Here is a 72089-nt window from a genome sequence, read left to right as displayed (position 1 = left end):
CCCAGCACAAACTGTACGCTAAACTCGAGAAATGTTCCTTCCATGTCACCGAAGTTGAGTTCCTCGGTTTTGTTCTCTCGCGAAAGGGAGTCAAGATGGATTTACACAAAGTAGATGCCATCCTTAATTGGCCGTCACCTTCTTCACTTAAAGGAACCCAAACCATGCTCGGATTTGCACATTTTTATCACAGATTTATTCCAGATTTCTCACGGATAGTCCACCCAATCCCATCATTACTGAGAAAAAACAACAGAAAATTCCAATGGACTGAAGAGGCAGAACAGGCCTTTCAAGAACTCAAAAAAAGATTCACCTCTGCGCCAATTTTATGACATCCCTGATCTCCCCTATGTAGTGGAAACTGATGCTTCCAGCGTAGCTATGGGAGCAGTTCTCTCTCAAAGAGATCCATAGACAGGCCAATTACACCCTGTGGCATTTTGGTCAGGTAAATTCTCACCACCAGAACTTAACTAAGCAATTACAAAGAATTGTTGGCAATAAAATCAGCCTTCAAAGCCTGGCGGCAGTATCTATTAGGTGCCAGACATATCATCACAGTAATCACAGATCAGCGAAACCTTCAATACCTAAAATCAGCAAAAGCCCAATCGTCACAACAGTTGTGGTGGGCTCTATTCTTCGCAGAATACGATTACGTAATAACATACCAACCGGGACTTCATGTGATAAACTACTGAGACTCACCACCACATTGACTCTGAGTGAACTTCAAGATAAGATTTGAACCTTAATGAACCCCGAGATCTTGCAGAAATGGAATACCCAAAATTAACATCACACAGTTCTGGATGGATTACCCTACTTCAGAGAACGATTATATCTACCAAATAAAGATCTGCAAGAATTGGTCATGTCTGGTTATCAAGATTCCCTGATCCAAGGCCATCCCGGAATTGCTAAGATTCTAGCCAAGGGTAAACAGAATTATTGGTGGCCAACCTGACGTAAGGACATTACTCGATTCGTTCTATCCTGTGGGATATGTGCACAGAATAAATCACAAAAACAGAAACCAGCAGGCCTCCTACAACCACTGGATATTCCACCGGCTCCCTGGCATACTCTTTCTCTTGATTTTATCCCTGTCAAGGTTTTAATACCATTCTGGTGGTTGGAGACCTGTTCTCTAAAATGGCACATTTCATTCCATTCAAAGGACTTTCTAATGTACCGGTCTGGCAAAAGCATTTCTTGAACAGATTATAAAACTGCATGGTTTCCCCTCAGTCCTAATCTCAGATCGTGGAAGCCAATGTGTATCCAACTTCTGGAGGAAATGTTGTACCATGGTACAAATCGATGTTCGATTATCCACTAGCCATCACCCTAAATGGATGGACAAACAGAAAGAACAAACCAGACATTAGAACAGTATTTACATTGCATGCAGCATCAAGTGGAAGCGAATTGGAAAGGCCTGTTATGGATAGCGGAATACGCATACAATAACTCCATAAACACCAGCACGGGACAAAGCCCGTTCTACACAATATACGGAAGACATCCACGTACCTCTGAACTAGACTCCCCCATGACCTTGGAAATGCCAGCGGTAGACTCTAAAAACAAGCATAACCCAAGCCTTCAAAAGGGCAAATGAACATTTACTGCAAGCCAAAAAAAACAAAATAAAGAACTCTCGGACCGGCATCGAAAGAAAGCTCCCGATTACCAAGTTGGACACGAAGTCTGGTTGGCATCAAAACATGTGCCCATAAAAGGTACCCGGACCTTTCGTCCAAGATATCTAGGACCCTATACCATCGAATCGTTGATAAATCTGGTGGCCGTCAAGTTAGCCTTACCACCCAGCATGCAAATTCATCTGGTGTTCCATGTGTCACTTGTAAAACCTGCACAACCAGGAACCCGAGTCTTAACACCACCAAAACCTGTGCTAGTTGATAGAGAGCCTGAATTTGAAGTTAGAAACATCCTCGATTCGAAACATACCAGATCTAAGCTATACTATTTAGTGGATTGGAAAGGGTATGGGCATCAAGACAGAACTTGGGAACCAAGTGAACATATTCACGCACCACGTCTGATTGAGAGGTTTCACCTGGATAACCCCACCAAACCCGGACCGGACAGGAAGGATGCCATGAGAGGGGCCTTGGGTGGGGGAGTGCTGTCATGACCACTGTGAGGGGGCACAAGTTGTGACACAAGCAGGCTCCCACCAGAACCCTGAGGGCCTTAAAACCACTGCAGAAGGGGTCCTGGAGCCAGTCCTTGTGCCGTTGGCACCAGGCTCATATGTAGGAAGGAAGGGCTGTTCAAACTAAGTCCCATTTATGTACATGGGCCTTTAAATCCAACATGGAAGTACCCATACAGTCTAGTTCTCAGAACCAAGCCATGCGGTCTAGTGTTGTGCGTGTGGCAGGCCTGGAACTACTTTCCCCTGGTCCTACTTTCCCTGGGCTATATAAACCACACCCTGACTGCAGAACATGCTTCGTGTTATTCTGCAACCAGCAGCTTGCGTCCAGCTCCTGGTCTTCAGCATCTTCCTGTAATCCTGCAAGAACAAGAACAAGATTATTCAGTCTTACCTGAGAAAACACCATCCAGCACTCAGCATCTCAACTGGGCTGCAATCTGCGTAAACCGAGAGAAGAAGAAACATCACTCACCTGTGAGTACTAGCTTAAGGACTTCCGGTGAACCGCTACCACAGCTGCTGTTCGAACATTGCGACCTGCAATAACGAGAAAGGGAAAAAAAATATTAGAACGCGTGCTTCCAAAACATCGAATTCCATCAGTCTTACCTGAATTCCATCGCGATACGCTACGCTACCACCCAGAGCACCACAGCAACATCTGCAAAGGAAAAGAGACATATTCAGGTCGCTTTCAATATTAAACAACAGCACAGCGCTGTACTGACCTTAACTGATTCCGGGGGCCAGTTTTTCATCGCGCTCTCATCCACTCGCAGCACCACAGCGGCCTGTGAAGAGAAGAAGAAGAAAACACAGGTTAGCTTTAAAAGACAATAAAGGCGCTGTGCTTTGCGCTTTCTCTTACCTAGGAACGTGCCTCTCCATCCGGCACGCCAGCATCAAGACCTACGCACCTGAAAAGAAGGAGATAAAGACATTAACAAATTCCCACCATAAACAGAACAAAGACTTACAATTAACAAACCTACCTGTCTACCAGCAGATTCGGGGTCACAGCAGGTCTGGGCCCAAGGAAGGCGTACTGCACCAGTGAAGCAACGCCGGCAGCTCGCCAACAAACGTCAAGCGCCCCTGCGCAAGAAACGCAGGATGGATAGCTCACCCTACACAGAACTAAGGTGAGAAAAGAACCCAGTGGGAAGGGAATCGGTCAGAGGGAGGTGGGAGATTCACCCATTAGAGACACTTATCACAGATCCTTCCTTCTGGAATTGCAGATTCATTATTCAGCACTGAGCAACTACACATCCAGGGTTCCAGATCTCAGAGCATTCCAGACGCCCCCGGGGATATCAGGTGAGCGTAACATTCACACAAGAGTAATGCGTTGCTGGGCCTACCACCGCAACCCCTAATACTAAGTCTGCTGGGTGCTCAAGAGTAGAGTGAGAGGAGAGGGTTTGAACTACTCCCTGACACAAAAACCTGCCATAGCCCAATGCAGGCCTTTTGAATTGCCTCTGGCTCTGAGGTTAGGCTCTGGCATGGCAGGGTGTGATGAAAATCGTGTCAAAAGTTCGAAGAAAACTAGTGAATGCAAGTTTAAACAGCATTTTTGAGTTTGGAAATGACCCACGTTATTGCTACGCCTACGATTAGTAACTGTTCCTATGTCATTTAGCAGACTATGAAGAGGAAGTCCACAGAAATATCTTCCTTCTTTAGGAAAAGTAGTAGTGGAGATGCAGAGAGGATGAATGTTAGTGAGGATTCAGTGGAAGAGCAAGATAACATAATCGAGCTATCCAATGAACAGGCAGAGCCAGAAGCAGAACATGACAGCGATGAACAGGCAGAGTCAGCGCCAGGGACAGAGAACAGGGGAGAAGAAGCATGGCATGAAAGTGAGGGACTTGGAGCAGCAACAACAGTCAAAGAGAGGGCAAGGCAGGACTCAGCCAGAGCTATTCAAGCTGTTCCCGAAGAGTAACTCTTGTTTCATTCTTCTAGATATATCCCAGCCAAGAGGAGAGGGGCCCAAGCAGCCACATCTGAAGTTTTTCCCTCAAACCATTCAGGGGGGTAGAAGACAGGGCTTCATGAAACAATGGTACTTCCCACATAAATGGCTGAGTACTCTCAAAGTAAAGATTCTCCCTACTTCTATGCCTGCCGGCACTTCAGTCTCCCCCCCTCAGGTGATTTGGTGTTTACATCTGAAGCAGGGTTAAAAAATTGGAAAAAAGCAACTTACAAAGATGGCAAATCAGAATCACATATTATTGCTATGTTAGCATGGGCAGAATATGAAAAGTCAATTGCAAGCAAATGTTCTCTCTCAGCCTCCTTAAATGCAGAATATAATAAAATAGTGAGGGAAAATAGAGAGTACATTAAAACTGCTGGAGAAACCCTGCTCCTCAAAGGTCCGCAAAACATTGCACAGAGAGCACATGAAGAAACGGAAGGCCAGAAAAAGGAAATGTACTCTCTGTTATGGAACTGCTAGCCAAGCATGATCACACTGTCAAAAGAACAATGACAAGTCAAAAAATGGCAACTTACCTTGGGCATAGTACACAAAATGAAATAATTGATTGCCTGGCTGAAATTGTCCGCACCTCAGTAATTAATGAAGTTGCACAAAGTGGGGCTTTCAGCATTATGGTCGACGAGACCAAAGACATTGCCAAGAAGGAACAAATATCCTTGGTAATTCGATATTATTACAATTGCTCAATATGTGAAAGTTTCCTTGCATTTGAAGCAGCAGAGCGACCAGATGCTGCAGCGCTTTCACAGAAAATTATACAAATACTGCAGAAGTATGACCTTGACTACAGAAACCACCTAGTAGGACAAGCATATGATGGTGCCTCTCTCATGAGTGGAAGGAACACAGGAGGGCGGGCACGCATTAAATCAGAGGCCCCATTAGCTTTTATGTTCACTGCAATGCACATTGCTTGAATGTAGTATTAGTTGACAGTGTAAAATGCATCCCTGAAGCCTATTGTTTCTTTTATCCTCTGCAGAAACTGTATGTGTTTGTGTCAGGGTCATATGTGCATCAAATATGGCTAGAGGTACAGAGGGACATGTTTCAGGGGGCTCCAAGAGAGCTTCAAAGGTTGACAGAGACACGCTGAGCCTGTAGGTACAATGCTTGCAAGACAGTGAGGGACAGACTGCCAGCTCACATAGGTCTACTAAAAGAAATATCTGAAGAGAGAAATGGTGACAGAGCTGTAGAGGCAAGAGGTCTATTAGCCCAAATAGATTTAGAGTTTGTTGTCCTCCTTTTAACATTAACAAATGTTTTTAGTGAGATAAAACATCTGTGAAATATTTTACAGTCCCCACAACTCATTTTGGACGCAGCAGTTACCCTTGTTGATTCTCTTGTTGAGGCATTAAACAGATATAGAGAGGGCTCGGTCTTTAATGAGATTTGGTACAATGCTATGGCCCTTGCTGAGCGATGCAACATTGATGTTGCACCTCCAGGGCTTCAGGTCACACCAAACTCTAGGCTTGAAGGGTATTACATTTCTGCGCCTATATTTCAAAGACAAGCCAATACAGATAAGGAGTCTTTTCGGGCAGGTACTTTTATTCCAATTGTTGATGTGCTTCTCTCCGAGACGAAGAGAAGATTTTCTAAAGAAGTTGTGCCATTATGCAAGGGATCCAAGCCTTGAATTCCTCCAGTCCCACATTTTGTGAGGAAAATGTAGTGTTTCCATTTGCCTCACAATACAACTTCAGTACTGAGGATCTAGAATATGAGATCCCTCATGTCACGAGAATTCTTGATGGGAGGCAAACTAGTGGTTTTGAAAAACCAACCAGTTTAATTGATCCCACTGTCTTCCTTGAGCCATATAAGTAAGTGTTCCATGAGATGTTTAAGCTTTGCAAAATTGCACTTAAATTACCTGTGAGCACTGCAGCATGTGAGCGTAGTTTTTCTGTGCTAAAGTTAATCAAGACTGCCTTGAGAAATACAATGGGCGATGAGCAATTGAGCAAAGTGTAGAGTCAAATTAAAGCAGGGATGCAAATAGGTTGAGCAGGCTATACTAAAATGTATATTGTCCATGATTATGCTTTTTCATTCCCTTTTGTGAGTATATTATTTAGTTTACAAGAAAATACAGCAACATAAACCAAATACAGCTGTATTGAAAAAAGTTTAGGCCTCTTTGTTGTTTTTTTTACTTGAGTAGGCGTGTTCTCAGAAAATGTTTTGTTCCTTACAATCAATGCGTTCCTTTAAATTAAAGCTGTATATTTGTCTTTTCAAGTCAAAGTCGAACAACTATTCTGTTTGCAGAACATTACATTGCCTAACATGCATATACACATTACATATTCCTTACATAGCACAAACAGGATTGTGGAACTCAAAATCGTAATTGTACTGGTATTAGTCTATGCCCATCAGATGAATTAATTAGTTAACTGTTAAATAATAAATGGAACTATATAAATATGCAATTCCTTAACTCTCATATAGACATAGTTTTCAACTGGATTATATACTACATCGACATCATAGATTTCCTGAAATTCAGTTATGTGTTTGTTTTGGTGTGCCACCCCAAGATTCCCTGTGGCCTCATCAGGCCACCCCTATGAAAAATGTCTGGGAGCGCCACTGCACTAGTAGCGTTACCACAACTCGGTCTGGCGCAATATGTGCCGGATCATGAGTAGTGATGGTGATGTTAGTCCCCATTTACTTTTGAGTCCATAGGACTCTATGGGGCTTTCAGTGCTATTACCGCTGGAGCTATTACCTCCGGCAGTAATAGCGCAGAAAAACAGGCCAATGGTCAGTGCATTCACTTCCAGCTCAGAGCTGGAGGTGAATGCGTTGAGTCAGGGCCAAACATGGGATTGGGCAGAGCAGTAAATGCAGCGGTAATAGCGTTACCACTGCATTTTCCCGCTCCACCCAACTCCTGATGAGGCCCTATGTCTTTACGCATCCACACCCACTTGGACTACAGGCTCTTTATGAGACATTTAGACAAAATTATAAAAAGTGGGTCAAAAATCATTGCATCTGCCTGAATATGGCAGATGCTGAAGTAATGTTTGCCACGATTCTCTGAAAAGATGTGCATGCCTTTTGGGGGTTGTTGAGGGAACCCACATTTCTGAACTTGCTCTAACTGCGGCCCATAAAAGCAGATAACTGGCAGTCCAATTTCTCAAAATTATATAGTGTGCCTTAGTTTACGAAAGTGGGGCTGAGCATAGACTCATGTTGGTCTGACTATATGACTGTTGATTTAGACGTGGTTGAGATGCTATTAAAAAAAGCAAAGCCTCAAACACCCCAGGCCCAGATGGCCTAGCAAATGCAAAACTAAAATCAAATGTTAATTTATGGGCAGCTATTTTGTGGGGTCTGTTTCAAGATATCTTGAGGGAAAGATTGCTGCTGTATCTTGGAGAAAAACCTTGATTCATGTTATTTTTAAAAATGGTGGAAGGCAGCTCCATAAAAACTACCACCCAATATCGCTATTGGATGCCTCAAGTAAATGTTTTGGGGCATTAATTGTGACGGAATTGCAGCAGTGGGCATCTGCGTTAGGGAGCCTGGATACATTTCAATCAGACTTCAGACTGACCATGAGTACAGTCCACAATTGTGTTATTATTCACCTTTTGCAGACCCAGGTCAAACGGCATAAAAGAGTTGTTTATTGTGCTTTTTTCGATATTATGTAGGATTTTGACCGTGTAAACAGGGCGAAACTCTGGGCAAAATTATATAAGTTAGGCTGTCCTCGTGGTATCATTAGTATGCTGATCACATTTCATTCAAACATGGAAGTTAAGGTACGCCTAGACCAGAGTGGTAACTCAACTGGGTGGTTTAAAACCTATTGTGGTTTATGCCAAGGTTGTGATTTAGCACTGTTTCTATTTAATTTATATGTCAATGACATTGGTGATATTTTGAGAAATGTTTTAAATAATCCACTCAAATTGGGCAAGCTACAAATAAACCATGTGTCCTACGCCGATGATGTTGTTTTGTTCTCTCGCCTACTCCCATAGGGTTAGAAAGAGCACTGACAGCCACAAATGCCTATTGTCTATCTTTGGACCAGCATCTAAATGTACATAAGTCAAAGATTTAATGATAAATTATAATAAAATAAAGAAGACACATTTTAATTGGTTTTTGTATAAAGTGCGTCTGGAGGTGGCCCAACATTTTTAATATTTGGTAGTTGTGAATACCACAAACAGAACAAAGCGACATGATTTGGACATCATGAAGAAGAAAATTAGGATAAATGCTTCAGAGATAGCGGTCTTTGATGGGAATTTTGACATTTTTCTGCAATCCCTTTGGTCAAATTTTACCACCAAAAGACAGTACCTTGTTTGTTTTATGGTGCTGAAACGGGACTGTTGAGAAATGTTTGGGAAATATTTGAAGCACTTTGATGGTTTTAAGTCTCCCACAAGGGATACTAATAGCAGTGTTAAGACACGAGCTGGGTTTAATCTCACTTGATGCTTGTATAGACTGGAAAAGATGCCAGTTGTTGAGATCTTTTTTATTGCCTTCAAACAACTCTGCATTCTCTGCTTTAAGACTTGAATTGGTTCAAAAATTGTGTAAGGTCTTGACTGAGTGGAATCTTTTAACAACCAAATCGTTGGGTGCTTATGACATTTGGTGGAAGAACTTCTTACCTCTTTTAATCTTTGATTTTGATTGAATAAAAAATCAGGCCTTAGCTATGGATTGCCATCTTTTTTTTAATCATTTTAAATATGAAATTAAAGCTTACAATGTTTTACCTTTTTATTAATAAAAACACCCATCTAGAAAATATAGACAGTATATGTTGCATTTTAAACTAAATTACTCTCTACTAGGGAGGTAGTGGTTGCTGTAATGGATGCTAGGGAAAAGATTTTGAGGAATGATCGTACTTGTAGGTTTACTGATAATGAAGTAGAGGCACTTTTCCATCATGTGATTGTTTGCAAAGTCCTGTCTGAACTACGTTATGAATTATTTGGTAGGTTTGTTTATGATGAATGTTTTTTAAAGACATGGCAGTTTTGGTCAATAATTTTAAATCGTAATGACATTTCATTGAATGTTGCAATTTTAATTGTTTCGGAAAAGATTTTAAAATAGATTATTGATTGTATGTGGGAAGGCTTTTTGCTGATAAATGTTATATTCCAATGATGTTGTTTTGGAATAACTTGCCTGTATTGTAATTCGTCATTTTTAAATGTTATTGCAAATGTTTGTTATAAACTATTAAATAAAGATTCCATGAGAAATTTACTTTTATCTTGTTTTATCTGTCAATCTTGTGTTGAAACTTATAGGAACTTTGGACATTTTCTTTTTTCCCTCACTTGATTCGGATTACTTCATACAGCTTGTGGAAACCTGATGAGGCTGTTTATTGTTTTGAGGAATCCTTTGGAGAAAGATGAAAGATCTTGGTTTGTTCAGAAACTGATTCCTTCTCTCACTTCACACGCTGATATGTATAGACCCTATTTTTCTACATGTAAAGCCACAGAAATTCTGACATTTTATACTTTGAGTGATTTCAGTATCCTGACAATGTATTACTTTACAATTGTACATAAAAGGATATTCATACACCTTAGACTAATACATTTTTGTTTCTGTCTCCCTTTTGAAAATAAATTTGGTAAACAGACAATACAATTCTTATTATGGTTGGTTTGCCACAAATGGTGTCAGAGGTGGGTGCAGAATGACTAAGCTAGACAGCTGATCCACTACAGACCTTCATAAACCTGTATCTTCTTCCTCTACACTACCAGAACAGGTTTTCCTCAAAAAACCTTTAGGTCTAGAAAAAGGGAACAATTCCAATTGACCAAGAGGGAGTACTTCAGAAAATGTTTTTTTGTGACCAGAAGAATGTCATGGTTAAATTTCCAGGAAGAATATCGATAATGCATCCACCTAGAGGACAGTCGCCTGTGCACAGAGTGAATGACCAAGCACATTAGATTTAGTAAACTGGTCAAAAGGCAAATAAATGCAGACCATAACACCTCTGATGTTGAAATACAAGTCACACTGTAGAGCGTACTTAGCCCGATTGTTGTAAATCAATCCACCTCAGAAAGGAGGCTGTGAGAAACCTGACTTCATTCTCCCACCTACTCCCCCGGGATCCTCTATTCATGTGGCAAGGGAAGGGCCATAACATTTGGATTCTGGCCCTGGGGGTAGTCAAGCAAGGGAGGATCACCATGGTAGAGGGTCACAGGGAATGGGAAGAGAATGCCCAAGGCTGAGACATGGTATTCCCTCTTTTCCCATTTCACCACAAAACCCTCTCCCTCAGCTTTCATAGGGTATTTCCAAACCCATTCCATCTCTCAGTCCCCATTTCCAAACAATACTGGGATGAGGAAGAAACAACGAGGAGTAGTGTAGATTTCCCATAGGAACAACATGGGGAATGTAAGAGAAACTGGCTATAGAAAAAACTCAAACTGTCCCACTGATAGAGTCATGCGTTTACTAATTATCACTCACACCTGACTGTATTCACAACCATAAAATGTGTGGTCTTTTTCCAAAGAATGAGCCAGCTTGGGATGTTGTGTGGGCCAGAGAGGCCAAGAAGCAGGGAGCAGCAGGACCTGAAGCCTGGATTAGAACAACGTGCTGAGATGCTGACCCACTGTGTGAAAGGGATTTCAGCATGGCTAGGGAGCCTTGGCTCCAAAGAGCTTGAGTGAGGCACCCTGCAACCTGCTGTTGGCGGTCGGAAAAGTGCTCATTCCCAAGGCGCATCCTCCGTGATTTTTTCATTTCCACACAATTTTGAGAATCAGCCCCAGTTTGTTCACTATAGCACAATTCCAGTAGCATTCTCACCCCCTCTGTGTGGAATATATTAATAATGTGTAATCATGAAATGCATATTGATACATTGAAGTGCCATGATTTCCCAGAAGACAGCTCAGTGTTGTAAGAACTCATTACAGAGATGCGTGTTCAAATGTCAGATCACATGACCAAATTCTATCAAAGGCAGACTCAGCTTTTCCTATGTCTGAGGTCAATAAATGTGTGAGTACTATCTCCAAAAAACCTGGGGTAAAACTGCACTGCTTCTCCTATAGGTCTAGAGTATGAGTCTCGCAATGGACTTGGAAATGTCTAATAACCCAAATGACAAGGGCCCTCATTACAACCCAGGCGGTAAGTATCCAACAATACCGGCATGGCGTAATTAGCGTTAACGCCTTGGTCCGATGCCATAAAGTGCGGCACATTACGACCCATCGTGCACGAGCATTACGCCATGCCGGTAATGTAAACTACACCATGGCGTAAATGACCCCAAAACGGCCCTTACCGGCATCGTACGCTGCGCAAGGTGCACTACCGCCACCCATCATTGCGGTGACCGTAATTAGCGGTGACCGTAATTAGCGGTCACCGTAATTAGCGGTCAACGTAAATAAGCAGAACCGGAAGTAGCGTCATCGCGGCGGAACGGGAAAGAGCATGGCGGCCATCTTTGAAAACACAATCCATTGCCATCCTACCCAACCACACCACATTTGACCTACAGACCTTGTAAAACCCATCACCCACCCATTTCCCCACCTAAACATGCCCAAAGTTCTGAAGAAAGCCTGCGATCGGCAGCGGCAGGACCGCTTCAGTCAGGAAGAACTAACGATGTTGGCAGAAACGCTGCAGGAAAAGGCGCACATCGTCTTCTCGCCAGAAATGACAAGAGCAGCCATAGCCCGCAAAAAGGAAATATGGGAACTTGTGGCACAACGGGTCAGTGCCATAGGTACCACCCCACGCACCTCCAAACAGTGCCGCAAAAGGTGGGATGACCTCCGGCTCCGAGTAAGGAGCATACTGTCAGCCAATCGAAACCTGGCCCTGGCAACTGGCCCCCAATCAAGATGCAGCCATGGGAGGAGATTTGTGCCTCGACAATTGGCATAGAGTGCATTGAGGGCGTTGGTGGAATGGAGAGAGGAGCCCCGACATCAGGAGATACAGGTAGGTGCCTCCAATTCAGCCATGCAAAACACCCTGAATTACACTTACGTGGGAATCACAATGTCGCCCCATATGGGAAACACAACACATCAGCAGGAGACCCACAGCCTGCACACATGCAGCATGCACACTCCACAGCAGACACACACATTTCTGCATGCTCAACCCACCCAAAAAGGAGACAACCTGTATGTCACAGCCTACAAAGTCCACCATCTATCCTTCAAAACCATGGCAATCTTCATGCCTGCTCAATGTTCGCTGACCCATCAATAACACATTCCCTCCTCTGCTCCACCACAGACTCACAATCAGACACCAGCAGGGATGAGAGTGGCACCACCCCAGCCAAGAAGCCCAGGACAGAGGGAAGAGCACAACAACCCACCACCTCTGCTGGACCCATGCCCAAACTACACCAGGCCAAAATCCCTGTCGAAAGACAGCCCAGAGCAGCAATGACCCCCGACGAAAGTGCCATGATAGCACCCACGGGAGACACACAACAACTGCTGCCCACTGAGGGCAATGTGTCTGCGGGGAGCAGTACCATTGGGGAGACTGCTGCCGTCGCTGCATGCTTCGACAGCGACGTGGGGAATATGGAGGATGACACTGAAGGTTCCCCCAACGACCACCTTCACTCCCCACACCTGTCCCCATGTAGCCTGCACGGAGACGACACACAGGGGCTAGCCCTTGGAGAGACATGGCCAGCCACTCCCAGCAAAGTGGGAGTCGGGGAGGAGGGGAGTAGTCCAATTGGGCTGCCAATTGCAACCTCTATTGCCCCTGATTTCCAGCAATCGCTGGACGAAATATCAACGAGGCAACAACAATTGTCCTCACTACTGACACAGCATGTTGCTGATTGTGGAGGCGCAAGTGCAGGCATGGAGAGATGTGCTGAGAACATCAAGGCAGCCATCCAATCAGCAAGCAAGGACATTTGTGCAGAACTAGCCGCGGTGCGGAACATGATAAGTGAACTCATACAGACAATCATGGACACAGAGCGTAGCGAGCAGGCCAGTACCTCCCCCGCAGCAAGTTCTGCCCCAGCCAGCCCAGTCCGCAGGTCATCCAGGAACCTGAGGAGCAAAGGCAGGGGGGCCCCAGGTGCCGGGAGAGGGGGCTGCCAATAGTGGCCTCCAGTGCACCAATGGAACATTACCCAGCCCTTCACCACAGTCACCGTCACACCTTTGCAGGGAGTTCAGGGGGGAGGGGGAGGGGGGATTGGGTGTGTTGGGGAGTTCAGGTGGAGGGGGGGGATAGGGTGTGTTGGGGAGTTCAGGGGGGAGCGGGAGGGGGGATAGGGTGTTTCTGACCTATGCACATTGATAATACACTTTTTTGATTTGCACAAATCAAATGTGTGGACATTGCTCATTGCGTATGTGTGCTTTATTGGTGTACAGTCCACAGTGTGCATGTCCCAGACACACACAGTGCCCCAAGTGCCGTCTCCATGTTACACACACCAGCCGTGTGTGCTAGAAGCATTGGTCAATGATATTCTGACGCATTTCACGGCCCTCCTGTGCATCGCTGCCTCCTTGAGGTGCTGCCCCATCCCCACCCTCATCATCCTCATCGTCAGGTGGTAGCAGTTCTGCGTCAGGGGGCAGTGGAACATTCCGTCTGACACACATATTGTGTAGCAGCACACATGCCATGACAATCTTTGCAACCTTCTCATGGCAGTACAGGAGTGCCCCGCCAGACTTGCTGAGGCAGCGAAACCGTGCCTTCAGTAGGCCAAATGCCTGCTCAATCACCACACGGGTACGTGCATGGGCACGGTTGAAGTCCGCCTCATGCTGGTTCTGTGGGTTCCGGACTGGTGTAAGGAGCCACCTCTTCAGGGGATAGCTAGCATCACCTGTATGTAGGAAACAATGTATGTGTCAGTCATTACATCTAATTCCCAACATGACGTGCCAACATGCACATTGAACTGTTACTTTGGACCACTTTCAGTTGCGCTGATGGATTCACGCTATGCAAACGGTATATGTCCATGGCTCTCATGGACAGATTTGCATGCCAAGAAACCATGTATGCAGGGTGGTCGAGTGACTTGTGAGTGTCCGTCCATGCCGTATGTTCAGGTGACCTGGCACGTGTCCTGTGATGTCAATGCTCGGATGATTGCTACATTGCTGTCTGCATCATTATGACCCCAGTGAACTATCCGGATGCTGATAGGGACATTTAGTGGGCCTTGCTGTCTGTGCTGTGGCGTTGTGGTGTTTCTGTCCGTCATGTGCCTCCTTTGTGCGCTGTCATGTGGGACACGCCTTTCAGTAGATGGTGTATAGTGACGTGCATGTAGGTGCATTTCGTTGGAGTCAATGGTCCAAATTGGTACAATGCACTTGCAGATGGTTGTGTCATGGTTGGAACACACCTTCTTTGACATGGTGGGGCTGGTTCGGTCAGGCATAATGTCTACAGGTGTGAGATTACATTAGTGCTGCTTTAGGGTATGATCGTCTCTGCTAGTCACAGCCAGGTGGAGTATGCATCATCCCCCTCCCTTTCTGCCAGGTGGAGTATGCATCACCCCCCCCCTTTCTGCCAGGTGGAGTATGCATCATCCCCCCCCTTTCTGCCAGGTGGAGTATGCATCACCCCCCCCCTTTTTGCCAGGTGGAGTATGCATCATCCCCCTCCCCTTTCTGCCATACCAAGGTCATGACCTGAGACTCACCGAGTAGCCAGGATCTTGGGCCTGCATGTCGCTCCATGTAGCGTGGTATTGTGGAGTTCCTCAGGACCATTGAATCATGGGTTGATCCGGGGAATCGGGCACTACAATGTGTGAGGATCCTGTTGGAGTCACAGACCATCTGCATGTTGATTGAGTGAAATTGTTTACGGTTGTGGTACGGTACCTCCATGGCATGTGGGACCACCAATTCCACATGGGTGCAGTCGATGGCACCAATGCAACCAGGTATGCCGGCTAGTGCATGGAAACCCACTTTGGTGTTTGCAATCTCCTGGGCAGACCGTGGTAATGAGATGTGGTCGTCTGTGTGCTTGAGGAGGGCATCGAGCACTTGGATCAGTGTACGTGAGAATAATGGTTGTGAAATACCATGCAAGTGCCCCACTGTGTGCTGGTAGGTGCCTGTGGCCAGGAAGTGGAGTACAGACACTACCTTCAGTAGGGGTGGGATGGCAGTTGGTGTTTCTATCTTGCTGACAATGTCGTTGTGCGTCATGTCCACGATGGCGGTGATGGTGTCCCGGTCCAGACGGTACATGGTGTGGATCTGCTCAGCAGTGAGGTTGAATGGACTGGCTCTGATGCGTGGGATTGTGGGCTGCCTGCGTGGTGGTACTGGCTGTGCTGGTTGGCCTTGCTGGGCCTGCCTTGCCCTCCTTCTCCTCCTGCGTCTTCTCTGTGCAGCCTGTTGTTGTTGTTGTTGTTGTTGTTGTTGTAGTTGTAGTTGTAGCACTTGCATTGCTATCAGGTCCTCCAGCCCCAACATTGCTAGTCCTATTGGTATCATTGTGAAGTGTGACTGGGTCTGGGAAGGGGTTGGGTGTGCTCGTTTTCTACTTCCTGAGTCTGTATTGCCTCCACCTGTGCTGATTCTGTGCACCTGTGGCAGCTGGATTCACTGCACAAGGCCCTTTATGGTTGGTTCGCGATGGCGTAATTACCGGCATGGCGGTAAGGTACTTAACGGGCTGGGTGATGGCGTTAGGTGCATGTCCGCTTGGGTCGGCATTCGCGTACCTTTCCGCCATGCCGGTAATTACGGTGTGGGGGGTCGCGTGCGCGCGTCCTTGGTGCAGTTAGCGGCAGCGTTAACTACGATGCCGCTAATGGCATCGTAGTTAACGGTCACGGGTCTTAATCGGACCTAGCGGAAAAAGATGGTGGTAATCCTTTACCGCCATCGTTTATCGCTTTGCGCCTGGGTTGTAATGAGAGCCAATATCTATCCAAGCAATTTAGTACATAGTAATATGGTATTACCCACATTGTTCGTTTACAATTGTTCGAATGGACAACTGACCGAATTTAAAGGGTCACAATTGATCTTTATACACTTGACCGAATATATATATATATATATATATATATATATATATATATATATATATATATATATATATATATCGGTTTGGTAATATATTACACGGCCACGGTAGTGGCTGTGTAGTTATGGTTAAGTTGCTGTTTCCATAGGAAGAGCACTTTTTGAGCGGCTTATAACTTCGCTCCCCCTGGACGAATTCTCACCAAACTTTGCAAAAATAGTATATGGCCCACTCTGAATTTCTTTTCGAAGTTTGGTGCGGATTCGTTCATGGGGGGAAAAGTTATAGGGAGGGTCCCAAAACGTTTTTTTTTTCCCATAGACTGAATGGGAAAAAACTTTGCGCACGGCTACAGCCCGAACCGCTGGACAGATTTACACCAGCGTGCTTTTGCAAATTTGGTGTAAATCCGTCCAGTAGTTTTTTAAAAAATGACCAAAATGTAAGGCAAAAAAATTAGTGATATCTGTGTTCGCTTTGCGGACGGACTTCCCTGTTCGCTCCGCGGACAGCACCCCGATTGGCCCATGGCCTTGTGTCATGTCCGCAGACATGCAACGTGTTCGCTGATTGGACGGCGAGGGGCGTGGAGCACGTCAGATTTTCTGTGGCGCCCGCCATCTTGTATTCACCGTCGACCACGTACAGCGCAGTGAAACGTGGATAAAAAATTGTATTTAGTGCCGTGTGTTGGTGTGTAAGAGTGTTTGGGGACGGTGGGGGAGTATGAGATAGGTTCAATGTTTTGTTTTTTTATGTGCTAGACGTTTTTGTTGCGTTCGATTTGTCCGCGGAGAACACGGCTGTTCTGACATTTTGTAAATAAACTAAATGGTGGGGTGTTTAGAGGACGGAGTATGTGTCATTTTTGTTCGCAAGGAAGGTAAAAATGAGCTATGAACACTCGCGGTGTACTTAATTGTTCGTAAATAAACAAACTGGGGGTGTCCTCAGGACGCTGTCCGTATTGTAATCTGTCTAGTTGAATGTGTTCTAAGAACACTTGCGGTGTCCCAAAATGGTTGCAATTACACAAAATGGGGGTGTTCTGAGAACATTGTTTGTATTGTTCGTTGTCAGGGTGAAAGTGTTTTAAGACCACTCCTTTTGTCCACTAATAGTACAATTTCCTATGGACGTCAACCGACCTTTTGTCCACTTAAGAAACGATAAATCCGGCTGGTGTGCGCCAACATTATGTGATAATCCTATGACTGGCGCTATTGACCTGGCTGACTTGCTTTTGCGACACTAAATCATATCTCCCGCCCCTAAGCCTGATATTATCAAAGCATTCATATTCCCCACCTCTCTCCGTGACGTTACAGGGTGCGTCATCAAACGCGCCCAGTTCTCTGCAGTCCTAAGTGACTTTACACAGAACCCGGAAGACAACACATATTATGTTACAACACAGCGCGCCACAATTCGGAATATGAAACAGTGATTTAAAAGCAAACATCAAGATTGTAAATTTTGCAAAGTACATTTATTTGACATCAAATGTTTAGAGAATATTCAGCAATTTGCATTTGTCTTTGTTGTCGATCCGCAAAAGTTAATGTTGAGGCACGCGATGTTCCTTTGCGGTACAGAGGGTGTTAGATCAGCTTACAACTCAGTGCGCCACAATTCGGAATATGAAACTGTGGTTTAAAAGTAAACAGCAGGATTGTACATTTGGTAAAGTACATTTATTTCACATGAAATGTTTAGTGAATATTCAGCGATTTGCTATTGTCTCTGCTGTCGATCAGCAAAAGTTTATTTGGAGCCATGCGTTGTTCCTTTGCGGTAGATAGGCTGTTGGTTTATGATAAAAGCAGTAAATGGTCGCTCTGATAATCGGAAGGTTGCTCCAACAACGAGCCATTAGACCATCCTATTGGTTGGTATGTTGTTTGTAGCCGCTAGTACTGCGTAAGGGCATATTGGTCCTTGGTGATTGTCCCATAAAATGGTGAGGGTCATGAAGTTGCATATTTGGACCTGAACCTGGCAGTTGAAGACCCCATCCACTGGAGTCTGTAAATCGTGACATAGGCAAAATGGGGCCACATACCTGTTTCAAAAAACATAAATTAGTCTCACCAGCCGATCTTCATTAAAAATCATCATTTTATTTATTAGGGCGTGAAACTATTTGTAATCGAAGATATTGCAATGGAGTACGTTAATAATAAAATATTAATATTTTCCCATTCATGTAGCGCTAAGAACCGTGAGGTATCTAAGCGGTGATTATTATTAACCACGGTGTGTGGTGCTCATTTATCGACCACGGAAGGATGAAAGGCTGATTTTGGCCTTGCCGGGATTTGAACTTGCGTTAGCAAGCTGTGCACGGATGTCAAAGCGAGCATTGTACTCGCTGTGCCACTTGACAGGCTACAGTGAAGTGGCACAGCGAGTAGAGCGCTTGACCGCCTATAGACCGGTTAAATTATTTCTATTAACCCACCCTGTGTCGTCTGCCTTTTTCAGAGCCCTCTAAACGACAGGGGATCAATTCGGCGGTGATAGTGCGCGGTAGAAAACATTATGCCACTTTCAAGGAACAAGTTCAACTTTAGCGGTCTTTAATGCTACGCTATTGTAATTATATTTGGTATAAAATAATCTAAAGGGTTACTTACAGTACAATTGCAATTTCCATTGTCTACGAGTGGTGCAGTCCCAAAATACGACTCCGCGTGTGTGAACGATCTTTCGCATAGTGATATAATATATAAAAGTGGGTTTGTTTCAGAAATTTCATCTGTATCTTCTCTTACGTTTTAGAAACACTCCTTCAAGAGAAGTCTTTCATCACTATCTCTGTCAAGGTCAAAACACAATACAACCTTATAGTCCGCTTCGTGAGCCTCTCCGGGGCCCGAGAAAAAAAATGAAGCAGCTGACCTTCACTGTGAACGAGAATAAATTCTTACTTTGCAACATTCTGTGTAAAGCCATCTGTAGAAGTTGTTTTTTGCACGCCATGTTTGTATATTGTTTGCGTGATATTAAAAAAAGTTTGTTTAAGGGACGTTATGGTTCTAAGTACAGCCGAAAGACCCCTGAAAATCGCAAGTTATGTTAAGCTATGAAAAATAACTCGCCACCACCGTGCACTGCTAAGACTAACACACAGGACATCAAAGATTACATTGCAAATGTCATTGATGAAATCACTGATGACATCACATGTGTATGTACTTTTCATGGAATTTGTGTACTAGGGATTTTTATTATAATGTTGCGAAAAAAGTGTGAAGGATATTGCAATAAATATCATACCGTTATTAGTGCTTTGAACGATGCATTGATATAAATAGCATTGTATTATGGGATTCTATCTAGTATACTGAGCTACTAATGGAGAAACATAGCATTGTGTGCAGAGTACAAGATGAAAGTATAATATTTGTAATGTTAATATGTTGAATAATGAAATGATAATTGTCCTGAAATGTTCGAAAATTCACAAAATGGGGGTGTTCTGAGGACGTTATTCGTATTGTGTGATTGCTTATCTGTATGCAATGAGAGAATAGCACAGAGAGTAAAGTGGACGCCGTCCGCGGACACCGCAGCTGTTCGTGGACAGGGCGTGCTACATCCAGGTTTTTCAAGGAAATCCAACATGGAAAGAAGACTGTACGGATCAGCCAATCAGATGTCGAGGTTGTGGATTTGTGTTGAAAGAGACTGTGTGTGGTGAAGATGGCAGAAGTAGAGAAAGTCAGGGTTTTGGTGCTTGGAGATATGTTTGTGTATGGTTTACAACAGTACGCTCAATGCAGGCATGTTGCAAAGAACTTTGATATGAAAGGAGTGGAGGTGGTGTGGAGCACTGTGCCTGATTGCAATGTACAGGGAATTGTACAAGTTTTTGAGGATATGGCCACGATGAACAGTCCGCATGTGGTAGTTTTGCACTACGGTGCTTTCCATTTGGGCAACGTCAGTGCCCCTACTTTGTTGGCAGATTTGGAACGCTTGGTTCAAGCCGTAATGAAGATCCTTCCAAATGCGAAAGTAATTTTTTCTGGATTACTACCTAGGGCAATATGGGACAATAGTTCAGTTTTTTGTCCTCAGCAAAACATTGCTAGGTGTGTCATCAACCTAGGCATGTGTGCCTTCATGCTTAGAGCTGGTATGTTCTTTTGTAATAATGAGAATATTGATGCCAGTAATGCTGTTAATTTTAAAGAAGATGGCATTTCTTCATCTTTTACAGGAAATGCCTTTCTATTTTGGAATGTAAGGGTTGCTTTGGAGAAGGTTATGTGAAGATTTTAGGAGTAAAGTAAGAGGGTTGTTAAAGGGATGTTATGGTTCCAAGTAAAACCTAAAACCCCCTGAAATTCGCCAGTTATGGTTAGCTAAGCAACCATAACTCGCGCCCCCACCGTGCACTGCTAAGACTAACACCCAGGAAATCAAAGATGACAATACAACTCTCATTGATGACATCACTGATGGCATCACATGTCTGACTCACTCTTTTTTCCTTAACTGATATATCTAGGCCAGTAACAGTTAGGAACTAAAAATTCACTATACTATAGTGCAAAGTACTATATTTGTAGACTTATATTTCAAATATGTTCTTACAGTAATTCACTTAGGGTCCACTCAAAGCATATGAAGCATATACAAAGGGGAAAACACAGACTTGGAAGACAGCAATGCCTTATACGTATGAAGATGATTATTAAGGTTATCAACACTGTCTTATAGTTATGTTTTTTTTTTTATTACTGTACTTTCCCCGGATATGCTCATATTTGTACACATTGCACTTACACTACTTCCCTTAGGGTCTAGTCAAAATATGTGATAGCTATACATAGGGACGTAGTAGCTTTGAAGCAGAGCAATCAAATCTGTTCATGAAGATAATCAGTTAGGTTATGAAGATTGTAGGGTAATACTGCTGTTTTTGAGTTTATTTCACTTTCCCTGTATATGCTCTATTTGTATGTGTTGTTGTCTGTGTTTTGAGTGCAGTAATGCAATAATGTAGTAAGTGGGTTTGATTAGGTACGTATTAAATGTTTCACAGTATGCAAGACTCTAATAAGAAAGCATTTATAATTTTAGTATTTAACATAGCAAGGTTATTAATATTGCATCTCCATCATGTCTGCTGCACACTATGCCTATGTTGCTCCATGTGTACCTTAGTATATTGGAAAAAACTTCATAATACAATGCTATTTGGATAAATGCATTACTTAATGCACTACATACCTCATGATATTTATTCCAATGATCCTTGACACTTTTTTATTAACATTACAATAAGAATCCCTTGTACAGACTTTTCATAAAAGGTAAATGCACGTGTAATGTCATCAGTGATGTCATCAATGACATTTGTGATGTCATCTTTGATGTCTTGGGTGTTAGTTTTAGCAGTATACAGTGGGGGTGCGAGTTATGGTTGCTTAGCTTACCATAACTGGCGAATTTCAGGGGGTTTTTGGTTTTACTTGGAACCATACATCCCTTAACAAAGTTTTTTCACTGAATTTCATAGGTTTTTAATAGCGCAACTTAACCATAACATCCCTTTAACAAAGTTTTTTCATTGAATATATATATATATATATATATATATATATATATATATATATATATATATATATATATATATGGGTTTTGGGGGGTTTGCCGTTGGGTGGGTGGTTGTGGGGGGTTTCCCCCCACATATATGGTACAATTGACCTTCACAATTCGGTCAATTGTGAAAAGGTCAATTGTCATTCGAGCAGTTGTAAAACGAACAATTCGTATACAACCAGTAATATCTGTATAGTTTAAATTACTAAGCTCCATATACCGTAACGTAGATATACTTTTTTGTTCAACTCTCTGAAATTTGTGAAGCTACATTGTTAATAAACTTTCTTCAACTTATTGATGTCAATCAGAGGAATAATTCGATTGACTGTCGGTTTGTTTATATACGATGCAATATGATATATGGAGCATTTATGATTTAGACATGCAAGAACACACAGTAGTTTTACAGCCCTGTGTAAGTCTGGGGCGGGATGGCTGTGGACTATGGACATTGGTTGTTTCACATAATGTATCATATTAAAAGAAAATGCATATAAAATAGGATGAAAGCCTATTTTGAATGCTTTAATCAAAATTGGCTGTATATAAGTAAATAGTGCTTATTATTGATATGGTGGAAGATCCCATGAGAAGTAAACAGGTCATATAGTAATTTAAGCTGTACAGACATTACCATATACTACATTGCTTGAGTAGAGTGCATGCCACCTGGATGCCTGCTTCTTTTATCAAACCTTAATGTATATAAGGTGAATTGAATTTATGGAAAGGAAATACTGCAGACAAAAAAGCCAAGGAATTGGAAAAGCTATTAAAAAAAAACAACATCCTGGTGCATAACAATGACCCAACACATATCAAAGGGAACATTTTGGATTGGATGGCGAGCCATAATATAACATTATCAGGGATCACTACCACACCATGTATTTGGTCTGACCATTTCCTTGTCTCTAGCCAAATATTGCTTCCTAACTCTAAAAAGACTAAACATGAGCCCCATTAATCTCCAAAGAAAACTGAGCCAAGTTAGTAAGGGCAGTTATTTTGTCACGCCTGGACTACTGCAATGCCCTATTGGGGGGTGCCAGCAGAGAAGACGTCCTCAGATTGCAGAAAATACAAAATAATTCTGTGCATATAATCTATGGCATGAACCCACCTCTCTTGCCAGAAAGGAACTACACTGGTTACGGATATCGGCCAGGATCTCTTTTAAAATGCTGACCATGTGTCATAAATGCAACTATGGGACAGCCCCGACCTACCTAAGGGACAAGATTACTACATATCAGCCCACAAAAAATCTTCGCTCCACTTCCACATGGCTTTTTCAGGTGGCAAGAACTAAGAGAGCTCACAGAAATGGACTTTCTTTTCCAGTGCTTGCGTCCAAGGCATGGAACAATCTACCGTTGGTACTTAGAGAAGAAAGTAACCTCCTGTCTTTTCGAAAACTTCGGTAAACAACACTTTTCATCTAATCTTCGGCTCAACCTCACTGAACCTTTTCTGCTTGTGAAGGAGCGTTTAGATGCCTGAGGCATTTGGCGCTTTACAAATGTTGTAACATAACATACCATATAGTTTTGTGGTAGTAACACCTACTACGCTACAAAAGAAAATTCTGTACCAGATAGCACTAGCTAAAAAAGATAACATGGCATTGGTCTGAAACAGGTCTAGAGCTTGGTTCGTCAAAAAAAGGGTTGTAAAAACTGGCAGCAACCCGCAATAAAGAGAAGAAAGGGTTAGGTTGGAGAGGTGATTCAGTAGTCAAATTCAAGACTGTGGAACCAAAGTGTTACGGCTCACATCCTCGCTCTGCAAGCAGACAATACAGGGATCATGGACAAATCATTTTACCTCACTGTATCGTACTCTGCCACCTTCCATGCAACGGTCTGCCTTCTCACATACTGCTGGAATTGATTAGCCCATTTATGTTGGCTGTTTTGAGACAAGGGGTCCTAGACAGAAGAGAGCCAACCAAATCTCACATGCCTATGGCAGGAATATGTTCACCTGTCCTGCTCCAACGCAGAAAGTTAGTTTGCTGTGGGTCTGATTGGACCCTTTGCTCTCCCTGGACCAGCACTATGATCTCCTGGTCTATTTTCTTTCATTCATGGTCTCGAAAATTATATATGGAGTGTTTGACATTTTTCTCATGAAGTTGAGCTCCCAAACGCTTTTGTTTTTAGTCGCCTGGATTCTTGCAGTTCAGTTTATTTGGGTCTGCCTAATCTGCTCTACATCACTTAGTGATTGTCTTTAATGCTACTGCTAGACTCATCTTTCATCTGCGTTGCAGGTCTCATGTATTGCCAGCTCTGCAAATATTACACTCACTTGCTTGCAGTGGAGCAACGAGTTAAGTTTAAAGCTTTGTGAGTTGTGCAAAATTCCTACCATAATCTCTCTCTGAGCCGATTGTGTTGTTAAGATGGGGTTGCGGCCAGAACATCGTGGATGGTGAACAGTGGTAGAATGCAGTGCTCCTCTCCCCGTAGCAACCAACGCAAAGTGATAATGTCAATGGTGGGAGAGGAGTTGCATGGTTCATGAGAATGGATCGTGAAAGGCAAGCCCTTGTAACCACCTAGCGCCCCGAGAAACACATGGAAGAAGCTTCAGCAAGCAATGGATTGAAGCAAGAGTTTGCCAGAGGTGGAACGGAGAAGCTGTACTTCTGGCACAAAAACTGAGACGAGCAAAATCGCTCTTGTTACTTCAGTATTTCTGGATCAAAGATTGGAATGAGGGAGAACAATCCTGATGCCTTTGTTACATTCAGCACCCTCCACCAATCCCCTACTTAGACTCCTGTTACCGCTTCGATGGTGGGGACACATTACAAGATCTTCCTGGGGTGTTAGGTTGCTGAATTCTCGCTGAATGCTTTTCTTGCTTCACGTCTCATTCCCCACTGCCATGCTTTGCATCTACGGGGTCTCCGGCCAGGTGGTGTCACAATTAAGGGACTGCTTGGTCCACCTCCTCAAAGTCACGCCACTGTCGTTCAGTTCCCAGCTTCCAGTCAGGCCTCCTCAGTGTCGGCCTACAAAGGACTCCTACAACCTGCCATCGGTGTCCTCCCAACTGGAGGTTTGCTTCTCCAACATAGCCTCTTGTTGCAGTTTCCAACTTCCCTGGTCTGCCAGACTTCACATCTGCTTCGCTCTTCATTGAGTCCTTTCTCCATTTTTGTCTCAGACAGCTTGGTCCTCCCCAGCGGAGTGTCATAGTCCTTTGTTTGTGGCCATTGTGTATTCTTTATTCCTCCTCTGGGCCTCCTCTTCCCAGTATCTTCTGTACTTGTCAAAGGAGTAGTTTGTATAACTCCACCAATCTTCTTCTTCACAGTGTTCTTTGAAGACAACTTGCAATCAGGCTGTTTGTTAATTTTTAGACTTTCAGGAGTTGCTGCACCAACAGCTTCAGCCCAGGATCGAGGAAGCCCTCCAGGCAGCTTTGTTTGAGTCCACGACCCCTCCTATATTTTTCATCCCGGGCACCCCTAGCTGGGTAAAGTCCACAGGGGGATAGGATGCAGGAATTGCCGTGCCAACATCAGCCACAGCCCAGGAACCAGGAAGCCCTCCAGGCACCTTTGATGGAGGCCATGCCCCTTCCTACATTTTCCTCCCGGCCTCCACCCACAGGGTGATGCCCATGGGGGCACGTGGTGGCAAAGGGCACGGGAGTTGGCCTCTGCACAGAGTTAGTGGCTGGCAGGCCTTCGATGACTGTGTCGCCCTCAGAATCGCCATATGTGATGAGTGGATCCACCAAGCACCAAAGCAGCATTTCTGAACAGGTGAGAGGCAAAGCTGGATGATATTAGGCTTTTTTGTTGTTTTTTAAATTACTTGTGTAAACAATAAGGAAACAAGGCGAATGGAAACTGCTTTTATGAAAAGGGATCCTTGGGAGGGGGGCAACCATATGCAAAATGATGATCCGCTTTTTAAAACTGACAAGCTCATGTGTTTTCACACGAGTAAGCCCAGCGATCCTGGACAATTGGGAAGTGCTACCATTATCCCTGCACACATGCCCAGTCTATCAGGCTTTCCACCAATACCTCTGATTCAGTGCCTGCTTTTGTGTCTGCCGGGTTTCCCGCTGTTATACCCCCTATCCAGTGCAGACCTCAGTGGCACCATCCATTGCCCATCACCAGTGCAACTCTAGATGGCGAGGAGGGTCTCATGCCACCAGAGCCGATCATCGTTGACAAGCTCTCCGATTTCTTCGAGCATGATCTGGGTCCGTGGGGCATTCAGAATGAGTCACCATTGGCCAGAGATTTTTGCCTGATCGACTATGGGTGTGATAGGGGCAGCAGACAGCTGTCCTGGTTTGGATAATGGCATGCTTAAGCCCCTTTTATCCTGCAAACAATTGGCAGAATGTTCACTTATACAGCTCTGCTCTTGCCAACTTTCTAAACTTCTAATCTTTCTAACGAAACTGGTCCTTTTATTGGTGGATGCTGTTGGGAAATGCTTGAATAAAGGAAAGTCACTGTATCAGCAAGAGGTTGGAAAAAAGGTTTCAAACACTCTGGTGTAACCCGGCTCGACCCTGTCTACAATTCTCCTTGGCAATATCTGTGCCACCAAAACCACCAAATCTAATGTGGGTGGGATGGTGATAATCGGGAATAAAATAAGTATTAGCCGCAGACTTCCAATTGTGGACAAAGGGTTGCCATTTGAAACAACCACAACTAGCCGTATTTGCCATAGGAGGGCTCAAGAATCAACCCCTGTGTAGTGCCCCAGATGACTAATTCACAGGTGGACGAGGAACACAGGTTAAAAAATGTTACCTGGCGTGGTGGAGACCCGAATAGGTCACCCACACTACATCCACCATGCAAACCCTGGAAGGCTAATAGCTCCTTAGCTATCCGAGGGGACTGTATATTTTCACAGGGTACCTAAACTGGCGTCAAGTGATCATGAACCCAGGGAAGCACTCGTTGATAAATGTTGAAAGAGGGTGGCTATTTGCAACACGAGAACAAATCCTGACCTGTACAAGGGTACGCGAGAACCTTGATTCCGTTAAAATTGTCTTTAAAAGCTAAAATATTTCGAAGTGTATATTGAGGTTTCTGGCAAGATGCCAACCACCAGTTAACAGTGTAACCATACCCAGTGGCATGATTTGGACAAATTCGATAAGAAGGCCAGTGCTTTCGGGAGCTAATATCAATCCTCTTGGCAAAGGCTTATAGTTAATACCCTCCAGCCGAAACCCCCATAGATAATAAATGTTAAAGTAATGTTACTGTTTCATGTGCTATGTTTCCAACTTCCTGTTTGTTCTGCCAGAATCGTATTGTTTTAATACTTAAAGACTGGGGCTACGGTCCTTTGCATAATTTGGTTATAAACTGATCAAATGTCCCCTTTTTTTCTTCCTTTCTTCCTTTAAAAAAAATGGTATTGTTCTATTTTGTTTTGCAATACTCTTATGAATCAAAGCCAAAATATAGTTATTGACTGACTGACTGGGTGGTATCATTTGTTACAGGATGAAAGGAAGGAGTATTGCAATAACATACAGTAGTGCTTTCAGATAGTTTCTCAGCAGACCTTATGGGTTTCATGGGCTGAAGGGCAAGAGGGATAAGGAATTCCAAACACAGAACGGTAGCCCTTATCCCCATGATGGGAGTCTCTACCTATGAGGTCCAGCTTTCTACCATCCCTAGGGGAAATGTTGCATAGCGGGCTCCCCTTCCTAGCCTCACGGGGAAGGACTCCCCCGGGGAGAAATGACATGATCCCATGAATCGTCACATACACTTCCCCTAATGAGAATGCCTTTCCCAACTTTTCTATGCTCGACAGAAAAGAATATGGTTGGAGGTCTAAGAACCAAAAGCATAATATGAGGTTTGATGTCTTTCCTCAGATCAAGCCAAGTAAAAGGGGACTGGTCAGGCACCAATGGAAACTTGCAACCTGTGAGTTAGTATTTTAAGCATGTTATAGCCCACTTGATTGCCAAAGTCTCTAACTCAGTAGTGGCATAGTTATTGTCACAAGGAAAGAGTTTCCTTCTGATATACAGGAAGGGGTGTTCTACCCCCCTCATGCTGATGGGACAGAAATGCATCAAGACCTAATTTAAATTTGTCCGTCTGCAGGATACATTCCCTGTTAACATTGGGTACCTTAAGAACAGGCTCACTGCAGAGTCTGTGTTTTAACATGTCAAAGTTATCTTGATCTCACTTCTCCCATCTAAGTTTATTGGGCTGAGCATTTTTAAGTTTATCCTGTTGTGATAGTAGAGTATCTAGGGGTAAATCTGAGCAATATCCAGTGAGCCCCAGAAACGCCTGAAGATCCCTTTTGGTTTTAGGAGGAGATTTTTCTTGGACATTTTCCAATTGGGGATGCACCAACCCCATCCACACAAAGAACCCAAGGTACTTGACAGCTGACTTTGCAAGCCACCAATTCTTGGAGTTAGCAGTCAGACCAGCCTTCCTTAGGGCCCTCACTCTTTTGTAAAGATGGTATGTATGCTCTACATAAGTCTGGCTGAGGATTAGTATGTCTTCTAGGTATGCTCTGCAGAAATGGGAAAAGGGTCATAATACCTTGTCCATAAGGCTTTGAAAGTTCCCGGAGCCCCATGCAGTCCAAAAGAAAGGACTTTAAATTGAAACAACTCCCGGGGAGTAGAAAAAGCTGTATTAACCTTGTCAGAGGTATCCAGAGTAACCTGCCAATAGCCCTATGTCAATTCAGTCGTGGAGATGCATTTAGCTGGTCCCAGTTTGTCAATTAACTCGTAAATCTTAGGCATAGGATAATTATCAATCTGGCAGATGGAGTTTAGCCTTCAGAAAACAAAACAGAGCATGCAGGACTGATCTGGTTCAGCGACTAGGACTATGGGTGAGGACCAGGGGTTCTCTGACAGCTCAATGATATCTGTCTCCAAAATGCTATCTGCCTCCCTGAGGATTGTTTCTTTCTTAACCTCTAAGATGTGATACGGCTTTAAATTGACCACCTTTCCTGATATGGTCCTGATGTGGTGCTTGAAGTTTACAACCCTCCCAAGTTTTTCATTAAAGACATCAGGAAACAGGGAAAATAGATCTTGAGTCTCCCCCTGTCGGATGTTAAATCATTGGAGACCAAATTTGGTTCTGGGCTTCCGTCCGTCACTAATATGGCCATGGTCACAAAGCATTTTTCCACTGGAACTACCTTTTTAAAAAAAGGATTTTCATGGTAGATTTAGGTTTTAATCTCTGATAAGGTAGTGAAACTAGATAGTTATAAGGCCCCTTTTACCAGTATCTCATATGGCCAAAATAACTTAGAAAACATCTTTTGGTCAGAGGTTGGCAATAGTGCTAATACCTTCTGTCCTATCGAAAGGAACGGCAGACCGTCTATATAGTCTAGTTATAATTCTCCACTGCGTCATCCATTTACAGATGGTACACTCGAGTATACAAGGTCTTGATTTGCAGCATTTCCTTTGCCTCAGCAATCAGTTTGGACATAAAGGTTCTGTGCTACGCTGGTCTGTAAGAATTTCACGGGGAAACCCCGCCCTAGATGAAAAGGGGTTTAGATGTTTTAGGAAATGTTGGGATGTGTTTTTGAGGGGAAAAGCAAGCAGTTATTGGGTGGCATAATCAAGTATAACCAGGATATATTTATTTCACAATTTAGAGGCCTGTAGTGTTCCTATTATGTCCATTCCGACCTTAGAAAATGTTACCCCAATTATAGGAAGAGGTTGTAATGGGGCTGAAGACACAATAGGGGGGCAGTCTTTAGCACATGTGATCACAACATTCGTTAAGTCTGCATGGACACCGTCCAGTAAAATCATCCAATGACCTGTCCATAAGTTTTCAAAATCCCTATGTGTCATGGTGTATGATGGGGGTGTGCCACGTCTAAGAGTACTCGGCAGTGAGTGCGAGGGACTTGTAACTGTGTTCTTGATAGACCCTCAGGGGTTACATACACTCTTTATAGAAGTTCATGTTTTAAAAAGAGAAAGAACCTCCTTGTGCCCGGCCCGCAACCTCTGGAACAACTTTTAAGATAGTTTCCGCTAAGACTGGATCATTATGTTGTGCAAACGCTAAGTTAGGAATGAGCTCTCTTTCTTCAGAGGGATGTTTAGATTTTTCTGGTGTTACTATATCTGCCTCCTCAAAAACTTTACTACCTGTTTCGGTAATGTCATGTCCCTGATCTCTGGGGGTATGGGAAAGACTGCACTCTCCAAGATCCAATTAGCAATATTTTCTCCTTTTTTAACTTGGTTAGCTTGTTTCCCATGGTTATGTTTGTTTGTTTGTTTTTATTTTTGTATAGCATGCCACACCCTGAGGTATCTGGGCGCCTTTCAAGACAGCTTAGTATACATACATCCAACTGAGGCATTGATACAGATTGTCGTGAAGATGGGATTCAGTATAGTGCATCAGAGAAATAGTAGTAGCATAAGGTTTCTGGCAAAGACTAAGTATTAATAATACATTTGACAGTGAGAAGGCTATTGGTAGTAGTATTAGTTACATTTTCTTTAAACTTTTCACCATCTCCCACAAATGTCTTCAGAACGCTGCCCCTAAATACCTGATTGACAAAATCGTCCCTAAAACTTCATCCAGACCTATGAGATCAGCTAACACCTACTGCATTACTGTGCCTCACTACAACCTAAAAAGAGCGGGAGGCACTAGCTTCCCAGTGCAAGCAGCCTTATCCTGGAATGCTCTCCCTCTCAATCTACGCACCGGCTGCAACCTCCACAGATAAGGGATTTAGCAGCCTGGTTGTTAGGGTCAGATAGGCCCAAGATAAAGTCACCAAGTATTAAGATTTGTGATGTTGGTTTAGTCTTATCAAAAAGCAGAGTAATAATGTCCTCCTCGAAATATCCTAGGGGGCCGGGTGGCTGGTATATGAGGTGAATGGTAAGGGTACTGGAGTGGGAGGTTGTTATTTTGACTGTGATGAGTTCATATGATTTGAGGGACAGGGTGGTCAGTGGTCTAAGTGCCAGGTTAGAACAAGCTATGAAGGCTTGGTAAGCTCTGTGTGGAGCTGTGGTGAGTGATGAGTGACTGATCCTGATACAGGCTGACTAGCGGTGGCACGATGGTGAACCTGGAGGTAAGTCTTTCATTTCTGTGGGTGCCACGGCAAGGTTGATTGGGAGTTAGCTTGGTAGTGAACCGCTCAATCCATTGCGCAGGAGTGAAAATGGAGAGGCTGTCAGAACTATTTAGCTTTGTTCAGCTGTTTTCCCATTCAGGGGTTAATTTAGGAATGAAAGGTGTCGGTTTGATAGAGCCCGAAGACAAGTTTACTTGTAAGGGAGGGAGGAAAGATGTCGGTTTGGTCTTGTGGTGGAGCATTTTCTTGGTGAGTATGAAGGCAGGCGGCACTGATGTTGTTGTCTCCGTAAAGGGAGACTCAGTAATATATCAAAGACAACCATGAGGAGAATCATAATGGGTTACTAGCTCGTTGGTGCTAATGTAGGTTATCAGTTACCTATAGGATAGCACAGAGAGGAAACAGGTTGGCTTAATAGGACGCCTTTACTAGAAACAATGGTCTAGTCTACCAGATGTTTGTAGCACAGTAGGCCGTGTAGGTTAGCCTGGCAGGTATCTATCTTCAGCTAATGGGAACAGTAATCACAATAAGTGGCATGGTCTCCTTCGCAATGTTACATTTAGAAGTACAGTTAGCTAGGCCGTCATTCATTTGAAGATGTTGGTTTTAGCAAATGCAGATATTTAAAGATGATAGGGGCAGCAGATTGCAGTGGGCACAATAGTCACCTTAAATGGAGCTGGTAAACTAGTCTGTCATTAATTTAGGGCATAGTAGGCAGTATAGTCGGTCTGGAACATACATGTGTAATGCTCATAGGAACTGTAGTCATAATAGGTAAGGTAATCACATTCAACATACCAGGTGGCAAATACAAAAGTATAGAGGTTAGCAAGTCAGATAGTCACCCTGGTCACCTACCAAAGGGTTGGTAGGCTAGTCTCATAATGATTTGTAGCATAATAGGCAACTTCAGCTCGTCTAGCAGATATATCTGTCCAGTTAACACTAGCAGTAGTCGTATATAATAGCACATTCAGCAGGTGCTATTGGCTAAGCAGGCATTAGTTTGAAATTAGTTTGTAATGCGATAGGCAACGTAGCACATCTAGCAAATACATATGTTTCTGGCTATTAAAACTGTAGGATACAGTAATCATAGTGTTTGCCTTGCCTGAAGGCTTGTGAGCTGGTAGGGCGTTGGGCGCAGTGACCTAGTTTAGCGTAAATTACACTTTACGCTTCGAGTTATAAAAATAGTTAGAGGCACCGTAATCTAGATATCCGGGGGTAATGCTGGTGTTCACTAAGAATAGTACTGGGCAACACTTACATATTTTACTAGTATAGCTAAAACTTAACAGGTTACAATGTTGTTTGTGACGGCACATGAAGTTAATGCTCTCGGCCAAGTACACATATGTGAGGAGCTCTTGTAGTATGATCAGCGTTAGGTGTAATTTTTGTTCAGACAGGGATACAAATACTAAGATTTTTGTAGGCGTCCCTTACCAAGTCTTGGTTGTCTAGAAGTTCCAGGGTGACGCGATGCCGTGACACGCCAAGACAGGCACAGATAGGCACAGACAGGCTGAGCAGTAGCTCAGGCCTCTCAAGTGCTGCAGGTCGCAAATAGGCTGGCGGCTATTACCCTATTACGGACAATGGCAGACCTGAGTGCTGATGTCGGCTGGGATCGCCGAGTTGTCGGTGAGGGTTCGGGCTGTTCGGCAATCTGTTGCAGATTTGGAGTTGAGGTCCATATGGTGCAGCTGGGGAAATTGGGCCATTCAAATTACAGGAAAGGTGTAGGCGCAGAATCTCACTCTCGATAGCAGGGTAATTCGGACATTGAAACTCCGATCTGTTGGAGGTGGAGGCTCCTGGATTGATTAAGATCTTGACCTTACCTCGATAGTCGTGATCTATTGCAGCAGCCATGACTTCCAGGCCATTTTTTCAAGTTAGTCCTGACTTAGAGACCAGCCGTACATAAGTACCAACTGATGGGAACAGAATAAGTCTGGTAAGGACCAATTGTCGGTCTCCCACTTCAATTGTAACTTCACTGCTACTACAAAGATCAAAACCAAGATACTCAGTTGTATAAACTGCTGGATTTGAGGCTCTATGAGTAGGTTTACTAAACTGAATGGTACCCAGATTTTTATCAGGTGGGCCAGATCTGACTTCTGACACCATGTGTTATGTGCTGGAGTAAGGAGTCAGACAAAGTGGTGACATTTCTACTGGGATCTTTATTTAAATAATAATGAAAAAGTCCTATCTTTCCCTATCCCTAAAGGGTTTTACCTACCTAATTAAAGAATAACTGGGGTGCTCATCGTCAGATTGGTTTTCGAACTCAGAGGCCCACATTACGAGTTCGGCGGTAACCATGCCGCTATTGGCGGCATGGCTGCCGCCGAAATCGCGTCGGGGTCCGGGTCCTCGGAATGAGGACTTACCGGGCCATTCCGAGTTCTGAAGGCCCGGTAATTCCTCCCTCCAAAGACCGGGACAGGTCCTTCCCCATTTCAGCCCCCATAGGGCTGAATGGGAATGGGAGAGGTTGCAAACAACGGGCCATTACGAGATGGCCCGTTGTTTGCTCCCTCTTCCCCTCGCGGGACCCGGTAAGCACGCCTGGTTTTCCCAGGCGTGCTTACCGTGTCCTGCGAGGGGAACTCGTAATGCGGCGGTATGCAGTGAACGGCGCCGGCACCTTTTACGGCACCATTCACTCCGTACCGCCAAGGTCGTAATGAGGCCCAAAGTGTCCGTCATCTGTCCAAACTAGCCTACTCTAGTGCTATCACTAACAAAAGACATTAACATAAATAGTTCCAGGGGAATGACTCAGCTCCTGGTTCAATTGGATCAGCCCTATGAACGTATTTCTGTTAGGCTTTGGTAACAGTTCAGTTTCTGCATTTGCAGAGAATACCAGGAGAATGAATCCATTCTGACACCACAATGACAAATCTGTGTCAGAGTCTTACTTCTGCACCCTGTGAGAAACCAAAGGGTGTCTCACTAGCTAATCCCTGGGGACTTGTCATCCAGGTGACCAGGACACAGCCATCGCTTTGGATCCAGTTCCTGGGAGTGGACCAGTGCTGGAGGATCACCTGGATGAGGTGGAATATTCGGGGAGTAGAGGTGAGGCAACTGATGGTGAGACACGATATTCCCCGATTTCCGGTTCCCATATCTCATCCTATCTTATAGGATTCTCTGACGTCCCAACCCCCCGCATCCCTTCCTGTACAAGCACTGGGCAGAAGAAGGGGGTGACTGAGAGTAAAGAGGCTAACCCTTACATATCTCATTGGATATGTCCCGCTAATCGGGTCAGGCAAAGTCAGGCACTTAATCACATACATCTGATACCCATTAGCTCTCACCACATGGTTAAAAGGCGGAACATAGAGGCACACTCTGAGCAAGGTGCAGCACAAGAAGGAGCAGAACTTCTGGGGCAAAGGCAAACCTACTGGAGCAGAGTGACACATCAAGGGACTACAGCAGAGGGTAATGAAAACCTGAACTTCCCTGCAGGGCGTTGTTGCCTCTGGGAAGCAGTGAAGGAGACATTGAGAAAGCCAAATTGCAGACAAGAAGAAACCTGCATTGAATTTCAAGGACACCAGCGACCCTCTCGGGTGAACGACAGAGGTGGAGAAGCAACGCCAAGCCTGTGATATTAACCTTGACTCATGAATCAAAGCAGCAAAGACAAGAAAGGGACGTGCACAACTAGTGAATTAGTGAAAGACATGAAAGGTCGGTTTGTGTCAAGGAAAGATTGAAGCCATAACAGTGTATCTCACAAGTGAAGGATGTGCACATGCTGATGGGACACAAAAGGAAGATAAACAGTGATGAACTTGTATGTGGCTAGTAACCGTGAAGCCAGTGATGCAGAGAAGCGGAGAGGTCCCGGGAAAGGGAGTAGCCCACTCAAAAGTCTCGGCAAAATGTGAAATGTTTTGTTATAAAGCAGAAAAGTAAACAAGCTCTGAAATGCGTAATGGTCAAGATTAACCCTGGCAAAAGGGGAAGTGAAAAGGTGAATGCTTGTAGAGAAAGATTTCTTTTGAACTTTTGTGCTTATGGTGCTGATCTACCAAGAGCATCAGACACTGGGGCAAATAACAAGAGTGTGAGTTGAAGAGAAAGTCAAAGTGATCCTGCGGAGGTCTAGAGCAAAAGACTCACACATTCGAAAGGCAGGGACATCAGTAAAAGATCTGAGCCCGACTGAGGGAGACCGGAAGTGTGATAAATTGGGGAAGGGAACCCCTAAAGGATGTGAATTAAGCTTGAAACCCCCGCAAGTGCTGTGATTGCAAGGTTTGAGCCCAGCTGATGGAGATCTATGTTGAATCAGGTACTTTTTGGTTGAAAGGTCCGAGCACGACTAAGGGAGACCAACGTGAACTTTTTGCTTGGAGAGTTCCAAGCCCGATGGAGGTAGACCTACGTGAACTTTTTGTTGAACTGTGAACTTTTTGTTGAATTGCATAAGAGCTTTTGGAATGCTAGAATATGTGACTTTAACATGGAAGCCAAGTGGGCCTCAATCCATATTTTGAACTGCCTTTCTTTTGAGAACCTGAGCCAGAGTGTGTCATCCTGTCTATGGGGGCCGGCTTACTCTGTGCCGTCCAACGTGGGGAGGAGAGCTGACTCAGCCATCTTGATCCTTTATCTTATAACACTGATTTTCCATTGCCTACATATTCCCCATTACACACTTTTTGTCTAAGATAGGACAGGCATTAGGCTTTTTTAGTATAGGCCATTTTGATTTGACAGAGACTGACTAGGACTGTGTTTTCTTTTTTATTTGATGGTAGAGACTACTCCTATCATAGCTATAGGGCAAAGCAGGAGTTTTTCCCAACCCCAAAAATTGAATAAAGGTTTTGAAATTGTATCTCTTGTGTCAGTGTCGAACTTGTGATACCATGCCTCCCTTACAACCATCACATTACTCATTGCTCTACTACAGACTGAGAGGGAAAATAAACTCAACATGTCATGACACTATGTCGACTGAAACCCTTTGATGATATATCTTACTAAAATGTTGAAGACTTAATAAGTCATATGTAATATGTACAATACAGTGCAAAGCTAGAGAAAATATGGAAATATATACTCTGTAGAAGCAAAAAGTCGATCGAGGAGCAGTAGAAACGAAGGAGCAGTAGAAACGAAATGAAACAAAAGTTAAAAAAATAACATTTAACTGCAAATATCGCTTTGTACAAATTACATTCTTACACCGAGTGTATTAAATGCCAATTTAGATCAGCAAATCTGACACGTCCTCTTTAGGAGCATGTGCGAAATTGAAGGGACAGGATGCAGACTTGGTCCTCTTTGCACGGGCATGCCTGAGAGTAAGACCCTCTTCAACAAAATATTTGAACAGTGTCAGATGTGGCAGAAAACGAAAATCCCCCTAAAACGTTAAATTGTGTACTGGCCATTAGTTGGCTAGTCACACCCTCTGGCTGAAAGTTTAAAATATCATAGACGGGCAAAAATGCCTATATTATGTGGAAGGAATCCTTGTACGAAAGAATGTCTTAAAAGGTATTGATATTAGCCCTGGATGGCAACCCATAGCTAGTAAATGAGAATATCTAGCCATGCCAATTACCCACAGCAAGGGTGAAGCAATACTTTTAAGGTGGCATATTTCCAAGAAGCAAGCAAAACACTGCATGCCTTGGAGATTCAAGAGGCAGCCTGTTTGCTATATGTCTCGGACAGCCAAGTGCCATGCATCTTGCTCTATACCTTGGACCCTGGAGCTATATCCCGACAAGTATGGAAAGCAGAGGACTATATGCATGGGACTGCCAAGATCAAGAAGGCTGCTTAATGACTCTAACTGGGAATAGTAAGTGTTATATTTAGATTATTATTGATGAGGGGAAGATTAGTTGTATTCACATAGTTATTAATTGGTTCTTCCCCAATCAACCTCGCTGTGCCTTCTATATTCCATATTAGCACCCTCAGCCTGTGCGGGAGCCAATCAGGTTGCAACAAACCGGGGCTGAATCTACTGATGCAAGCCCAGTTTCAGAGCAACCGAGTGCTCTCTACACCCGCCCTCTCCGAGCAGAACTATTTTCTCTTCTGCATTGCTTCCCGCTCCCCAAATACAGCTTCTTAAAACCTCACCCTACCCTCCCAACTTACCTTAAATTGACTCCTCTGCATGATTCCTCAGCCTGCTATGCTCCGTGAGCTTGGCTTTCCCTGTAAGCCATGGAAATAGAAATCCGGCTCCAAGAGGAGCCCTGCTTTCCATTTCCATGTAGCCTGACTCTCCCTGGCCGCTGCTGCGAAGGAACCAGCACGGATGGGGATTTCCTTTTCTCGAATGATATTAGCACCTCAAGGGTTTGCCTCTGGTGCTAATAGCAATATTCCTGGCGTTAAGGCCCGAGCAAAGGGCCCTCAGCCGTTTTGACTGGTGAAGCCCACTGAATGTGGGATTATTGCTTAAGTTGTAAAATTAAACACTTCCCCAAGCAAATAAAAAAAAACGAAGTGAAAACAACAATAAGCATATTTACTTAGATAATCCTGGGGAAGACCTCTAGACCCCAGAGTACACCTTTAGCATTGCCCCTCAGCTTATTTCTAGTTGGATTTCACTTGATCTGATAGGGAATAAAAACATCCTTCCAGAGAAAGTTTATAAACATTTTGAACTTTAAGACTTGTGTGTGTGTCCTATTGATCCTCTGCCACAAGGGTAAGAGGGAAGGAAATGTATGAGGTGCGGGCCTGAAAACCTAGATAGTACAGTCAGAATCCATGGAAGAGGTCAAGTGGGTTGTACTGAATCACTGAGAAGTGCATACACTGTGTCGCAGAAGCAGGACAGGCATCATGGACACAAGGGAGATAATTGGATTGAAGCACAAGTTATATGCGCCAAAACAAACACTCAGCCTAGGCACATTTGCTAACAGCAAAGAAATGGTGATTTGGGTGTTCACAAACTAAATCATTAAAAACGAGGAGTGATTTAATTAAAGCCTGAAATATACAAATTAATTACATTTTTTAGTGCTGTTTTATATTGCACCTTAATTCAAACCAAATCTGCTCAAAAATACATTCCCAGGACAGGCACTCTGCCGGCAACAAAGAAAATGATGATTTAGACAGAACATTCACTTAGAAATACTTCACAACCCCTTAATAAACACAGGTAGAATTGCCTTAATATTTGTGATTTTTTTTATCTGTTTAGAAATTGATAACCAAACAAGGTACCTTCTTCAAGAGGACGAGAGATGTTATGTTATGTTAAGTGTCATTCACTGGCCTTGAGGTGCTGAAGCTGACTGATCAGTGAGTCCTCTGGGCACCTTCATTTCTCCTCTGAGCACCAAACTCATCTGGTATGGTATGGTGGAAGACTTACACAGTGCATACAATGACCTTGAAAAGGCATCCTGAAGCTGGACAAGAAAGAGAAACACAATACCCAGAAACCATATGCCAAAACAGCCCTATTGAGGAAATAAGAAAGTTTTCAATTTTTGTCTGAATTGCATTAAGTGCTCTGTAAGGCAGAGAATACTTGGCAAGGTATTCCCAAGACTTAAGGCTGGACTGAAAATGCCTGACTGCCCTATCAACCAAAAAATGGGTGTGACATTGTATTACGCTTTGTGTAACAGGCACAAGGCTATGAACTTGATTGATCCTTTGTTCACATGGAAGCCAGTGAAGTGAACTCAAGGCTGGTGAGGCATGCGCTCTGTGTCCTAAATGAAGCCCCAGCGGACACATCTTCAATTATCTGAAGTTTATGGAGTAGTGCTTTGGGTTACCCCAAAAAACCTTCACCCTTTGATTTTCACTCACCACTCTGGTCACCTTTTTCACCTTGTTCTTTCCCCTTGCTGGGTATTTTCACCCTCTTTGGTTGCCACTGCTCCCTCTCTCTGAACTTCGTGCCCTGATCCCCTGAGTCACTTCTCCAACTCTAAGGTCCAACGCGGTCCAGCCTTTAGACCCTCATTCAAACCGTGTGGGCCTTTCAGCATATCTAGCTTTCTCCTACAAATGTCTTCAAATTGGCTTCTATCTTAACTCTAACGTCTCCAGCTGCTACCTCAAACAACCTCTCTGTAAAACTGAGCTGGTGGGCTTTTAGAGGTCTTTGATCACATCTTACAGCCTCATTCTCTCTCTGGTGAAAGGGGACTCAGGGTGTTAGCCAGGATAGGGATTGACTGTCGGACTCTTTCCCTGGGAATGGCTTACAGACTTGTTGTGGGAGTTGGGACGAGCTTGACCTTCCCCTCGGTCAGTATTCCCTCTGCCTGTAAAACCCTGGATCTGCCTTCCATCTTCTCTCTATGCTAAAGGAACTTTAGGCAGATGGTCTACGGAACACTTTGCATACTTCGCAGAATGGCTTTCATTTATGATAGGATTTGAGGATGGCTAATCCACCCTCTGGGTGATCCTCTCTCTGGTTGTTGCACCCTAATCCTTCCCCCAGTGTTGACTCCCTTAGCCTGTCTGTACTTAGCTGTATGGGTGTGGAGGTCTTCAGTCATGAACAGCTGTCTGACTGTTGAGTTCTCCATACTAACTCAGGTCACACTGGTTCCCCCTGTAGGTTTATAAGGGATTCCTGCACCTCCACAAGTCGCTCAGGTTATGCATTCACTGCCATATCTCTTGGATTGCAATTTCATAAGCTAAAGCACTTAGTTTTGGGTTTAGAGTGATCTTGATTTCTCTATTCCTATATGGTCTATTCTTCCCAGGTGAGGGGGCTGTTCCCCTTAAAAAGACCACTTCCCTAGTTGGCACCATCTGATTGTCACCTGATTCAAGATGAGGGCTATGTAGGGAAAACCGTGAATCCTCTCATTCCACCCCTCCTACCCCCTGCCCCGAGGTCATTGTTGTCTAGCTTCAGGACATATGTGTCCCCCTTGGCCACCAACTAGAGGAACCCGTGTACATGCACTTTGTCGCAATATCCAGATGCAGATTCTAAAACAATCTGTGATGTACTCCGATTATGAAGTCGATAGACAATGTCTTCTAGGGCAAGTGGCAAAGCAGGTTGAGGTTAGCCATGAACACGATATTTTCACTGTGTGCTTACCCAAGATACGGGGAAAGCTTTACAGATAATTTCAGAAATTTGAAAGAAGTGAAAAAGCAGTTTTGCGCCTCAAAACACTTGTCTATAGACACATTATAAATTCCCTATAAAATAATAGGTATCATTAATTTTAATTTGTCAGGTTAATTTAGTAAAAATAAGATACGTTTAAAGTACATTTTTTGTTTGATTAATACTATTTAAACCATATCCAATTTTTCACATACAACTTTCAGGCCGACTTGACAGATTTATTTCTTTAAATAAATATGTATGCCTAACCTGAAGAAAGTTATTTTTTTTCCTAAAAGCAGTGTGGCCTAACAGTAGCATGCTTTCAGCCAAGGATAAGCAACCTCATGCTTGCTACACATTTTGGACTGCAAGTCCCATTATCCCTCACTATTAACTAGGCTGGCTCGGGCTGATTGGCATTCTAGCCCAAAACCTCAGGGTATGCGAATGTCTCAGATCCCTGTTTTACGTGTTACAATTGGGCAGCACAAATAAGAAAAGGGTGGACATTCTTCCTCCCGATGAGGAGGAATGAGCTGTTTCATTCAGTGATTGAAGCACTGGTGTATCTAGACTCAATCTGAGGCTTAGTCCTACAGTTCAGTAGTCCAGTCTTTAGAAGAATTTCCTGAACTCAGTGAGAGACACCTTTCATACATGGTCTGCTCCAACACATATTATCTCCTAAGTCTTGAGGATCCACACATGGGCAAATATGGATATAATCATCATCATCATCTTCATCATAATATTATTCATAGTAATAATAATATTGCTGGATTCATCACACTTCAAAGTACAGTAATAACTGAAGGTCTGACTTTTCATTTTATGGGACTCTCTTCCTCTCAAAAGACACCTGCAAGTTTGTCCCGGGGATGAAGTCATGGCCCTGGTAACTGATAGCAGGAGCATTATTTCCTATCTCATTCTTTGTAATTTTCATTGAATCAAAAGTTGTTTAATAGGATTTTTGTGAAATCATCATGGTCAAATGTTATCTTTTGTCACTTCCTGAGAAGTCATGAAAGGGTCTGTGTATCTTGTCACTCACTCCTGCTCCTGTTATTTTGTTGAATAGGCTGCAATGCTCATGAGACTCAACACAGATGGCACTGCTGTTTTCAGGTAATTTCAGGAATTGTGACCAACTAAGATGATGTAACAGTAAAGCTCACCTGAAAACCGCAAAATGGCTCCAAATTAATATTCTCTCTTTGAAGAAAGCCTATTATTTAATTCTAATCAATGTAAAAAACGCCAAAAAATCAAGAATACACTTAGTTGTTTACCAAACATTTTATTGAAATTGTACATTGCGCTTTCTTCCAGACTGCTTTACAGACATTGTGAGAATCATTTACTAGAATCTTATAGAGGATTCCATGGATGCGATCAAGCGGTGTAGTTTCAAGAGCCGCTTTTCTGCAAAATGTTGATCACTTTTAAGATAGAATATAAACAGTGCATTGTGATTATTCTGATACATTTTCCATTCTGAAATGTCTTAAGCATAATTCAGAAGACCATGAATCATTGAAAATTGAGGAAAGGAGACAGGACACATCAGTCTGCGATGGATTCAATCATCACAGTTGCTTTACCCACAGCGGATTGGTGCATCTGCAGTCACAATAATCTCAGCCACTTGAACCCCGATGTACTCCCCACTTACATTTTCAATATTTGTTGTGTCATCCTCAAAGACTGTCTTCATCTTTCCTGTCCAGGGAATGTCAGCAGTGTAGCGCATCCCAGTGACACAGTAATCCAGAGAATACTTGGGCCGCACTTCCACTTTGGCATTAATAGAGTCAGACCTTGACTCCATCCGCCTGCCCGCGGTACCCGCAGTGAAGCTGGTTGTGACCGATGAGGACACAGACATATCTCCCAAACCGGGGATGCCGGCACTAACCTCAACAGTAACACCAATTTCAACAGAGGATTGAAAGCTCCAGCTAGATTCTGTCTCCACAGTGAAGGTCAGTTGCCTCTCAACATTAAGGGGTGGGCTACCCTCAGGAGCAGCACAGTTCTGGGCTTTTGTTTTGGCAGTTAGCTGCAGTGGCTCGGATCTCAAGATTTTCTTATCATTAAAGTTGTACCTAATATCATACAGGATCACCTTTTTGGTAGGCTTGCTATTCTGAACTTGCACATACTTGCTCTTCAGCACATATGCAGGAATATCCATGTCTCCATGCCTTTTAACACCTGACATAGCATTGAGGAATTGACCATCTGCATTGATTGCAACCGCTTTCCAGATACTGACGTCATCCCTTGCGCCACTCCCAGCATCATTCCAAACCCAGGCCCACTGCCCTGGAGTTACATAGTCGGATTTAACACAGCGGAAATGATCAACAGAAGGGGGTGCATAGTTCCCTGTAGCAGCATAACCCAGAGATACATAATAGGGGGGACACACAGGACGCCAAATAGCACCATCTCTACTAGCCCCAGAACCCCTATCTGTCCAAACCTGAACAAAGGAGGTTGGCTTAGCCAATGCCCCTGGTTTTACTTCTTTTGCAAATATTCCACTAGGTCTATTATAATTATCAACGGCGACGTGTCCGAGACTGCAGCAGTGGTCGGCCCTCCAGAAGGAGACATCCCTGTGTGCTCCGCTTCCTAAAAAAAGGCAAATGCATAATAAGTTCAATAATTACAGATCACTCCCAATGCAGTCAATAGTCTTTTTTTCTGCTTGTGATCAAAATTCTGTTTCTTGTAGATATGTAGTCTTTTTTTTTTTTAAAGCTCTGGCATGTGGCCAGAGGCATCCGACACCCCCATCTTTGGTGAGCAAGACTGGCAGAATGGCAACCAAGACAGAGGACAGTGGAAAATACAATCCATGTATACATGTCCCCCCAATAGACTAAGGTCATATAGAAATTGCTATTTGCCATTGGGGTGTCAAAACAGTGGTTTTAGGTTAAAAACACTAATGAGTCTATGGAAAGACCCTCGCCACTGCCCCCAGGATATGCTGCTTTTTCCAGTTTAGGACGTCATCTCTTGACTCATTCAAATTATTCTCTCTTTTACCCAAGGGCCTAAGGTTATTATCTACCAGAACTATGTATTGGGTTCACATTTTCAAGTGGTTTTACGGGAGTTACAAAAATATCGCTTTATGCGCAGAACATTGGCAAGAATTTCACAAAATGTTCTGTCTACAGAATACAGTCGACCGTAAGCAGCCAATGAAGAGCAGAACCCAGAAGCCCATTTGCCAACAGGGGAAATCAAAACATGTCCTTTTAGGTTTGTGACCAAAAGGCCTGATTACAAAGGGTTTTTCCATAGAAATGTGCATTGTATATCAGCCCCAAAACGTCATTTCGGTTTTGAGCTTCTAAGAATGACAGTCTCCTCTCTGGTCCTGTTCATCATGAATACCCCCTCCCGATGGCCTGACATTCATGGTAACCTTTGGTGGATGTGGCCTTACCTTTGTCATCCCAAATGTTGACCACTTCATTCGTCACGTAGAGAACCAGGGCGACATCTGCTGAAGCTCCAGCTGAAGGGATTGTAATTTTGTCGTAATTCAGGACATACGCCGTCTCCGAGGGTCTGTTATAATTGCTTACGGAGAGGAAGGTCCCGGATGCCAAACCTTGAAATTGAAAACATAGAGGATATGTTGTAGTGCAATTTCTAGCAACACTGTGCAGTTTTGTCAAAGCCAGATTCTGCTGAGTGCAAGGAGCACGATCTTAATGCTGACATTGTACTGTGTGCAGCTACTTCAGTGCCATTTTCACACAACAGAAAAACCCACACACCTATTCATGCATATACATCTCCATCCTTAGTGTCATTACACCATCTATGCTTGTCCCAATTTTCTCGCAGTTATGAAGTATACTTATTTTGGGGAAACTAATGAAATAGCATCCTGCGGCCGGTGCTGCACAATACTCAGAAAGTACTTCTGCACTGCAGAGTCTCTTAGTCTATCAATATGGGAACCCCTAGAAGTTGGCTGAGAGCATATATAAGTTAATGCAGGGTCCAGTGGTGTTAGCACTCCACCTGCTATGAGATTTTACGCTACTTTCATTCTGGTTATAACTTGATAAATAATGGACATTTAAGAGGAAAGAAATCCAAAGTAATTTGCCACCACTTAAGCATTTGGTGTTAAATTTGCATCTCACACACAATCTAATGTATCTTTATTATTTTAGGAGAAAGCTGAATCTTGCCAAGTTACTGTAGAATGACCATATCCATTTCTTTCCTATGCATGCACGGTGACCCTGGAGTACCATGTACCCAGGAGCTATATGATGCCCTTATTCAGACACACTATGCGTAGTCCATCAGACAAAACAGGTACTATTTCATCTTGCAATACATTCAAGTAATTTGGAATGGTGCCTATCAGAATGTAAATATCGAGTTGTTGCCATACTATTGGTTAGTAATACATAGAAAGCACCATTTTAGCTGCATTAACATTAAATGGGGCAAATCAGTATACATTTATGTAACTGTTAGAGGTGGTCATTTGCTTACTGTCATTTTCTAAAACAAGGGATTCTGAAAAGGAGGGGTGGGTGCGGATGTCCTTCGTATTGTGCCGCTTACCTCTGCATGGAATGTGGAACCTGATTATGGAGTGACAGTGAGGCTGGGGGGGAGGGAGTGTCCCCAGCATTACTGCAAGAGCTGAGTGACATTGCAACGTTTAAGGAAAAGAAAAAGAAAGTGTCTTTTGGACAAAGGGATCGCGATAACAGGCAGACCCTCCTTTTTATGTAAAAATAAAATGCATCTCGCAGGCGTTTGATTGGGTAAATCATCAATGCCTAAGGGAAAAACTACTTGCAATAGGATGCTCTCTGGGACTGGTCGATTTTTTGAATGCTATGCATTAGGATACCAAGGTGAGGGTACGCCTTGATCAAAAAGGGAACTACACAAGGTGGATTAACAGTCGCTATGTGCTGCGCCAGGGATGAGCCCTGGCACCATTTTTATTTGGTATATATATCATCTACTATGGAAACATCTTTAAGAAACTTCAAACTTTCCCACCGAAATTAGGAAACCTGCCAATCAGCTATCTGGTATACGCCGATGACATAGTCATATATGATCTGACCCCTATTGGCCTTCAAAGAGCCTTGGCAGCGACCAGCACCTATTTTGCATCTTTGGGTTTACAAATCAAGGTTAATAAATACAATGTAATGTAATGATAAATTATGATAAAAAACAAACGAAATGTTAATTGGTGCAAATCTAAAAAGCGCTTGGAAGTTGTCCAGAATTTAACATTTTTGGGAATTGAAATCAATTCACTCTAAGCAAATAGGAAATGTTCAGCTACTTAAAAAAACTAAAATGAATATCTCAGAATTCCTGACGTTTGACAGAAGGTTTGACTGGTTTTTGGCAATCTCTATGATCTGGTTCTATCATCAAAATGTTGTTCCCTGCTTGCTATGCAGAGCTGAAACTGGTCTACTATCAAAAATTGGGGGCGAGTGGAGCCATTAATATGGAAAAGGCTCCTCTCTATCTCCAAAGGGACACCTATGTCTGTCATTATATATGAACTGGGTTTGATGTCATTACAGGCACGCGTAGACTGGAGGCAGTTTCAACTTCTGAGAGCATTACTACTCCCCGCAGAGAACTGCGTATTTTTTAAATTGGGAAAATTGCTCAGGGGCAAGGCTCTCGCCTTTGAAGCAAGATGAAGTGGAGCAACACAGGTTCGATCTCCTGGCCAACGCTTATAAATCTCTGGATATTAAGCACGTTAAAAATAACCAATTTTATATATATATATATATATATATATATATATATATATATATATATATATATATATATATATATATATATATATATATATATATATATATAATTATATATTCTAATTGAGTGCCCAAAATTACATGAGTCACGTACATGTTGCTTTGGGCAATTGCTTTAGATGAACATGTATTTAATACCGAATGTTTTGGTCAATGATTCTAAATTGTTGTCAGCCATCTTTGAATATATTAGTTTTAAAGTTCTTAAAGTTGATGAATTGAAATTAATGCTTTATATTTTGTAGAAACATGAGATGTTTGCTTTTATTTGCTTGAACTTTTGTAATGTATCAATTTGAATGACATGAAATGTATTTTTAAGATTGTTTTTCAGTATTCCTTTTGCAAAGATGACTTTGTTAATCAGATGCAAATAAATAAATAACTAAATAAAATAAAAATAAAATGCATCACTATGTGCTGATCAACATGGTGGGATGGGGAGGACAGGATAGGTAGGTACGTCTTGAAACATGTAGAGAAAAATGTTAGTATGATAAAGGAATTATCTCTTTGAGATTCTGTCTTATTTTTTGTTGTTATTGCTTTTTAAAAAGAATGACCTGTACTGCTTGTCTGGTTAATATCAGACTCTAAGCATTCTTTCATGTTTTTCTTATCAAGGAATTCTAAATGTGTAGCACATGCCAGTGACAACGTGAATCAGCATTGTCGTGTGGTGAGGTCATCTGATGATCACATTAAATTGGCACTCCAGTGCTTATTTTACATTTTAATATGTTCAAGTAATTGGCGGTTGAGCCCTAGAGTACATAAATAGGCTTGTTCAAATATTTTAAATAGTCCCAGAAATAGTATCTGAAGTTTGCTTTTCTACAAAGTTCTTTCACGTGTTTTCTTTCAGGCAGACTGCTTTCTTTTCACTAGAAGGTTTGGGACTATAGATATCCAGAAAACTACATATCCACAATAGTCTTGATGAGCATGAAGCACAATCTACAACTCTGAAGTTCAGTCAAGTTAAGTCAAGCCCAACATGTTACATTGGGCCTCATCACGAGTTTGGCGGTAACCCTTAAATCCGGCGGTAGCGCTGTTACAACCAGATTTAAAGGTCCGCCAAATCAGGGCTCTGGCGGATTTCTCCCCAGCTCTGAGCCGGGGGAAATCCGCCAAAAATTTGCGCTCATACTACCGGCGGGAAATCCGCCAGCGGTATGAGCGTGAAATTTCCCCAATGAGCCCAATGGGGAATGGGGCATTCCCGAATGGGCTCAATGGGGAATGGGGGCTTCCAAATCCGCCAAACCCGTGATCCGACGCTAATAGCGCCGGTGGGTTTGGCGGTAGGGCAGATAGCACCAGCGCTATTAGCGCCGGCGTTACTGCCCAACTTGTGATGAGGCCCATTGTATAAGAATCTCTTCGGCTCTGAACAGGCTATTGAAAACAATGCATTCTGTGACTAGAATAATATTTAAGAGTGACAGATTAAGGAAATGAAATGACATAATTAAGATATTTTATAGATCTGTTGGTGTACTCTAAGGTGAAACTGGTTATTACATTAATATTTAAATAAAACAAAATATTCATATTAACTGAGAAACAGGACTATGAGTAAATGTGGAAGTACAAGTAGACATTTCTAGAAAGGTTTGTTTCAATCTTATAACAGAAGATGTGCCTTGAAAGATTGAATAAGTGTCTGACAGGAATGTGTGGACATCACTTTCAAAACATTATAATCTGATACAGGGCAGAACACATTGTGTGATCATGGCGAAGGGAAAATCATCAGAATGAGTATTTTAGGGTACACATCATTCTTGCAAATCTTCTGTACAACTTACTATAGGAAAGTGTTGAAGGTGCATTGTATATATTTAACGCTATTTGCAAAAGTGCAGATTAATTTTTCAAAGCATTGTTTAAAATTCGGAAAAATTGTGAAAATGAGTTGTCTAAACATAGTATGATATCAAATAAATTGTGAACCAAAAGAAATGAAATTGAGTGAGTCAGGTTTCCAGCCCATAGAATTTGCATATAAAGAAAGACAACTGCAATTCAATTAGTTCACTAAATAATTATATTGCGGAAGGAAAGGAAGGAAAGACATTAAATGGGTTAATTGAATACAATGCTTGTTCATAGTTATTCAAACAGTTCTACAAAGTATAACTTATTTAGATTGGTGAATTGAAATCAACATATCAGATTGTAATTACATCAAAAAAGTTCTCTTCATATTCATCTAGACAAATGTATATCCCTATTCTAGCACATGCTGTTGCGCCCCCTAACCTTACCCTCAGGTAAAAGAATATGATTGTGACAAGGCTGCTTGATGTTATAATTAGCCATACCAAATTGAAAATACAGTATAGTTGGATGTTAAATGGTTGTCTTGAGAAGTCTTGGAAGCGAGGTATGGTGAGGAACACAATACTTTGCTCTGAAGCCTTCGGGTGATGGTGTGCACCCTATGTGGGTTTAAGGAAATCCCCCTGGAACATTATTACACTTTTTAAGACCTTAATACAGAAATACTCACTTGCAGGTTGGGCAGCGTCAATGTCTACTGACCATAAACCAACATCAGCGCTGGCACCTGAACCTCTGTCATCCCAGATAGGAAAAAGGAAACCGGTTCGTACCAGATCTGCTTGTACACACCTGTAAAACATTGTTTTTTAGTACCGTCATGGCCTGGAAGGATTTCGAGAACCTATGCTTCACACACAAACACACAAAATGAAACGGACAATGTAGATAAAAAAATATGCTGTTTGAACTGAGAGGCACCATTTTGCATTTCCGAGGGGTGCAAGGTTCCAGAGTGTCTGATCACTAACACTGAGAAGAGAATTTTCTTACCTATACTTTCTTGCATCGGGATAACTATTGTAATTGCCCTCAGCTGCATTCCCCAAACACACATATCCTGGTGCCGGTATCATTTGATAAATGGTGACATCTTGGTTAGCTCCACTTCCTGTATCTTTCCAGATGGGTCTGAAAAGAAACAAACAATACTAATCATAAAGCATTACCTCCTACAGATACATTGATACTTTCATTTGTGTAAAGAGGTTACTGCAGAGTCTCCATAATATCATAATATGTTAATGGGAAGCAACTTTGGAAGCCGGGAGGGGATAGCTGAGGGGGAATGCGTTTGTTTTGCAATCAATATAATGCAGAGAAACACAGGTTTTAATCACGGCCCTGCGCTTAGAGACTGCCTAGACACTGATCTGCAGTAATACGAACGTTATAAAAGATTTAATTAAGCATAAACAAATGGGGAAAAATTATGGGAATTTCTTCTACTCTAAAGCCCAATTGATCTATTAGACCCTGTTTACATTACCTAGCTAGAATGATGTGATGTGTTACCCAATAAATCACATATAAACGTGAATTAATTCCTAAAAGAAAGGCAATAGCCATTAGGATGATTAGTCTAGCTATTGAAGTGGGAGGTACAGAACTGGTATCTTTTGATACAACAGGCCTGGCAGACAACAGTTTCCAAATGTAGCTCTAATGTCCTGATTATCCATTAACACCTGATTCGTAAAGCATCCTAAAAGCTTTTCCCCTCTTAAATCAGGGTCCTAGACCTATGACCTCGGTCTTAGTGGAGGAGATCAGAGAGGAGTTCTTGAATGTTCTGTGTCCTAAAGTCATGCTTAAGTATTTAGTTTAATTTGGCTTGTTATTGAGTGGGGACCCAGCTTTGAGAAGCAGCGCACCGAGGTACAACAAAGGGTTAATTGGAATACTGGTTAGGGGGCACACATTGCATACAATTGGGTTACAGGAGCAATTTTAGGGAAAAGTGAGGTCATTCAGCTGGTGCATTGGGGTGTCTGTGGTGCCTGTGGAAGATGCACCTTCACTAAGGGGTCTGCCTTACTCTCCTAGCCTGCTAGAGTGCTGTAGGTCTTGTTTTTTCAAGGGGAAATAAAGCTAATGATACATGAAAGTCACCCTTTGTCATGGATGCTTGCCAAACTGTGCACTTGTTGGCCTTACCGAGAGTATAATTGGAGTAACCCAGTAGTAAAATCAATAATACCTGAACGACTGAGGTGGACTAAGGAGCCCATTTCCAATGTCCTTCACAATGACTGCAGCATTAGGAGGTGGTGAATAGTTAGGCACAGCGGTGTCTCCAAGTAGATAGTAACCTAGCAAGACGTATGCCCGGGGAGAAGACAACATAAATAAAAATATAACATACCAGATTGATTTTACAGACAGAAGCAGTCTAACCCTAGATCACATCAAAAGCACTGTGCTGTGCAGTGCACATAATGGTCTCCCCTACAGTGCAGTCAGTGCAGCTCTCTGCGTCCTTGAATTCCTCCCACCTGCAAACTAAGAAAAGTGGACTCAGGCTTAGTTTTCTAACACGCCAAAATGTGATGAATAGTTGATAACGCTAATGAAAACCTTGGAAAGTTTGTAAACCTTGATAAACTTTTATTTTTTCAACAAGCATACCACTGTTTGTAGCGAAGGCAGTAACAATAAGACACAAGATGAAGAAGTGTTTGCAATGGAGTGTTGCCCCAGCACAACATTATCACATTTCCAGTGTAACGAGATGGGGCAGGGTCTATGACATCAATCCCCCAATAGCTAGGTCTCTGCGACTGTGCATTTATGGACTAGGGTCAAAATCACCTGGCATATACACAATAATCGCATTTGCCATAGGAATATACAGGCATAGAAGGGATTATTTGACCACTCCCAAGATATCCTTGTGTAGGAGTCGAGACCATCATAATATCATATTTTAGAGTTTGTTTCTGGAGGCAGAGAAGGAAGGATGTGTGCTTGGAGCTGTAGTGAAAAGGGGTGGAAGCACCATTTTGGGACCAGCCCACACACTTTAGCACACCTCCCACTAACAGGTTCGACTCTGCGCGACAGCCATGAACACACAACTGGAGAAATGATACTTTCAGCATAAACTAATCATTTATTTGACAGAAAGGCAAACTTTAAAAGACAGTCATTTTAGCAGAAATTGGGAACAAATATGTAAGTTAAGCAAATCACAAATAATTAGAACACAGCCTCATGATCCTTGGATCTAACGCTGTGGACCCAGGCTCATCTTAAACGAACTGTTACTCATCACCAGGTTCCTCCCCTCATATCTTTCAGCCAGTTCTTAAGAGGGAGAGCGCCACAAGGAGCCGCAGGGGCACATCAAGCTCTGGGCACTTGCTCAATGCCAGTCCATGGAAGAATCCCCCACCCTCCCCGGGTCATGTATGCATGCATTCTTGTACCTTTGTGCTGTCAGTCAGCGTGACGCAATATTCTAGAATTTCTTCAGCGCAAAACATGTTTACTGATGAAAAAAAACAGCTTGGTAATTTTCCAAAAGCATCCCCTTTCCTTCCCCTCCCCACTCGGAGCCCATCTGCGAAAGTGCAGGAATGTCTCTTATCAGTAATGCCCGGGTCAAGGCAGCAATTTCTCATGCAAAAGAGGACCTGTTTAGGGAAGCTGGCAATGCCATGATTGCAAAAAAAGCAATATTCCAGGGGAAGCTTGAAACAGTATGCATTGCAATGAACCCCTAGTGAGCAAGCTTTACTGGGCCGGCACTCTGCTAGCTAGTGTTTATAATGCCACAAGACTGGCCATCTTAGGCGCTATAATGCTTTAAACACTCAAATACAGGTCTCTATCAAATACTAAACTTGGGCCTCTTCCCTGCCTTTGCAAATTATGAATGTAACCTTCCACCCCTTTAATGCCTGCATGTTCAATGTAGCTCACTATGCTTAATATGGAGGTGCAACTAAGCATTACTAATCCATCTATAAAGGTCTGTTTCAGCATTTAGTACACACTTCGAATTAGCTGTTAGTCTTAGCTGTTAATGCAGCCATCTAAGGACCTAATATATAATATGGTTAGCTCGGCAGGCTAATGCACCCAAGGAAAATGCAACTTCCTTCACAATACAGGAGCATGGATAGCTGCCACATTTGCTAAATCCATTACAATGCACATATCATGAGGGGCACTTTTGTAGAACCACTTCCCGGCTATTAATCAACTAATAATGGTTGATATTGGCATTTTTTGTATTATTTATTCATTTAGCTTCAATTTGTTTGAGTTCAAATTGAAATGTTCACATATAAAATATATCAAACACATAAATAAATATTGTAAAAACATTCCAATATGAATTATTTCTTCCTTAAACATTTTTGAAAATAAAACATGACTTAGCCACATCATGTAGTTTCTGTCAATTCCCATGGGAAGATAAACCTTGAAAGCTCACAATTATTATACAGTCAACCCCACCTTTACCCGCACATTTGTCCACCGTCAGTTGATTGTCACTTTACAATAAATCAGGTGGAATTCACTGCTGTTTAGAGACATCTGCTAGTGTGGATTCTATTAACTGCCAAAGAGCGAGATTTCCCACTGAGGCACCGGCCAGAAGATTTCCCTTTTTATCCACTCGGGATCATGTACAAATCTGTTGCCAAGTGTTAGACGGCAAGTAAGAACATTTCTGATCGGTTCAAGCATTGGCTGACCTTTGCAGATTCTGCTGAACCTTATGCCTGGTGCAATACCTATTTGTGGTTCAATAAATTACATGGTGGACAGCTGATTAAGTCTCATCAATAATACAGATCTCCTGCAAATCGGAGGAATCAGGATTCACTATTTCTGTGGTTTCATATATGTGCAAATATTTTTCGAACATGCTGCCATGGACGTTAATTCAACAATATTGCACAGATTTCTACTCCAGTGCCACAGATCCAGCTTTTTAAGTAATCATTTCCTGAGTGTAACAAAATCACTGTCCCAGTTTGGTGTCCAACCAATCACTTGAAATATGCTTAGATTAAGGGTTTCAAAATCCTACAAGGAGGATGCCTTGGGAAGTGCCATGTTTCTACCGAGGACATTTAATAAAGGACAGCACAGGTGCTTCACTGCCTTGATTTATAATACTCTATGCCTGGTTGTCCTGGGTGTTTTTTTGTAAACTGGAATTATTGTGGATGTGTTCCATGATTGAGGAATTCGACCTTCACTATTTACCTTACTGAATAGTGTAATAAGTATGTCCACCAATAATTCCAGGTCCTTCCGCTAAACGATATTGGCTAAGCCACCAGGACCGTGCGGGAGCCTGTATTTTTCTCTCTGTTTGCAGGTGGAATCAAGTCAATGTAAATACTTTAATGTTTTCAATTGTGTATGTATAGAAGATAATCCTGAAAGGGTTCAGGACCACTTCAGCATGATTGGAAGAACAGTCCAGAACATTGGGGCTGCTCTACTAATGTCTTCTGACTCGGTAGAATGTATCGCTCCTTACATCGCTTATGTCTTACCTGCTGCAAAGGGAATTGGTTTCCAGATAGACACATCCTCCTTTGCCCCACTGCCTGCGTCCTTCCAAACTGGCGAAAAATCTTTGGTGTAGGCATAGATCAGTTTATCTATAATTTCGAAAACAGAAAACATCAAATATACAATGTGATATGAAAAGTGTGTCTAATGGAAAACAAATGAAGAAAGGGGAACCCATGAGCCATTCTCGTCTTATCGAAGAAACCTAAAAATAGAGATTCCTTTCAACATGGACCATTAGTGGACATGCCCTTTTCACTTTAACGCTACTGTACTCAAGTGGCATTTTATGTAAGTCTTTGCTTAAGAGTACTGTCTTGAAGTGGTATAGCTTTTCTTCAAGTTGTTTAGCTTTACACTGTAAAAGGTTGATCTACTCAAGTACTTAGTAGGTTTGGGCTCACTATGCCACTTACATATCATCTAGTTTAGCTAAACACCAATGCACTGAGTGTAAAGAAGAAAGAATAGCAATCATTAATGCATATATACAGCATACAAAGTGCTTTTGGCCATGTCCTATTGTTTATAATGTGCAGCCTTTTAATCTTCTCACTGGGTGATATTCCAGTTTAAATGTACATTTGTGGTCTTGTCGCTTCCTTACATCCACTACTTCTTTGGCTGCCCTGGAGTATTGCTTGTATAAAGAAATGGTTCTGTGCACACTAGCCACAACACTTTTCTGGCTAAGGACTAGCAAATACAAGCACAGTATTTCCACATTTTTTAAATCAAAACTCATTTCAAGACAGTAATGAAATATTTTGGCTATCCACAGAACATTGAGGACAACAAAGTCTAGTAACTATTTCTATTGAATGATTCAATGTAAGCAAGAACACAAAGACCTCATGAGGATCCACCAACTTAAAGTGGTGAAACACGTGTAGAGGCACATAATTACAGAGGCACATGACAAAAGAAGTGCACTTGTGTTGTAATTTATAATAGATAAGACTGAATTAACAAGCCACACAAATTTCATGATGCTTTGGCCATGTCCCTTCCTTCAATACTCATGCTGTGCATCATTGTTTGACCCACAAAAAATAAGAGTAGATGTGAAGCTCCTGCTATGGGTCATTGGATGCTGTCATTCAAACTTTGCAAGTGCACACTATGAAGGAAGCTGCACAGCTCAGGTTCACATTCTCTGATCTCGTTCAGTGTCACATTAAATAGATTTTGTGTGAAGCTCATGGGCTGATGAAGTGGGAGGGTTCTTCTCACAGCTCTGTGAATGTATCAGTCTAACAGTGTATTTCTTATGTGTAGATGATTAAGTTCATCATCCTTACTCATGTTTTTCCTATTCTGGGTCAGGATAAATAAAACGTGTTCATATCATGGAGAAATAGCTTGCAAAATTCACTTTTATACAATATCATGTTTAGCTGCCCTCTGATCCATTCTCAAACATTAGCAAAGAGAAACTTGCCTGGCTTCCCACCTAATGACTTCCTTCATGTTTTTATATTCAAAATGATATGCCTATTATTGTCAAAATAGAATGCATAAAAATATTTAAAATTCCAAAGAAAATGAATAATTTCCAGACTATCTCGCAGAGAAATGTATGACTTTCGGTGCAAAAAGGATAAATTATGCATCGACACTGGATTTTCTCAAATCTAAGTGTCCCAGGTGCCAATAATACCAACAGAAATTGATTGGCCTACAGCCCTTTGCTTTGTGTCCTCAAGTACACTTTGTAAGTCTGGCTTGAGTGTCCAATACTCTCTGCTAGAGCTCATGGAGGCAGGTAAAAAGGGGCACTGGTGTCATCTATCTGATCCATGGTGCAAAGTTGTTGTATCTTCACTAAAGCATCATTCCTACAGCTTCCATCTTGGAATGGTAGGAGACTCATAGCAATGTTATAGTTTATCATACCCCAACACACCCAAAAAGCTAAATATTTAATCAGTGTACAGTTTACCTGTAATTAGTTTGAGCTAAAGCATGAAACAAGACATTATAATAATGATAATTGGCAACATGCTCTAAAAATATAAAGCAGTAAACATCTGAAAATATAGTTACATAGCAGTGGGCAGAGCAAAGTATGACACATATAAGCTAAAGATGCGCAGGGTGAACATAGCTGCCCTCTGCAATCTTAATGCTAAAATTGGCTGTCAGTGTGGCAAGCGTTGCAGTGTTGGAGATGGAAACTGATGCAGTGTGGAAATATAACAGTGGAATGTGAATGCACTGACCATCTGTGCATCCACTCACAGAACCACACATTTGCAAATCATACACTAGAAAACATAAAACAACATCACAACTACACACCCTAAAGCACACATTGTGACACTCTCCATCAAAGCATGCTTCCACATACTACTCAGTACATACACTAACTACATGTTGGCTTTCCTCATTCTTGTTTGGGTTTGTCTCAAGGGTGTGTCAATACACACATGTATGAGAAAAAAAGCTATTGGTATAGAAAATATATTTGGACTTTAAACGTTTTTCCTGCCATTTGTTGGAAGAACACACTCACACCTACACACACACCCACACATACACACACACATACTCCACTACCATGAACAGCACGTTATCTGTTATCTGAATTCTTGGTACATTTGGGTGAACTAAATATCCATTCCATTCTGGAAAAACGGCGGTAGGAATGGTAATGGATTAATTGCAGCCATTTAGCAGCTTCACAGCTGGAGTCTTGCTGCATTAATGTGATTAAAGACAATCTTTTCTGCCTACAAACACATATTTCTGAAAGCTGATGGGTCGATTGAAGCTATCATGCAGGCTCTAGTGTAAAAAGAAAACACTTATTAACAAAGTGGCGGATTCGCGGCTGGATACCCGAGCAACACAGCATCGCAATTAACAGTTTTTTTTTTCATGGCAAATGTTAATAATAGTTTTAACATTCTTTTTTGTAAAGTAATTCTTTACATTATTTGGATCATTTGCAGACAATTGTAATACATAAAAAGCTGTGCAGGTAAAATTACCTGAATTGGAGGAACAGGAAGAAAAACCTCTTTCAATAGAAACACCCAAACGGTTGGCTTTGCCAGTGCTTGTTTTGGAAAGGTAAGGGGTAATCAGTGAAACATCTAGTGCGTGCCTTACCTGCGCCGTCAGCGGGGCTGCTGTGAAGTACACAGAGGACGAGCAGGAGTAACACAGAGACGCTCCCCATCGTGATCAGTTGATTCGTGTAAGGAGGTGTCTGAAAAGGAAAGTGGTAGATTTAAGGTAGAGCTGGATTTAAAGGAAATGGGGGCGTGAAGGATGTGCCAGTTATATACAACAATAACAGCTGAGGGGAATGGTAGGGTGAGCACTCAAGGGGGTGCAAGAGAACGGACGAGAGGTGCTAAAAAAAGGACTGATGAAAAAAGGGAAAGAAGCAATAAAAGGGCAAGAAGAAAAAAGTAAGAAAGACAAAAGAAAGGGAGTGGAAGAAATGAAGGGGGGCAGGGTGGGTGCAGGAGAAGGGAGAAGGAAGGAAGGAAGGAAGGAAGGAAGGAAGGAAGGAAGGAAGGAAGGAAGGAAGGAAGGAAGGAAGGAAGGAAGGAAGGAAGGAAGGAAGGAAGGAAGGAAGGAAGGAAGGAAGGAAGGAAGGAAGGAAGGAAGGAAGGGAGGGAGGGAGGGAGGGAGGGAGGGAGGGAGGGAGGGAGGGAGGAAGGGAGGGAGGGAGGGAGGGTCAGTCGATGAGGGAGGAGGGATAGGCTAGACTAGTCACAATTGAAAACACTCTCCTCGCATCTGCAGTTTATCTCTACACCTGGAAGGAATATGGCCCATTGTATTAATGCATTGATGGGTCACATGCAAGCCATGACCCTGGGGGAGCAGTTCTGCCCCAGTAGAGACCCTGGCCCTAAAACCTCGGGCTCAGCCATTGCTCAGTCTCCGCGCGTTAGAATGGGCCCTGTCGCGTCGGGTTTCACCTCCGTCGCAGATTGAATTTCAATGTATGCCAACCCCCGCCTCCGGTTTGGAGTCCCAAACAATGGGGTGCTTTTTTAGATCCTAGTCCTGGCTAGCTACCTTATTAGTTGAAGTGGGCATCCTCTATTTCTACACTGGCATTAGTGCATTGCTTTGCTACCGGCGCAGCCCCCCCCCCCCCTCAAAGTGCCTTGACTGGTCCCCTCTAGAGCAGCGCCCATATAGTGCCGTTATTTCGATTCCCTTCTAGCATCCCCCACTGACCACCCCATAGCAATCTTTCCAGCTGGACCATGACATATTGTATGCCCCCCCTCTCAGGTTTGCAGACTGGCCCCCTCCTAGCTGGATCATCATGCATACGCATGTCATTAGTTGCGCCTTCTCAGTCGCTTGAGCATCACACATTGAATGCCACTCTACTGTACCTACTGTTACCCCCACTGGCTCACCAGTGCTAGAAATGCTGCCTTAAGACGTGCAAGGGCCCATTTCAACATGATGGTTGCCCGCCCCACCCCTTTCTTACAGCGGAAACCAGTTTGGGTCACCCGTGCAGTGCTTACATTATAATTGAGTGAAATTTCCGCTGATCATCACGAGATGGTCAGCCAGCAGCTGAAACACCCAGGGCCTGACCCACAGAACATTTTCCTATGGGATTGCGCCATTATAAAAATGCTTCTGTGAATCAGGTCCTAAATACCTACTGATTAACACTGCTGTGTCTTGCTGACAAAGAAGAATGTACAGCTTTTCAGTGGGCATTTAGCAAGCGCTCCAAAGCTCCCCAGAACGAGAAGAATATACAAATGAATTTATTGCCATATTATAAGACCGCTGACTGGCAACATAGGAGCAGAATCATCTCACATACAGCACCCTTCAGATATAGCCTCTCTGGGCCTTCACCCATAGAACACCCCTTTGATCTTCTCCTTCTTGACCCCACTCATCTAACTTTCCTTCTCAATAGTACCCTTTTTCTCTGGTCTATCACCCATCGAATGCCCTTCTAATGTGTCCTCTCTGGACCATCGTACACACATGCCCCTCTGAGGTGCCCTGTCTGTGCCCCTGAGCTATACTCACGTCAGCAGCAGGTCATCTGGATCACCCTCTGCATTCAGCAAGGCTTCTACTGGCTGCAAAGAAGCTGTGGATCTGGAGCACGGTTCAGGCACAGCTGCACCCAAGGATGCAGTGGACTCAAGTGCCACCAGACGCTGCTCACCCTCAGACCCAGAGCTCTGCCTTTTATGGAGAAAACTGGCCTGTCGAAACGCAGGAAATTCCAGTTTGGGCTCTTTTGGAACCCATCCTTTGAGCGTGATGTGGGGGCGTGTTTTGACAATAGAGACTTTTCTACTGTGATATATGATTCTTTGAAAGGTCATTGAACCATGACCCTCGCCTCGAGCATTTAAAAATAATTTCAGGATATTTGCGTGAAAGCCCTGTTGGTATTGCACAATCAGAGGACCCATTTGCATGAAGCAAAGTGACATTACTAAAAGCTGCACATACAATTAAAGCGAGCCTTGCTGGACACTTAATTCACCCTTTTATTTTTAGTTGTTAATGTGGGTGTACGTGTTAATGTGGGAATATTATTTTGTCTTCTGTTTGTACATTGCTATTGTTTGTGTACTTGTTTGTACTTCACACGTAAATGTTAGTTTTGTGGTGTGGAATGTCGTATGAAGGTGATGCTAAGAGTATTTTTTGTTTTGGTGAAGTGATTTTAGTAAATGAGGGTGAACATTTTCAGGTGATTTAAATTAAAGCGTTTCTTATCACTGTATTTTTAAACCATATTGCATGATTATAATGTCTGTTGGTTTGTTGGTTGTGTTTGTTGTAAAGAGGGTGAGTTAAGATTACAAAAATGCTGTTTTTATTTTATAGTTTGCGTTTACTAATAAACTAAATCTTAACATTGATATTGCCAACATTTACGGTTTTTAACTTTTTAAAGATGGTACATTTTACTTTTGTGTAAAAGAAATAATTCTCCAATGATTTCCTCATTTATTTTTAAAGAGGAAAACGTATTTTTTCTTTACTTGTAAGTTAATTGACTAGTGTGAGTTGTTTTGCTGTTCATTTTGTAGGATGATTGCCACCCTCTACGGTTTTTATGAGTGTGTCAGCAGATGTTTCTCACTATATAAGATTACACTCAAGCAGCACAATGGGCCTCATTACACGGTAGGCGGTATTAGCGCCATGGCTCATGCCGGTAAAATACCGGCACCGCCTTGGCGGAAAGGGGATTTACCGCCCCATTCCAAGGTTGGAGGGGCGGTAAATCCCCCTTCCGCCATTGCCCTTCCCCATTCCCATTTCTGCCCCATAAGGCTCTATGGGAATGGGGAAGGCGCTAATTACGGCACCGCAATTTTGCGGTGCCGTAATTAGCTCCGAGGTCCCTTAGCGGGTTGGATTTTAACGCCTGCAAGAAGCAGGCGTTAAATCCTCCAACCCGCAAAGGGACCTCGTAGTACGGCGGTAAGGGTTAACGGTCACCGTTGCCATTAACGGTGACCGTTAACCCTTACCGTCGTCCGTGTAATGAGGCCCAATTTGTCTCCCTATACAAGACTTACATTTGTGGAAGTTTGTTTCCTTGAACCTTGTGCCCGATTCATAGAAAGTTTTGCATGCCACCAAGGCACTATGTGCTGAAAGAATTTACTTTGTGGCGCACAAATGTCATGTTGGCGATTCAAGGATAGGCCCTTGCGTGGGTCTGCACTCACTTTACGTGAGTCCTTACCTAATAGGTGTGGTGCTGAGTACTTTGCGTGACACACGGTGCAAAGGGTGAGAAGGGCCAGTGCAAAGAAAAAAATAGGGGCGGACCATGCATATTCCCCATTCTTTGCGCAAAATGAGGAAGAACGAGGAATAATGTGGGTGTGTTGAGGGAAGAGCCGCGTAAAAAGCCAACATTCCTACTGAAGTGCAAACATAACCCAATTAACGGATTACTAACCGCAACTTCCGGGAGCAAAAAATGGCACACGCAAACCTCGTGATTGCATGATACGCGATGCAATGTACAAAGCACAAAGGCCACGTATAAAAGCACACAATGCACACCATTACAAAATTGCACTTCCAGGTTGAATCCCGCTGTAGTGGCAGCAATCACACATGTTCATGGTAGAAGGAGGAGGAGGGTGGTGAGTGGCAGGATTTCCATCCTCACTCATTTCTTTTTGGGATGCAATATGATGAGGTGTATGCAAGGTACAAATTCCCTCCCCATGTCATCCTAGACCTGGTCAGGGAGTGGGAGGAAGACCTTGCATCACCCACAATCTGCTCCCATGCACTCCCCCCCTGGAGAAGGTGCTGACAGTTCCACATTTTTTGGCTGCGGGCTCAGTCCAACAAACTTCTACCATTGTTGGGTTCATATCACAGGCCAGGCAATCCCAGTGCATTACATCACATGTGCTTAGGCACATATGCATGCCACACACACCACAGTAAAGACAAAGAGTATTGCAGGAGCTTTATGGCATAGGACACTTTCTATGCGCACTGGGAGCCATTGATTGTATGCGTGTTGCACTATAGCCCCCCAAGCATGCAAATGCAAATTTCCCTGGAAACACACATAATAGCATAATTTACCGCCATTCTCCAATATACCAGGCCCTGGCATCAGGAACCTTTGGTAACACGTGGTTCATCAATGAGTATCAACTATCACACAGATGCAAGCCGTCAAATGACATGAATAATAATAGCCCATGACAATCAATGCTAGCAGCAACCATTTCCACATTTGCAGGGGACAGTGCCTACACGTTCCCACCATTCCTGCTCACGCCATTCCGAAATCCTGCCACCCCCAACTAAGATAAGGTATAACTCAGCACACATGGCCACTAAGGCCCTCGTGGAGCGCACGTTCAGGGTAATTAAGTCACACTTCCACTCCTGTGACCACTTTGCTAGCGTTTTGCTATATGCCCCGTCAGTAGTATGCAAGGTCATTGTGGGATCTTCTGTCCTACACACTGTTGTTACACAGCGTGGCATAACGGTTGATCTGCAGGAGGGACATTGCCCTCAGCCACAGGCATCACCCATCCACTTGGCAGGTGTTAGGGCACAGGGACAGGATGCACGCAATCAGGTTGTGCAAACCTTAATCTGAATAGCAGCCACTGCAGAGCACACACACTGTGAAGCCACAATCCTGGTGCCCTTTGGTGATGATTCAGGGCTAATTCCATGTTGCCCATAACAACACCCTGAGAATGTATGTCTGGGAGAGGAAAAGTGTGTGTGTGTACATAGCCATCAAACCAAGTACACAAACCAATGAAACATCTATAGCAAGTGGTATCCTTGTCACTCACACAAAAGCACACACCACAATCAATGAAATATGTTAACACATTCACATGCTCACCACAAATAATTGTGCACTCATGCAGCCAACAAGACACATGACAACACAAGTAGAATGGCACAGCATACCATTTAAGCAGGAACAACCACCCGTCAGGACTACTCTGGCCACCCTAAGCATGTCTCACCCTAATATACACGTTGAGTGGCTACTCCATTCCCTATTAACAATACAGCTCATAAAACACAGCACCATATCAAGGGTCATACAGATTGAGAAAAGTACATGCTCAGTTCAAGAAAGATGTGCATCTCTTTTCACTTGAGAGTCTCCTCCCACTGTCCTCAGTCATGTAGCAATGCACTTCCCTGTAGGTGGTGAAACCAGCCTAGATTGCAGAGGTGTAGTGTGCAGGCATTCCAAAGCCCTGTATTGCTGCACGGCCACAACTGTCTCCCCTTGCAGAATGCTTCAGAAGAAAGGAAAACACAAGGTTGCAGCAGGTAACACATCCCTGCACCCAAGGACTGTACCCTGAGCCCCCCTGAGTTCCATGCAACAACTGCAAGCAATGACTCACTGGACTCCCATCTCCATGTCTCCCTCTGCACCCAGACAGCTGCACCTACTCACCTCCGGCCAACACACTGAAAAACACCACACACAATGACAGCACCCTTGCAAAAAAGATCACCATCATGTACCTCCCTGAGTGCCATGCAACAACTGCAAGCAATGACTCACCAGACTCCCATCTCCATGTCTCCCTCCACACCCAGAGAGCTGGACCTACTCACCTCAGGCCAAGGAAAAGGAATAAACCCAACACAGTGACCACATCCCTGCCAAATAAGTGTAAGAGTGAGAGAAAATCATTGTCAGTATTTGGTTAATGCGGAAGTGGGGAAACAAGAGTGTCAGGAAGGCTGCCCTTCTGACAGGAGATATTCAGACGGAGTGGAGCATAACCTGCATTGCGTGTGGCAATCACAAGTTTGTAACAAACAGCATCAATGTGTTTCTTGTCTTCCCAAAAGAAGTAGTCAAAGTTGATGTAGTGAATCAAAAGACATTGGCCCTCATTGCAAGTTTGCCGGCCTGGAAACAATGTGCCGGCAAGGTTACTGCCACCATTGTTTCTGGACCAGAAAACTACGGGTCTGCAGGCGGGTGCCGTACCGCTGCCAAGGTCAGACCTGGCAGGTGAAACGGCACCTGCCCACAGACTTTCACGGAAGCACCAGTGCCGGTGCTATAGTGATCCCCATTCCCATTGAGTCCGATGGGACTCAGTGGGAATGGGGATTAACATTTAAAGCCAGGGTCATAATCCCCCAGGGATTCCGGCAAGTCAGGTGGTATTAAATCATTATGGGTCCGGCAGCTACCTGTCGGTTTTACCGGCACAGTTTCCGCCTGACCCGTAATGAGGGCCATTGCTAAATTGTTGGAAACAAACCTTTACCACAGAAGTGCTTGAGGTAGTTAGTAGTTGCATTTGTCCTTGCAGGAGAGTGCATCACGGCAAAGGATATTGTAGTGGTAGACCTTGCAGGGGAGTGGACAAGTTGGAAGTCATTAAAGTACTGTGGTGTGGTGCAAAGTGTTGAAGAAGTGGCAGAATCACTATTGTATTTCAAGGACAGAGGTTTAAATCAAATAACTGAACTAGAATTTATTCAATAAGGAGATGCTCATCTTTAGAATCTGACTCAGGGCTGCTAGAGTTACAATCTGATGGCTAAAAAATGATATTATTTTACAGTTAAGAAAGGTAGATGTAAAGTTAAGACACATAAAGCATTTCAGCCGCTATACTTATTTTTAAGGATATAGTATTGTTTTTATTTAAGAACTGCCCGATTCTCACTTTCACCTGTACTAGACAAGCCATCGAAAATGGCAAGGTATATCATCAACAGTGTAATCAATTATGTTATCAGTGTGTTTAACGTTTCCAGTGATGTCATCACTAAGGCCCAGCCACCTTCTTAGCCCTGCCTTTTCCTTTCTGATCTTAACTCTTAGGTCAAGGGAGTCTCTTGCCCGGGTATCTGAAGTGAAGGGCAGACGAAGAAAGAGCAATTCCTGTTTGGGCCTGTTTGGAGAGGGAGGACCAGGGACCAAACCCCTACTCAGACAACAGATAAGCAGGCATCAACTTGTGTTTGTTCCCTCAGTCCCCATCATCATCCTGCAACACCTAACGTCATTGCCCCTCCTCTGAGGCATGGACTCCGCAATACAGCAACCTCACCCACATCAGCCTCAAGCCCATCATCACCTCTCACCACCCACAACATGGAAGTTGATGCTCGCCAACATCCACGAAGCTATCACCCATGCAGCAGACATCACAACCTCATCACTAAACATAACTTTGATGCAATCTTCATTAAGGATACCTGGCTGACACCCACCTCCACTCACATCCTAGACGTCCTTGTCCGTGACGACTATAGCATCCTTCACAGAGACTAGCCGAACACGACAGGTGAAGGCCTTGCAAGTCATCCACAAGACCTTGTGGCCCTGCACCAGACTTGACGTAAACCACATTGGCTCCATCTAAGTCCTCTCCTGCCACTTCCTGCTCTCCCCGACTGACACAGTCACCTTACATCTCATCTATGTACCACCCAAACCCAACACTGCCTTCATTGAAGACTTCACTGACATGGTTACCACCATATCCCTCATGTACACCAACAACATCTTCCTAGGTGACTTCAACCGCCCAGACAACAAGACCGCCAAACTGTTGAAGGAAGCTCTCCTAAGCCTTCTCGACACCCTCAGTCTCTCACATCACATTAAAAACCCATTGCACAAGAAAGGTAACATCCTCTACCTGATTTCCCTCCACTACAGCTCTTCTCTCCCACCTGACTGGTCTGACCACCTGCCTGTGCCTTTCAACATCTTGCTCACCACCCCAGTCAAGCACTTCCAGCAGATACACATCAGACAAACCTTTAGGTACTTCAACAAATTCCCCACACAGAAGACCTTGCCAACCTCCATCTCACATGGACCAAACACCCCCAACCGAACTGTGACTCTCTACTGGAAGAACTAAACACCACCCTCTCAGCCTCCATATAGTGCCAAACGCCTCTGAAACAACACACCTGAAAACTGAAACCGTCAGCACCCTTGTACACGCAAGAACTGAAACTCAGAAAAAGAGTCATAAGGAAACTTGAGAAAACCTGGCACTGCTCCAGGACCACATCTGACCTGGTGCATCTCAAGGAACTCTGAGCAACCCCCTGATAACTAATCAACATAGCCAAGTCCTCCACCATTCAGAATGCAATAGTTGAAGCCAACAATAAAAGCAGAGCCATCTTCAAGGCAGTTCAGCACTGTGACACCCCTCAACCCGACCCGGGCCTAACCCACTCCATCAAATATTCCACCGCTATCAACACCTTCTTCAGCAAGATTTGCCAGCACATAGACAACAGCTCTGCATCCACAGACCCACCTCACATCCCTCCTTGTGAAATCTCCACACCCTGGACAACCTTCAAGACACCCTCTACAAAAGACCTGGTAGAAACCCTGGCTGCCCTCAAAGCCACATCGTACACAGACCGCATCCTCCATGCATCCATTCTCCCCTCAGAACCTCTCCTTCCCTACCTGGAGTTCATCAACAGCTCCATAACTCAAGGCACCTTCCCATTGACCCTAATGACAGGATAAATCCTCCCTCTACTAAAGAAACCCACTCTGGGCCTCATTACGACCCAGGCGGTAAGTAATGGACATTACCGGCATGGCGCAACTAATGTGTCCGTGCTGGCCAGAAACCGTTAAAAGCGGTACATTATGACCTCTCGGGCACGAGCATTGCACCATGCCGGTAATGTAATCCGCGCCATGCCGGTAATGTCCCAAAAACGGCACCTACCGGCATCGTATGCCGCGCAAGGTGCACCACCGCCACCCTACCCACCGATATTAGCGATCACCGCAACTAGCGGTGACCGCTATTAGCGGTGACCGTAAAGAAGCGGATCCGGAAGTTGCGCCATCGCACCGGAACGGGAAAGAGCACAGCGGCCATCTTTAAAAACACAATCCATTGCCATCCTCCACAACCAGTGCACATCTGACCCCGAGACCCGCCACAAACCTTCACCCACATCCACCCATCGTCAGAATGTCGAAAGTTGTTAAAAAAGTTGCGATCGGCTGCAGCAGAAGCGCTTCACTAGGGAAGAGCTCAGCATGTTGGCGGAAACCCTACAGGAAAACGCAGACGTTGTATTCTCAACAGAAATGTCCAGACCGGCAATAGCACGGAAGAAGGCCATATGGGACTTAGTCGCACAGCGGGTCAGTGCAGTTGGAACAACACCCCGCACCACAAGACAGTGCCGGAAAAGGTGGGACGACCTCCGGCTCCGCGTAAGGAGTATACTGTCTGCCAACAGAAACCTGGGCATGGCAAATGGTGGAGGAGCAGACTCACCGATAAAATTGCAGCCGTGGGAGGAGATATGTGCCACAACCATTAGCATCGAGAGCATCGAGGGGGTCGGAGAAATGGAGAGAGGAGCCCCAACATCAGGTGACGCAGGTAGGTGCCTCAAATCAAGCCATGCAAAACTCTCTGAAGTCCAGGTAAGCACAATGTTGCCTAATAGGGTTTACGCGACACATCAGCAGAAGACTGCCTACAGGCATTATTGACCTACACCCTGTACACATGCAGTATGCATACTCTCACTGTAGGCACCCACATTCCTGCATGCTTCTCCCACCCAACAGGGAGACAACCTGTATGTCAGTGCCTCTAATGTGCGCCATCTAGTTATCAAAATGATGGCAGTCATCACAATGCCTGCTCTATGTCCGCAGACCCATCAATAACACAATCCCTCCTTTGCTCCACCACAGGCTCCCATTCGGACCTTGGCGAGGAAGACACTGGCACCACACCTGCCAAGAAGGCCAGGCCGAAGTAACACCACACCAACCCTCCACCTCTGCTGGACAAAACAAACCCCCACAGCAGCCAAAATCAACGGCCACAACACAGGCCAGGGCACCGATAAGCACCAAGGCAAGCAGCACGGTACCACCAGCAACAGACATCCAACAACTGGTGGCCACTGAAGGGACTGTGTCTGCAGGAAGCAGCACGATTGGGGAGACTGCTGCCTTTGCAGCTTGCTCAGATAGTGATGTGAGGAACGATGATGATGTCGTAGAATGCCCCCCCCACTGCCCACCCTCATTCCCCCTACCAGTCCCCATGTAGCCTGCATGATGATGGCACACATGGGCAATCCCCTGATGACTCCTGGCCAGCCACTCCATGCCCAGTGGAAGGTGTGGAGGAGGGGAGCAGCCCAATGAACACGCCACTGGCATTATCCAATGCCCAAAAAAACCAAGAGTCGCTGGACCAAATCTTAACACGCCAACACCAACTGTCCTCACTCCTGACGCAGCATGTGGCCGAATGTGGAGGTGCAAAGGCGGAAATGCTAAAATGTGCTGAGACTGTGAAGGCAGCCATACAATCCTCCACCAAGGATATCTGTGCCGAACTTGCCGCGGTGCGGCACGTTCTCTCAGAGTTTGTACAGACAATGAGGGACATGCGTCCTAAGCAGCCCCGTCCGCAGGTCGGGCAGGAACCTGCGGAGTACTGGCAGGGGTGCCCCGGGGGCCGGCAGAGGGGGCTGCCAATAGAGGCCGCCCAGTGGAACAATCCCACATTAGGCACTTCACCACAGGCATCCACGCACTTTTGCGGGGAGTTGAGGGGGGAGTGGGTGTGTTGGGGAGTTGTGAGGGGAGGGGGAGTGGGTGTGTTGGGGAGTTGAGGGGGGAGGGGGCAGGGGGGAGTGGGTGTGTTGGGGAGTTGAGGGGGGAGGGGAGAGTGGGTGTGTTAATTGAATTCACATTTACTATACAATTTTTGCTTGAGCACAAATCACATGTGTGGACATTGCTCATTGCGTATATGTGCTTTATTGGTGAACAGTCCACAGTGTGCATATCCCAGACACACACAGTGCCCCAATTTCCATCTCCATGTGACACCCCCCATCCGTGTGTGCTAGAAACATTGGTTGATCAGAGTCCGACGCATGTCATGTCCCTCCTGTGCATCACTGCCTCCCTGAGGTGCTACCCCATCCCCACCCTCCTCATCCTCATCGTCAGGTGGTTGCAGTTCAGCGTCAGGGGGCAGGGGCACATTCCGTCTGATACACATATTGTGTAGCATGACACATGCCATGACGATCTTTGCCACCTTCTCATGGCGGTACAGGAATGCTCCACCAGACCTGCTGAGGCAGCGAAACCGTGCCTTCAATAGGCCAAATGTTTACTCAATCACCACACGGGTTCATGTATGTGCACGATTGAAGTCCTCCACGTGCTGGTTCTGTGGTTCCGGACTGGGGTAAGGAGCCACCTCTTCAGGGGATATCCTGCATCACCTGCATGTGGGCAACAATGTATGTGTATGTGTTACTGCACCTCAGTGCAGTAACATAGGGGTGTCATAATGACCCTCAAACATAGACTACATACCCTGGGACTGACTACTGTCTCCCAGGGCATGTAAAGTCACCATTGACTTTACTAGTCCAAAATTGTGAACAGAACCAGGACAAACCATCATATTGTGGAAGTACTGGAAGGCGTTAATTCAATTGCCCCTGGGTCTGTTTTCAAGGGGGCACTGTCGAGTCCCCCCTTGTCGAGTTTCTGGCTGGTGGCAGTGGTTACCACGCAAAATATTCCACCAGAATATTTCCTATGGGATTTTCCCATTGATTTTAAACGCACCACTTTTTGGTGCAATGTTAAAGATACCGCTGGTTTATTTATTTGATATTAAATCAACGGTTGGGTCTTTTTGCCAGAAGTCTTTTCTAAAATGGTGTTTGTGTCCGTCTCTGTAACTCCAACCAAGGTCGGGCCTTTTGTTCCACTTTTTGGCGGGATTCTCCACAGAAGCCCTCCAAATGGTGCCACTCTGTCTGGGTTCCACAGGATGTGTGGGGATTGGAAATGGCCACCTGGACTGCGTTGTCTTAGCAACTCAAGTCGCACTCTATTCTGATTGGCCCAGTGGTGAGCTGCCCGGCATGTTTGATTGACAGCTAGGCTGTTGAATGGGGGTTTTGTGCATAAAAGCAGGGCTTTTGGGACTGGAACTTCAGAAGTTGCCACAGGACCTAAGAATCTGAAGAAGGAAGAAGCTGCGCCATCTGCAATGATGACCCCACCGGTGGAGCCCTGCTGCAAATAATTCACCACTTTCCCAATAACAAGAGAAGATCTTCTGCTGGATGAGTCTTCTTCCTTTGAGCTAGTGGGATCAACCAGTTTGCCCCTTTCCCCTTCTAAAGATGTCTCTTGGTCGAATTGCCCGTGCCAAGCACCCTGGCGGCCTGATAGCCAAGCTTCACCACTTTCACCGCAAATAAAAGGAACGCACCTTTTAACCGAGGAACTCTGCGGCTGGATTCAACCACTGCCAGGAACAACTGCCACGGCTGGAGCTTCCTCTCTCTTTAAGGCACTGTGTTCTGCCTGGCCTCCCTTTCCACGGATTGCTAAAGGTGACCCTTACATCCTTGGCTTAACAACTGGGTTGGCACCAGACCTTCTAACTTTACTTATTGAATCACTCCAACCTCTTTTGAACATTCTTCAAAGACTTTTAGTGCATTTTAAACTGTGTGATCTTGGGCACATTTCGCTTTCCTCCATTTAAAGTGTGCCTGGCCTATGAACTTTGGTTCTACACTGTATACTGCCTTTACTCCCTTGCTTTGAACTTCTAAAAGTGTTGGGAGCTGTTTTATTTATATGCCCTGCCTTTTTCTCTCCCTTTAACTTAACTATTGGAGTGCCATCTAGGTTACGCGCTCACATCTGTTTTAACAAATAGTGGTGTTTTAACCCTGACTTGTCTAATAGTTATCAAGGGAGGTGTTTATACTTTACCTGACTGTGTTTTAACTTGCTTTTGATTTAGAGTGCTAGTGTATTTCCTGAAGTGTGTTTTAAATAAATAATTATATACTTTTGATACAAAGCTCTGGTCAGTGTTTGTTTGCTCTACTGTGTTTTTTTAGCCCTATTGTGTATACTCTATATACTGCCCTTTTCTTCTTGAGAGAAGTCTGACTGCTCAGCCACAGCTACCAGTTAAATCTGGGTGGTGCAGACTGCTACCAATAGGGTTTACTGCATACTCCTTTAGTCTTAATCTTTTTTGCAGTGCTCCCCAAAAGAACTGCACAGGATTCTGCCTAACACTGGTGTACAGCGGTGGGATTTGTATTGAGTATACATTTTAGAGAGCTTCTGATACATTAGTGCAACTAACCACAAAGCTTAGCACTATAAAAGCTATTTATTAACAAGTCAACTATGGAAAGTTACAGCCAGGAGTCCCTTTCTGCAAAAACTGCTGATTGTTTACGAGTTCTTTGTCGACGTAAGGATCTCCCTGTAAAAGGCAAGAAAATTGAACTTATTGAAAGATTGTTAGAAAACCAAAGTCTGGGTAGTGGTTCAGATGAAACTACCTCCACAGCAAATGTAACTAACAGTGATGGAGTTAACATGGATCAAAGTTTTGATAGTAAAGTTATGGAGTTGGGAGAGGAATGTGAGGCCAATGTAACTGTCCCCACTGGCCCTCTGCCTGCTCTAGCCCCTCAAGCTGTGGCTACTGGACCTTTGTCAGGTCCCACACTAAGTCCTGCATTAATTGAACTAGAAAAAATGAGACTTGAATTAGAGTTCAAAAGAATTAGTGCCCAATCTGAACAAAAGCACCAAAAACTAAGGCTCAGAGAAATGGAGCTCAAGCATGAGCTAGAGATGAAGAAATTGTCTGTTGAAAATACTTCTCTCCCGGGATCCTCTAGGAGTTCCAGTCCGAAAAGACCCCAGATGCCTAAAGAGATTGTGGGTATGTATGAACCTAAGTTGAATGTGTTAGATTGGTTGGCTATGTCTGAGTATAATCATGGGCTCCAGGACATCACAGGGAATCAGTTGCTTCCCTGGTTGTTCTCTAGACTCCCCCCTGTTGCATCTGATGTGGTCATGGAGTTGGGGGAGGTGGATAGGATGGAATATGAATGTGTGAAGCTAGCTTTGATAGGTAGATTTGGGAAGACCCCTTCCCAGTACCTTAAGAGGTTCCGGACCCTCAAAAAGAATGATGGTACCCCTTGGGCTACCTGGGTGAATGAAAGTTTGAAGAACTTAGAGGGATGGATTACGGGTTACAGAGTGAACACTTATTAGGGAATGAGAAATCTGTTATGTTGGAGTCAATTAATGATGCCTGCTCTCCTGAGCTCAGACAGCACTTAGCTGATTCAAAGGAAATAGATCCTAGAAAGCTAGCTAAGGCTCCTGACTTGTGGGTGGCCAACAGGGCTACTCAAAAGGATTCAGGGGTCACTCAGAAAACGGATGAGGGAAAGCAGCCACCAAAAGTGAATCCAGAGAATTCTAATACCTCCCATACCAAAGAGGGCCACAAACAACAACATAACCAGGGTAAGTCATCAGGGAAACCCCATCAGGCTAGTGTACCCTCTGGTCACAAACCAGAAGGAGGTCAGAACAAGCCACCATTCCAGAGAGCATTTGGAACATGCTATCTCTGTGGGGCAACTGACCACATCAAAGGACATCCCAGATGTAAGGGTAAACCTGCAGGGATCAGCATAGTCTCCTTAGCCTTCACTCCTGAGGAGGAAGTACAAGTGGCTAGTGCTCACATTAAAGTCTTTGCTGAAGACACTTTGAGTCTTCAAGAAACTGGGCCTCATTCCGAGTATGGCGGTAAGGGATAGCGGCCACCGCTAACGAGAGCGGTGGCGGTAATCCCTTACCGCCATACTCCGAGTTCCCTTAGCGCCATGGTGCTTTTAACACCTGCTTTTAGCAGGCGTTAAATACCATGGCGCTAAGGGACCTTGATGTTAATTACGCCACCGTAATTTACGGTGGCGTAATTGACGCCTTCCCCACTCCCATTATGCCCTATGGGGCAAGAATGGGAATGGGGAAGGGTAAATGGGGATTGGGGAATTACCGCCCCGCCAACCTTGGAATGGGGCGGTAATTCCGCCAACCACCAAGGCGCTGCCGGTCCGGGTACGGCGTCAACCAAGGCGTTAATTGCGCCATTGGTTAGCGCCGTACTCGGAATGAGGCCCACTGTATTCTTAGAGCCTATGGGTCTGGTTAGCAGCCAGAATAGGGAAATCTATGACTCCCTACCAGAAAACTTTAAAATATATTATATGGACAGTGTTCTTGTCAATGGCCAGGATACTCCTGCCAGGA

At 43.8% G+C, this 72089-nt stretch overlaps 1 protein-coding gene across 1 annotated transcript; it reads right to left on the bottom strand.

The window, feature by feature from the left end:
* Positions 1–41468: 41468 nt before the first annotated feature.
* On the bottom strand, positions 41469–58707 carry LOC138521056 (uncharacterized). Its single transcript, XM_069633578.1, has 8 exons — positions 58451–58707; positions 56534–56633; positions 53401–53508; positions 50082–50193; positions 48875–49012; positions 48552–48673; positions 43651–43818; positions 41469–42824 (listed from the first exon to the last, which is right to left on the bottom strand). The coding sequence occupies exons 2-8, from the start codon at positions 56601–56603 to the stop codon at positions 41785–41787; spliced, it is 1758 nt and encodes a 585-aa protein (XP_069489679.1). The 5' UTR covers positions 56604–56633; positions 58451–58707; the 3' UTR covers positions 41469–41784.
* Between the last annotated feature and the right edge of the window lie 13382 nt (positions 58708–72089).

The sequence above is a fragment of the Ambystoma mexicanum genome, chromosome 13 (assembly GCF_040938575.1).
Source record: "Ambystoma mexicanum isolate Mex_15411 chromosome 13, UKY_AmexF1_1, whole genome shotgun sequence".
Taxonomy (NCBI): Eukaryota; Metazoa; Chordata; class Amphibia; order Caudata; family Ambystomatidae; genus Ambystoma; species Ambystoma mexicanum.
This window is presented reverse-complemented; position numbering and strand designations above follow the sequence as displayed.

Coding starts and splice junctions, on each gene's coding strand:
- LOC138521056 (XM_069633578.1), bottom strand. CDS start 56,603: ATGGGGAGCGTCTCTGTGTTACTCCTGCTCGTCCTCTGTGTACTTCAC. Junction 53,509..56,533: donor CAGCCCCGCTGACGGCGCAG/GTAAGGCACGCA, acceptor TCGAAATTATAG/ATAAACTGATCTATGCCTAC. Junction 48,674..48,874: donor CCCGATGCAAGAAAGTATAG/GTAAGAAAATTC, acceptor AATGTTTTACAG/GTGTGTACAAGCAGATCTGG.